The sequence below is a fragment of the Aplidium turbinatum genome, chromosome 2 (genome assembly GCF_918807975.1).
Source record: "Aplidium turbinatum chromosome 2, kaAplTurb1.1, whole genome shotgun sequence".
NCBI lineage: Eukaryota > Metazoa > Chordata > Ascidiacea > Aplousobranchia > Polyclinidae > Aplidium > Aplidium turbinatum.
Genome location: NC_137473.1, coordinates 34,507,551 through 34,579,639, shown reverse-complemented (window position 1 = coordinate 34,579,639; position 72,089 = coordinate 34,507,551). Strand labels below are relative to the sequence as shown.

At 37.0% G+C, this 72,089-nt stretch overlaps 2 protein-coding genes and 1 non-coding gene across 3 annotated transcripts; 1 reads left to right on the top strand and 2 right to left on the bottom strand.

Annotated features, from left to right (window-relative positions):
- Window positions 1-16,344: 16,344 nt before the first annotated feature.
- On the top strand, window positions 16,345-19,663 carry LOC145765657 (uncharacterized). The gene is made up of 6 exons (XM_082577481.1): window positions 16,345-16,426; window positions 16,927-17,010; window positions 17,217-17,321; window positions 17,517-17,607; window positions 17,978-18,036; window positions 18,665-19,663. Exons 1-6 carry the CDS (start codon window positions 16,369-16,371, stop codon window positions 18,787-18,789), a joined length of 522 nt encoding a protein of 173 aa, XP_082433607.1. The 5' UTR covers window positions 16,345-16,368; the 3' UTR covers window positions 18,790-19,663.
- A 23,431-nt stretch (window positions 19,664-43,094) lies between these two features.
- Window positions 43,095-43,199, bottom strand: LOC145765766 (U6 spliceosomal RNA). The gene has a single exon (XR_014288640.1). It is a non-coding gene; the product is annotated as a U6 spliceosomal RNA (small nuclear RNA).
- Window positions 43,200-52,496: 9,297 nt separating this feature from the next.
- On the bottom strand, window positions 52,497-55,562 carry LOC145764771 (non-homologous end-joining factor 1-like). Its single transcript, XM_082576440.1, has one exon. It carries the CDS (start codon window positions 55,543-55,545, stop codon window positions 54,580-54,582), a length of 966 nt encoding a protein of 321 aa, XP_082432566.1. The 5' UTR covers window positions 55,546-55,562; the 3' UTR covers window positions 52,497-54,579.
- Window positions 55,563-72,089: the final 16,527 nt, after the last annotated feature.

The following is a 72,089-nucleotide window of genomic DNA, read 5'->3' as shown; positions in this document are numbered from 1 at the left end:
CTTGGTTTAACGAAGTAAAAGGTTCATACGAAAATAAACCTTTTCAAGACTAAAATTAATGTAATTTTTTTAAATTCTTGAATAATTCACATTAAAATCATTCACATTTTGAATATGACTTCATAAGAAAAAGTACCTGCGTGTGATTTATTTCACTTTTGCTGATATAGAATCACAGAATGCGATGGCTGCTTTAAACAGCACTCCAAACTTGGATAAGAAACGCATTCAAGATAGAAGACCTCCTCCTCAAGGTAAGACATAGCTTACATATAAACAAAGTAGTTCTCGTCATTTCTACACTGACAAAAATGCGTGATTAAATAAATAAGGTATTAGTTCAATATAATTGGTTTAAAATTATCTGAGTTGTCATTTACTCATGAGTTTTGCATTAGACCACATGTTTTACATAACCTTGTATAAATACTTGAAAACTTTATCTACCTTTTACTGAGTAATAATAAGCTGCTCTGTTTAGATACCAAACCTAACCGTTACAATATACCTTTACCATACCTTACCATACACTGCTGTGCTACCATTTTGCTAGTACAAGCTTCAACACAATACGTCACACCTGTGCGGAGTCGCAGTGTCTACTGCCATCAAATTGACACTGCTACGAAATCGCCTTGTGTACTGTGGTTGGTTACTTACGACCTTCGCCATCGTACAACCCCTTGTCTTTACAGGCCTTTACCAGTCTGGGTTTCTTTCCGAAAAAAATTTCACCTTTATGAAATTTTCGTCGCGTCATGAATTCCCATTATTTGTTCCACTCCAGGCTTTGTGAGTCCGCAAGACTTTTATGAGAAAAGGTGGAGACCACCAATAGACCATGGAATGAAAGAAAAGCTCCACAAGAGTTTAAAACTTTACATTCAACAGTAGTTTTCATCTACTCAGAATGCATCTGTCAAAAAGAAACTTTTGTTCCACTTAATCATAAACAAATGAAGGATGAGACGATTAGCGATCCGTGAGAAACAAACGGAGCAAAACGCACACCACACCATCAACTGCGTCATCTATCGCGCACCAAACTGAAAGCATGGTCTGCATGAACTAGATGATCAATCAATAGAAAGGCTGCTCCACAGTTGCTCTAACAATTAAACCGAATCACCGTCACTGCTCAAGGGTCGTAAAAAGCAAAGTCTTTCGTCGCTTGGTCCACTGAAGTAAAAAATTCAAAACATACAGAAGACGAAGTCCTTTGTGGAAGGAAACTTTTTTTGAATTCTTGAATTGTTTGCGCTCAACAAATTCATTTTTAAAAAAAGATTAAATAAAAAAAATTATTTGTCATTGCTTTTGTCACTTTTGCACATATAGATTCTCAGAATGCGATAGCTGCTTTGTACAGCACTCCAAACTTGGATAAGAAACGCCATAAAAAGGGAAGACCTTCTTCACAAGGTTCGAGATACTAATAAGTAAAGTACTTTTCGTCATATTTACTTTGACAAAAATACATAATTAAATAAAAATTAATAAGACAGCAGTTCAATATAACTGATTCAAAATTCTGCGTTGGTGTTTATTCATGAATTGTTTGCATCAGGCTACATGTTCTCTGATTTCGTGTAACTTTTACAGAGCTTCTTATACATCACCTGTAGTATCATTTTCACCAAGCAAAGATAACAATATGTAAAAATCCACAGTCCAAAACATCAACTGCGCCATCTATCGTGCGCCAAACCGTTTGCGTGGTCTTGCGTGAACTGCATGACCAATCAGTGCAAAGGCTACTCCACACCTGCTCCATCATATAACCCGAGTCACCGCAATTGCTCAAGGGTGGTAAAATGCTGAGCATTTGGGCTTTTGATTTAGTGAAGTAAATTGTTTTAAAAAAAAGAATGAATCCTCTGCATAGACTAAAATTTTGTTTAGTAAATTCTTGGATTGTTTGTATTAAGAAATTTCATTTTTTAAATATTCTTTAACAAGAAAAACTGCTGGTGTTTGCTTCATTTCACTTTTGCATGTAGAATCTCAGGATGCGATAGCTGCTTTATACAGCACTCCAAACTTGGATAAGAAACGCAATAAACAGAAAAGGCCTCCTCCACAAGGTAAGAAATACTTAAAAGCAAAGTACTTTTATCATATCTACGTTGAAGAAACATGCACGATGAAACAAAAATTAACAAGATATAGTTCAGTAGAGCAGATTTTAAAAAATCAAAGTTGTTATTTTGCCTACATATTTTGTAGAAATATGCACAAAACATTTTCAAATGTTTACTGACAACAATAAACTGCTCTTTTAAAATACCAATAATGACAAAGTCAAAGACTCTTACAGTGAGTTTTACACATCACCAAACCTATCATTAAATCACCAGCCATCATATTCTCCAAATTTTGCAGATTAACGCAATATGATTACGCATCATGAAGCAGTCAACTACACTCCAAGAAATTTTACGCCATGCTATCTCTAAATAAAAACAAAAACATTTTGGCCAAAAACTTATATGAACTAATAATAGTCAGAATTTCATATTTTTCCTACATTGAACGTTCATTAATCCATCTATTTTTACAACGTTTAGGTCTTTCTTTAGAATGCATTGGAGATGGTTCAACCGAGCCAGCACAAAAGTTGTCAGAAACGGAAACTTTTTTGGAAAGAGAAGTCTCTCAAACGGAGTGAAAGAATGAAATCCAACACAAAAAATTTGTCTCGCAGATGGCAGGTGGAGCACCTCATCCAAAGACTTATGCTCTTGGCTAGACTCTCAATCCTCATCATACTTTCAAGTTATAAATTTCTGTCTGTTTTTTTTTAAATCTTTAGATCGAAGTGCATTGTGTTATTTACGTAGGCTAAACAATAAATTTATTCTATAAAAGTAGAAATAAAGTTACACGCGTGTATGCTGAAACATGCATTCTATCACATTATACACATAGTGAACTTGTTAGGTACAGAAATATAGTAACTAATCATTGATTGATTCAAAACAAAGTATTTTGTAAGCCTAGTTTGCATTTTTTTAGTATTGTTTGTTTGTTTGTTTTATCTTTATCCTGCATTGCGGGAAAGCGAATTGAGCGCATCGGTCTACGCCTTCCGACGTACACCTGACACACGCTGCAGCCGACGGCAATGTCTGTTTCCGGTTGTCTACTCTACTTATGACTTAAATTTGGTACTACCCATTACTCGAAATCGATCACTGAGTAGAGGCAATTATCGTAAAGTTTCTTGCCCAGAGAAACAACAGCAAGTGCGGGTGGCTGGAGTCGAACATGCAGGCTCTCGACTGCGAGCCCAACGCGCTAACCACTCGGCCTATTAAAAACATAAATCCAAGCAAAGTTGCATAACCTAAGTTACAAACTAGCAGCTGGATTATATAACTTACACCAAAAATAGGAACATCTTTGATTAGTTAACATGTGACAGACAGGTCAATCTATCACTTTGTGTCTGTGGAAATTTTTTTTCATCTGGCGTTTTTTTTAATAAATATTTGAACAAATTCAGAATCTCAACTCTGAAAGTGTTTGTAAAATATTTTATTGGCGCACACAGAAATAATTCATATCATTACATTCATTACATTGTGTTGGTTTTGTTGCATTTCAAATCATATCGTTTGTGAAAAATTTGTTGCTTACAACGAAACAAATTGACAAACTTTCATACCAAAGTGCAGTCAACTTTATTTTAGTTGTAGCTGCATTACTGACAAATACTTAACTATTCTAATACAACTATATTTGTTCCCCAACCTCAATGTAAACAAAATAGCCAGGTTTCAATGGCAAAACAAAAATAAAAATAAATAATAACTCATGTAAGAAGGGGTTTGCTCTTTTCTTGTGTACGCTTACACAGTTAGGCTAACTTTTATATGGCCCTATGTACGTCGCGATCATTTTGTTAACTCATCTTTTTTTTTACCAAAGTCTCAGGTTAAATATTATTTCCGCTTTCCTACTAACTCCCTATCACGTTGCTATCCTTTCTTTATCTTAACAATAGTTTATCAAGTAATTTAGTTTTATTTATTAAGGAAAATAATCACTCGAATAGGCCTACGCTAAAAAACTAACGAAACGCAAATGTAATATCGACATTGTTCCTCTAGACAAAACATTTAAAATTAATAGATATTTTACGCTGAAATCTCCAGTTACCCAGTCTCTACGTTCCAGCATTGTCTATAAATTCACTTGTTCGTGTAACATGAATATGACGTGCATACTGCATAGGCACTAGAAGACACTTGGCTACAAGAGCAAAGGAACATCTTAATGTAACAGATATCAACAAGCACAGTGCAATTAAAGGCCGTGTCTATGATGCAATATTTATTGTCACATAAATTTTACATTGGATTCATTTAAAATAATTTTAAATCGTCAATCAGAATTTGAAACCAAAATTCACGAGATACTTTAAATAATACAACGCAATCCCAAGCTCAACAAGCAATGATTCGATGAGGGGCATCTATCCTGCTGACTTTGTTTAAATTACGTTAGTTTCATGCTTTAAAGTTGTTTCTTCGGATTTTCTTAATGTTGTTACCTCTCGCTATCCCGCAACCTTTTCTTGTGATTACACTCTAATATACTCAACGCTCTTGTATACTGCAATAGTGTAATAAAAACAGAATATTAGCACTTGTGTTATCTGTTCTTCAGTTGTGTCTGTACTTAACTCAGTGCATAAGGATAAGGTAAGTACTTTTTAGTCATTTATTATTATCATTATTTACTGTTATTTGTTTTTTGTTCTGATGTATTAGGTTATTTTATGATGAGGACCAAGAGTCTTTCCAAAAAAGTTTGAATCTAATGTGTTGTTATTTTGTTTGTTTATTGTATTGTTTTTGAATAGGCTATTGCTATTCAATCCAATTAAGGTGTTGTTAACGGATAGGAAGTATTGCTCAACCGACACGTCACCAATAAAGATTCTATGTCTGACCACTCCATTCATGATATCAGATAGAAAAGGTGCGAGTTCAGCTCTAATGTGTTCAGCTCCCATAAGCAATGTAAGGTTCAGTTGTAGGTTGTGAAGCTGTGTGGCCTCATGACGTCAGGTATAGCCTATCAGTTTCCAGACGTAGTTATTCTAATAAACAATAACGTAGCCTATATGTGTTGAGTCACTAAAATATATTTAAACTGTAACGCTGGTAAGTCAGACCACAGGTGAAAAAAACAAGATATACTATTTATTGCCAAACTGCAATAGATGCAGCCTAAGTCTTTTGGATACAATGTAAGCGGAAGCAAAGGAGAAAGTGGAAATAATATTTAACGAAACTTTAACTGAAAGAACAACAGACAAGTTAATAAAATGACCGAGACCTAGAAATGCTCATGCTACCGTGTAGGTGTGCACAAGAAACGAAGCAAACCTATTTTCACATGTTATTTGTATTTTTGTTTATCATCGTAACCTACCAACATTCTTTGTTCAAATTTAGGTTAGAGAGAGAAGTACCGTATTTTGGTGGTGACACAGCAAAAGCATTATTAGTCAAAAAAAAACTCTCTTTGGTATGAAAATTCTTATTTTTTTCGCTTTGTTTTATCTGAAGTCCTTATAAAACAGTGAATAAATGACAAAGAAATTTTTATCGATGTTTTCTGAGTGTCAATGTATCATATAAACGTTTTCATATTTGAAAAATCTGCATATCGTGCGAACATTTTTTACGCAAGATAAAAAAAATGTTTTATAAAATTGTGTTTCAAAGTTTGGGTTTATTTGGTGCAAATTTAAAAAGTTAACTTTTGTGGACTTGACAGGTCACACCAAGCGATAACCACATCTCTGTCTTTTCTTCGTCAGGTACAAAAGAGCATTGGTTTAGCATTCATGACAACTGACTGGTGTTCATCTCATTCTTAATAAGAAGTATGAAGAAATGCGTCACTACGTTTGCTTGTTTGTTTTATTTATTATTTGCAACTGAAAGTTTATCACAAAGAAGTGATTCCTGGACAGCTTGGGCGTCATGTGATCCTGCCCATCTTTGCTATAGAAGAAGAGTTGTGGAATGTACAACAGATGGTGTGACTACAACAATTGGATTGCGATGTACTAATGTTAACCATATTTTTGAACAAATAGCACAGATTGGATGCGCTGACGCGTGTATTGCAAACAATCGTTGGACCAATACAAGGGTGGGTGTCGTTCATGGAATTATCGACCAATTAACATCTTGTTGCAATTAAATTACAAAACAATGGAGCCAATGATTTCATTTCTTTTATTTTCAAAAAGCATTGCGTAGACATTTCTTTTGATAATTGGCAAAATTAACGTATGAAAGTATTTTTTTGTAAAAAAATAATTTTGTACGCTATGTGCAACAACTTTGCCATTGAAATATAAAAGTTACTAAACTAAACACAATGAAAATGTATTCTTAATCAAATGTACTTTACTTTATTACAAATAACATATCTTTAACAATTTTAATAACGTGTAAATGATTCATTTTGATTCATACAACGATATTCCAGAGAGCGACGATTTGTCGGGGAGATTGTTACGATGCATCGTTTGTTGAAGAATCCGCATGCGCGACAAACAGTAACTGCCGTCTGAGAAGCACTTTTCGATGTTACAATGAGGATTCCTGCGCTGGAACATGGACAATGACAGAGCCAAGTAATTGTTCAGCTCCTTGTGGTGGTGGAACTCGAGTTCTGTATTCGTTTTGTAGGAACGCTACAGGTGAATATCTAAAAGTTTCCTACGCACAGAAAGAGGATATACAGCAATAACAACGCAGTAGCTTATCGTAATGTAATTAACATACTATAATTTACTGTTATGAAATATTCAAACTTAATACAGTAGGCTATGTGCCAATAATAAGACTAATAGTAAAAACCTTTTGTAGCTTACAGCATAGACCCCACGCAGTAATTTTTACGATTGAATTTAACGAACATCAAAAGAATAATTAATTAGTAGTTCATGATAGCACATTTAATGCTTCCACTAAACATTGTCGGACAATTATGTTGCGTTGCCTCGATGTTTGGACCTGTCAAAATCATTGGCTAGTTAAAATACACATTTTTTTGTTGAAGTGGCCTAGTTTCAGCTTGAAATCGAAAAAATGTAATTGGCTTCAAGATATTGTGGAGAAGAGAGCGTTCTTCCTGGCTATCAGCACAAAGCTGAGCATTCACTAGTACAGTGAACAATTGCGATTCGCTAACCATAAATGTGTAGCTTCCACGCTAGCCATTTAGACTATCCAATCAACTACATATCTTCGGCAGCCGATTGTAGCTTTGTAGCTAGAATTGACAGCGATAGACACCGTGACATCGTGTTTCGCCCATGAGGCTGGGCTCCTTTTTTTCTCTCTTTTTTGAGGGCTCGATTTTATTTTTTTATTTTTTATTTTTTTTCTTCGCGCAGCGCTCATAGTTCAAGGTGGATATCACTACATCTTACAGGTTTACAATTTTTCATATGAAATGGATTTGTTACCTGACTCGATTAATGTGTCGCTCCGGGAGCCGTCCACATACCCAAACACTCAGCAGGTACACCATACTTACATGGAAAATACCTACCAGGAAGGTGAGGGACTTACTCTGACCAAAGGACTTACTCTGACCCACCGGCCACCACCTTAGATGTTATTCTGTTGGTATATAAAGAAGGTTATTGGCTGCCTCAAGCTGGTCTACCTGTCTCAATTTTCCTCTTGCTGATGTTGGAGCAGACTAAAAGTGGCAGGTCAAGCTTGAGAACTAGCACGTTTTGATAAAATTTTCATTTATGATGATTTGTGTGTGTGTGAGTTTCTTATTGGTGCTCGTTTGAAGAAGGGCACAGGCATGTGGAAAAAGGGCCACTGCAGTCTGACATCTCAATTGGCGGAGATGCCAGAGAAGGGGGGCCAGAGGGAGAGTAGCTTTCGCTGGTTCCAGTCTTCATTGATTGGGCCGCTGTAATCCTGTCATCCCAAGGCGAGAGGGACGAAGAAGGAGAAGGACGGTTAAAGATTTCCACGCTGCAATCACTCTTCCGGCATCAACCCGTCTCAGCTGCTAAAGATGGGTTGTTACATCCTTGGCTGTTTAAACTTTTTCAAAGATGTTCTACGACTGTATTAAGTTAGTGAGGCCCACCGCTGCAATCAATCATCCCTACCATCAAGGATGACTGAGAGGGGCGGTTGAAGAGAGAGAGTCTCGACTGGTTCTTCTTTCTTCTGACCGTAGGAAAAGGTTTAGGAGGAAGGGAAATGTCAGATGATAATGGAATGTTATGTTTTTGTTTTATGTCTTTTGTTTTTGTCATGATCACCTATACTGCTTGAATAGTGGACCGGTTTGTGTTCCATATGTATGTGTTGCTATTATCCAGAGATATCTTTTTTTTTTTTTGAACGATTGTATGTTTAGCGACATTCATCATGCTGCTGCAAAGTTACCATCACCTGAAACATGCAACTCAGACGAGGCATACCAGGACTTCTGCAATGCCATAATAACTGCGGCAAAGGCCACAATACCACGTGGCCATCGAACCAGCTATACACCATGCTGGGACTCTGAGTGTGAAGATCACTATCGCTCCTACCTAAGCGCCACAAGTGGTGCTGCTTCTAACACCGCCGCCATCAGACTACCTGAGCGGCTGGACACAAAGAAGCTTGAGCGATGGAACGAAGCTGTCCAAACCATCGACTTCTCACACTCAAGCCGCAAAGCATGGAGCATCATCAACAACCTCACAGGGCGCTCAGCAAACTCCCCTCGTCTGTGCCCCGTTTCTGCTAATGCCATCGCTTCCCAGCTAGTGCAGAACGGGGTCTACAAGACAAAGGACCGCAAGGCATCCGCCTTGTTGCCAAGGAAGTATCTGCCCTTTGGCGAGTGGAAACACCACAAGAGGAAGCAATCTCTGTAGACTTCACCCCAGAGGAATTCTCCACCGCCCTCCGCCTAGTGAAACCACACAAGTTTCCAGGGCCGGATAAGATCTGCCCTGAGCTTGTGCTCCATGCTGGCCATGCCCTAAAGTCCTGGTTACGTAGATTCCTCTCTTCCTGCCTGCACCACCTCACAATCCCAAAAATCTGGAGAAGAGCTTTAGTAGTTGCGATCCCTAAGCCTCACAAGCCACCAGAGGACCCAAGAAGTTATCGTCCGATATCCCTCCTCTGTGTTCCTTTCAAGATCCTCGAAAGACTGATCTACGCACGCGTCAACCCAATCATCGACCCGCTCCTTCCAAAAGATCAAGCTGGGTTTCGGCGCGGAAAATCCACCGTAGATCAGGTCACACTCTTAACCCAAGACATCGAGGACTGCTTTGAGGCAAAAAAGAAGGCCGGCGCTGTCTTTCTAGATCTTACAGCTCTTAGCTGCCTATGACACCGTATGGCAACGCGGCCTTACTTGCAAGCTGCTTCGCCTGCTTCCTGGTCGACATATGGTTCATATGATTATGGAACTTGTCAGGAATCGAAGCTTCACCCTCACCACCAGTAGCTCACTGCGAAGCAGACTGAGACGCCTGAAAAACGGCGTCTCACAGGAATCGGTCCTGGCTCCACTTCTTTTCAACATCTACACCCACGACCTGCCAACTACGTCTCCGCAAAATATGCTTATGCGGACGACCTGGCAATTCTCCACTCCACAAAGTCGTGGGAAAATCTAGAAGACACCTTGAGCCAGGACATGAAAACTCTCTCAGCCTACCTCCAGAACTGGCGACTGAAACTCAGCGAAACCAAAACTGTGGCAGCAGCTTTCCACCTCGATAATCGGGAAGCTGATAGTGAGCTACATGTCCAGAACAAAGAAAATCTCTGTCCTTCTGCCCCGAACCAAGATATCTTGGGGTGACACTGGACAGATCGCTCACATACCACCACCATTTTGTGTCACTGCGCAAGAAACTCACATCCAGCGCTGCACTACTCAAGCGCCTGGCAAGCTCTAGCTGGGGGGGCGAGGGCTGACACTTTGCGTATAGCAGCCGTAGCCCTTGTCTACTCTTCAGCAGAGTACTGTACACCTGTTTGGTGCCTCAGTGCTCACTGCCATAACATCGACACTGCCATAAACAGCGCCCTGCGCACAGTGACCGGATGCCTGCGTCCCACACCATTGGACAATCTCCCCATTTTCGCTGGCATTCAACCCGCTGAGCTTCGTCGCGAAGAAGCCACTCTGTCCCTCGGTCGAAGGGCATTGGAGCCTAGCCACTTTCTCCACCACAAGATCTCTGCTCTCCCAAACGAGCACCCCCGTCGACTGAAATCAAGACACCCATTGCAAACATTGAGCCAGCTGCACTACGGCGCCAACGTGCTGTTCTTTCCCTGAGCCGTAAAGTCCTAAACCCTGGCCATCCGCTACACACAACCACGCTGAGATATCCATCAAAGCAGCGGCTAAAATCAAGAAAGCCATTTGTACGCGCTGCACAAGACCTTCTGGCAGCCTCTGGTGGAAGCCCTAGCAAACAGTGGTGCCACGCGGCGTGGTGTGAACAATGGTCAAGCAGCACGTCCCCACTTCGCCAAGTATTCAGATCCCCGTCCGAAAACCAGCTGGGACATGGCCTCTCTAGACTTGCCTCATCAAGGCGTAACCGTTTGCTCACTGGTGTTGGACGCTATGGTGCAGACATGTTGCGTTGGGGCTTGGCAGAGAGTGCTGCTTGTGAGTGTGGCGAAATGCAGACGGCAGCCCACATTATCAAGGATTGCCGGCTATATAGATCACCCCATGGTATGGAAGGCCTAATTTCCATCGATGATGACACCAGGCAGTGGCTAACCAACGGATGCCCTGACATATAGCGACAATACGAGAGAAGAAGACCCCCGTCGACTGAAATCAAGACACCCATTCGTGCCAGCCGCTCAATTTCTTATCAACGAAGCTAATGTACAAGACATCTCTGCGGCTGCTTGGGCGGACCATAAATGGAGTTCTGAATGGAAGTCAACCACCACCAGACTCTATTTGTTCATCCCCGACGCCGACACACGCTCCATCGGTCTAACACTACCAAGACAGGCATGGGTGCGCCTCAACCGTCTCCGTACGGGCGTCGGGCTTTTCCGCTCAACCATGCACCAATGGGGAATGGCCTCTTCCCCCTCCTGTGAATGTGGTGCCGAGGAACAGACCGCAGACCACATCATCAATGACTGCTCCATCTTCAAGCCACCTAACGGAGTGGAAGGTCTGCGTGTCATGGATGATGAAACCAAAGACTGGCTGCTCTCTAGTAGCCTTCCAGTGTAATCCGGGAACATCGTGAATCTGGGGTGGTAAAAGGATAGACCCTCGGCCCCAGACGCTCACACGACGACGACGACGACGACGACGACGACATTCATCATAATCAAAGATATTGGATTCCTTTTTTGTCCGCCGGGAAACTAACTGTAGAATATCATATCCTTTCTTATTTCGAAAATAACATTGCTTAAGTCAGAATAATGCTGTTTCAGGCGCTCCCATATTCCTAGTGCAACAAGCACTGTGAGGACGTGGCTCACATTGTCATCAGATTTTGGAACAATTTGCAGCTTGTGATTCTACTGGATTGTAGGCCTATTGATCTTTCAAAGTCACCCCATTTGTTTTCTCCGTGTGCTATTCAAAATTAAGAAGCGGTTAGATGAGGTGGAAGGCAGTGTTTAAATTGTTTTCTTTGAGAAAGATGTCGTTCCAAGAGATGGTTTTTCCTTGTTGATCATATTTCGAAATCTTCTTTTCATTTTGGATTTTCAGATTGATAGGCTATATGTGTTTTTATAGGAGGTGTTTTTCCAGTCGTGTTTTAAGGTCAGTATCGCACCACTAATTCATACCACAAGGGTATTTTACCACGGCCTTTACCGGTCAGTTTAACTCTTATCCTTGCAGAAAGGAAAAAGTCAAGCCAACAAAGCTAGTAAGCGCCATAGGAAAACCTTGTGAAGAAGGTAGCTTTCTTTCTGGCTATCAGAACAAGGCTGAGCATTCACTGGTAGCTACAGCGAGCAATTGCGATTCGCTAAGATATTTAGAAAATTACACTTTTCAGAAAATAAAACTGAAAACGAAAAAAATATAACAAACAAATCTGCAATATTCAATCTATTACTTTTCTGTATTGTTAAAGCGGAGATTGATAAAAAGCTTTGCAACAGACTTGAAATAGCAAAAATAACACAAATATACAACTTTATTTTTGTTTAGGAGCTATGTCGTACAACTGCAAGGGAACAGGAGGAGACATCAGCGCAACGTCTCAACCAGGAAGTGCACAAGGTAATGATAAACTGAACGAAGATCACGTGTCATAGACTGTAAAACGTTCATGTCAACTTCAAGACTTGCAAAATATATCTGGAAAAGTCACTATTGTCAAAAGTCAACAAACTATTTGATCTTTTCATGTTTACATCTTCTGTTACAGTTGACAGGAGAATAAGATCAGTGATTGAACCATGCAACGTTGAGTCATGTTCGAACTCAACAACTTCCCCTTGCAGCATTGAACCTTGTATGACGTCATCACGCAACAATCAATCATACGTTATTCCAACAGAGACCACTAACAGTCAAAGAGGTATGGCTGCTGATACCATTGATTTAATACAGCTACTTTAACAACTTTTACCAAATTCTAATATGACAACGATACTAGCGACTATAGTTGCATTGCTGCAAAACTTCACAATGTACTATAACAGCAATCAGACTCACTTAAGGTTCGTGCGTGTGGAAACTCAGGTGAAAGACTCTATCTGGACACATTTTTACTACTGTACAAATGCGTACTTTTGCAATTATGAAACACGTTTAGTACAATAATGATTAACTAAAGTTAGTTTCATGTGTGTTGCTTCGTTCAGAATTAGATTATTATAGTTAAGCTACAACACCGCAGCACCGTTTTTACAACTGTAATTCAAGAAAAATTAAACTTTTGATTTGCAAATTTACAAGTTCCTAATGCAGCGATGGAAAAATAAAATTTAAAAGTCTCATAATTTCAAAACATAAATTTAACATAAAAGAAAAGGCTTTAACTAAAGTGTGTGTTGATTTCAGCATTCCAAAATGTGATTGCTAATTTTTTTCATAGTGTTAAATTAAAAGATTTTTTTCAGCTGCAAGCTGTATTTTACATTGCAGGGCAAAGGATTGCCCCTATCGTGGCTCCTGTGGTAGGAATAGTTGTGCTAATCATCATCATACTTGGAATTATTTACGTGCTTAAAAAGAAACAACAGAGAAAAGAAGACTCCAATGAGACAAACAACGTTTCCGTTTCAACGTACATAGATATGGATCAAATAAATGACAAACAACCAGAAATTCAACTTTCACACCAAACAACTGATTTGTCTCCATCTACACCAAAAAGTAAGTCTCCTGTTGCTTATACTGTAAGTAAGAAATAAAAACTAGACAAATATACTAAAGTTGTTAAGTTGTTTATGTATTTTTGTATTTTGAAATGCAACATATTTTTTGGCTTTATCCAATTAGCTTATTTTGATAATAATTGTACTACCGTAAGCTACTATAGGCTAGATATGGTTCATTGCAAATAAATTTGCGTAGTGTCAAGATGGGCATTGATAAATTCTGCTTGTAGTTAAAGTGTTTCTTGTAAGTACACCATTTAATTCATCAGATGCCGCTAAACTGTTCTTGGCATGCACTGCTCAAATACACACGCCTTATACACGGTTGATAGACAAGTATGGACCAGCATTTATTGTACTTTATTTTACTTTTGCAGATACAGAATCTCAAAATGCGGTAGCTACTACATACAGCACTCCACGCTTGGAAAATAAACGCATCAAAAAGGAAATTTTTCCGCCTCAAAGTAAGGGATTCCTGTAAAATATGTAGCCTCATTGTTGTCATTTCTACTTTGACAAAAAGTGTGAGTAAAGCAAGGAAGAACAAACCGCAGACTATGCCATCAACTGCGCTACCTATCGTGCGCCAGACGAGTGCATGCATGTTGTCTGCATGAACTGAATGACCAGTTAATACAATGCTTCCACACTTGCACTTACATCTAACCCAAGACACCGCCACTGCTCAAAGGTGGTAAAAGCGAAGTATTTCGCCCCTTGTCTGGAAAACTTAAAGGTTCAAATGAAGAAGAAAAACCTTTTGCAGACCAAAACTTTTTTATTTCTTAAATTGTTGCAATAAAAACTAGAGATTAGCCACCGCTTATTAAGCCCACAGTTAAAACACCCACCCACTTATCAAGCTCTTTTTGGTCCGATCCAAAATTACTGAATGTATAAAATTGGCAAAGAATCGTCCCGGGCTTAATATAGACCCGCCCGCTTAGGGAAAGACGAGGCAAAGCGGGACACGGGGCAAAGCGGGACATCGCGATTTCTCACGTTTTGTATTCTTTGGCTCCCTCTAACCGGAAGCACTAGTTAGGCAACTATAAACTGTATTTGCTGTGAAAAAATGGCGACTGGCAGAGCACAACGCGTGTCGTGAGGAAGCAAAATGTGTTTTGGCATGGTTTGTTATAAGAAAAAGATGGAAAAGTAGCTACCACATTCGTTAGCATAAGCGAATTTGTTGGTAGCTTTGTTTTTATCTTAGACATTGAGACAGTATTTGTTGGTAACAAAAGCAACTTTTACCTAAAACTTTACAGTTTTCAGCAGAGATGTAATTTTCTAAAGGCTATACTTTGGGGTAAAGCGGGACAGCTTTATTAGGGCAAAGTGGGACAGTGCATTAGGGTAATATGAGACTCTAGAAGTCTAGATTGTATCTGTGGTTCTTCTGTTGATTGAATTTTTGTTTATAACTTTTTTAGCCTTCAGGATAGTAAAATATTTATCAGCATTCATTTATATTGTACCGGTAGGCCTACGCAATTTAATTCTGACAATGGTTCGTCGCTATAATAGAAAAACTGAAATAGGTAAATGGACGGATAGGCTATCAATATTAAGAATGCAATAGAAGATGTGAAAAGCAAGAAGTTGTCTTTGAGAGAAGCGGTTAAACAGTACCAAATCATGCAAAAATGAAGTGTCCCGCTTTGCCCCACGGCTGGGGCAAAGCGGGACATTTAAAAAAAAAATTCTTTTTTTGATTTGTACTATAACAGTAGAAAGATTCCGCTTGATCTTCGAACCAAATATGTTGACCAACTAAGGCTTTCGATTAAAAAAGAAATTAACTAAATCCAACCATCACTGTTGCTGAAATTACGTTTTTACGAAAAGTGTCCCGCTTTGCCCCGTCTTCCCCTAATAAGCACAAAATCGTTCTGTCCCGAGATGGGCTTAATAAGCGAAAACTACCCTATAAGATTTAATAAAAAAAAAATTACTGGCATTAAATTTGTTTCACTTTTGCACGTATAGAATCACAAGATGCAACAGCTGCTTTATACAGCATTCCAAACTTGAATCAAAAACGCATTAAAAAGGAAAGATCTCCTCCTCAAAGTAAGAGATACTCATAAGCAAAGTACTTTTTGTCAATTTTATTTTAAGGAAACATGCATGATTAAATAAAAGTTGATAACATACATTATTACAGTAGTTTAATACTTCTGCTTGGAAAATATCTGAGATGTTGTTCATTTATACGTTTTTGTATCAGGCTACATGTTTTGTAGCATTTCGTTGAAACAATATTCTAAATTTATCAAATTTTGACTGAGTACCAATAGGCTGCTCTGTTTAGAAACCAACAGTGACAAATCCACCAACTCCTACAGCGATGCTTATGCATCACCAAAGAATACTCACCAGTCATTATTTCCAACAAGGAAAACCGACAATATGCAAGGCAAGCTTAGAAAAAAATAAAGTGAAACTATAAGTAGCTTACTCAAACCTTCTGTAGACTAAGATTATGTTTTGTTACGGTTAACAACTTACTAAAACACTTCTTTAAAACAAGATTTCCTTTCAAAAGTGCATTTCACCATGTAGCAGTTTTTGAGATTTTGATGACAGATTTAATTTTTCGCTTCACTTACACCATGACTTACATCATTCATGCTAAATCAGAAAAAAAATGTTTGAAGATTTTACTGCTAAATAGGTCACAAGCTTGTTATAGACAACTAGCAATTCAATGTATGACGGGTTTCATTTTTTTTACTAAATATTTATCTACGTTTGCTATTTTCAGTAAAATGCTGCTTTGTTTGTATGAGCAAATTAAGCTTAACATATTAGTTGATTATTGTCTTCTTGCTTTTGCGTGAAGTAGAAAATATAGTTAGATTTACCACTCTGATTTTATCAACATATTTTATTTAATGTGAACTTATTTCCTTCAGGCGAACTTACAAAGCAAAATGATTACACATCTAACCCAATGCCAAGAAACTCAATCCAAAGCTTTCACGAATACGACACGTTGCATGCTAACAAAGGTGGGATAAACCAACTAATGTAGGCTACTTTAAAATCCTAATGCCAACAGTAGCCTACGCCTGGCTCAGACTGAAACTTGCTGGTAATAATGAAAAGAGGTTGGCAATATAAGGCTTTCACCTGATTTGTTTGTAGGCTTCATTTTTAAAATACTAAGTACCGTTACAATTGAACTTGAAGTGAATTAATGAAGAGGACACTCTAAAAAACTTAATTTAACTTTTATTGTTTAATTCGTCTTTTTTTCATTCTCAGAAGCAGAAATTTATCCAGTAGGCTAACTGTTTTAAAAAATTGTAACTTACAGCCATTGCTCCCCATATTTAAAATTAAAAATTAATTAAAAATTAGTGCAGTTAAGTATTGCATATGCAACACTTAACTGCAGTCCCAAAAGTTTAGCAATGGGCCATCTCATAGCACGTAGAAATAAATATATTTTGGCTGAAAATTCACTTAAAATAAAAAAACACTAAAAAGAAGAATTCTTTTATTGCAGGGTCAAAAGAACCACAAGATCAAAATAACTTTAAAAATAATTCAGAAATGGTTGGCGACTACGATCAGCTTCGTGCTACAAACAGTAAGTTTTATTTAAAGTTAAACAATATTAATTGTTAAATTAACTGGTGAATTTTAGCAAGCACAACAAATCTTAAAACGCATTTACATGTGATAAGATTAATGCTAACTCGTAACATATTTAGTGCTTTATAACTTTTTGTATGACTTTACCGCTAGAACTTTAAAGCGCAAAAATGTTTAATGAGTTGAAAACTTTTTTCAAAGAAAAAGCTGTACTTGGACAAGGAGAAGTTCAAAGCGTTTATAATGTTGCGGAAAAACCTCCACCTGTGTTCAATGAATATAGTCACCTTCAAATCCCTAAGAAAGGTAAGTCGATATTTTTAAAACATGCATCAGGTCTACGTCATAACTCGCATTGCTACTGCACCAGGACGCATATTGTTAAGTGTCTTGATTTTTTGTTTTTGTTTCCCGTACTATCGTTTCATATTTTTGTAATCCCGGTCTCAATCATTCGTCAGAAGCCTGATGCAACTAAAAACTATGGTAATAATTATTTAGATGGAGAAGCAAATCTCCGATCGGAATTGAGTCTGCCAAATGGAGATGACGTGGGATATACGCACATGAGAAGCTTAGCTGGGTCAATGACGTACGTTTCCGCAAAGTTATGAATCGTTAAAGCTGTAACAAACTTCTATAAAGTCATGTTTTTGGAAACTGCACAACTTAAACAAACCTTTTCCTTTGTTCTTAGACGTTAAACCATTTAAGAGATTCTGAACTTTGAAATCTATTTTTAAACTTGTGCCTATAGGGCATAAGCATATACTCACTATACTAATCAACAAAATGAAGTATCTTCTGTTTTATCTTCTATATCTTCTATTTGAATAAGCTTAACTTAAGATGATTTAGCTTCTTGCTGATCGAAATCGATTTTTAGCTATAGTATATATGATTGAGCTGACTCGTATGAAAATAAACTTCTTTGCACTCACTATACTACCATCATTTTGCAGAGGTCAACCTATGGGCGGACTTATACAATCAGCAAGCGAAACAGACTCATGCTGGACAAGTACGTTTCAAGTTAGGTCTACAACATTGGAAAAATGTTGCCTATAGTTCTTTCAAATGCACAACAGCGATCGATTAATCATACAGTAAAGAATAAGACCAGTAGACAGCCTTTTCGACCGTTTGGGCTTGATATCACATCACATTTACTATTGCAGCTTTATAAGCAAATAACTAACGTGAAAGCTTCACTTTGAATAACAAAGATTAACAGTAATTTCTTAACATTGCTATGCAACAACAAACTAAAACATATCAAAATATTGTGTTTATACAATAACAGTTGTCTACTGCTCTACTCTACCGGGTTTTCCTTTTTTTTTCTGAAACGTGCCAGTGCAAGGCATCGTTCGTTTGTAACTTTCCAGCAAAACGAATTCACATGAAACAAAGGCTGTTTGGTTTAGACTTTTGAATACACGCTTCAAAGTTTTCACACTTTTGCATTGTATTGACATTGTATTGGTTTGTAGATAATTAGGAAATCCATTTTCTCACTACTTAGGCCTAATCCATATTAATCGATCGATATGAACTACTGCTTATACCAGCTAGAAAGTCTAAACTTCTAACAATGCAAGGCTTGTAGCCTACTACGTTTTGTTGAAAAAACATATTTTGCTTCACAGGTGATTCCTGGTCTGACAAAAATACCTTGGGATCTTCCAATCGAAAAGAAACAGTCCGTGCAAAGCGATCTGTGAAAAAAAGTAGAAAAGTGAGAGATCAGACATCTAAGAACTCCAAGAAGTGACATTCAATAAATGAATACCAAAACGTATTCAGCAACGCTATCAATTGTATGGCATGTTAAGATGAAAGCACCTTTGTGCTGGATACTCACAGCTTTGCAAAAATACTATTAGAGATATTAATTTACCGTAGCAATGTACTCATCATAGATGAATTGTCTTCAGAGCACAAACTGTTTTGAGTATCATTGTGAAAAAATGTCACGAACGACATCACTTCTAACACTCAGCAATGAAACTGTGAAACCATGACAACTAAACAATTTTGAAACAAACATTGATGTAGAATGAATATTAAATATGATGAATATAATCACATAGAGCACCCACATAACAAACGATTAGCTGTTACTTTGTGTTGTCGATAACAAGGATAAGACAACGTAAATTGTCAAATTTGTCATTTCTGTAAGTAAGGGCTTTTTTCCAATCATAAGTTTTACGCGTGCATCAATTTTACATTGAAAGCTCTCTGCAAGTCGCTCGGTTTTTTAATCATTGACCCAAAGACCAACCTCTGGCTTAATTGTTATGCATTGTGCAAAGGTTTTAAAGTACCATCCAACTCAAATACAAACTCCGATGCATGAGAATATTGAATCATAAGATTGTCGCATTAAACTACAATGGCTTACTAGTGTTAAATCATTATGATTTATGATGATGTCATGATGAGTGTAATTATTGTAGCGTCTTACGTTGCTTTTTACGTATTTAAATTAGAACAGTAAGTTTTATTGTGTGTGCTTTTTATTACTCATCGGAAACATTAGTAAGTACATTCGTTATAACAAACGTTCCATTGTGAGTCGTGTGATAGATTTACAACTTCCGCAATATAGATGATTCAGTTGTTTGGTAATTTAAAAAAATGTATGCTTCACCCATGAAAATAGCGCAGTCTACACAGCAAGTGGAATCACCATTTTCCAGCGACCCCTATGATTCCATTGCTCATGATATCAGAATGAAAACCCACGACCTGTGTCGTTAATCCGCCTCCGAATACAGGAGTATTTGTGACAGCTCCAAACAAGAGATTCGCTTCAGACATTGCAGTTTTGTCCGTCAGAGCCTCACCATCGGTTCCCTTTGAAAAGTAGCCAACACCAAGGATGACCTAGGCCTACTTGAAACCCGAGAATCTTTACAAAGTGGCAAGATCTAATCTACCCCAAACTGTTGCAAAGTTGTCTTTATAATGGATGATCATTTATTTTTGTTTGGATGCAAAACAAAACGCACATAAAACAAAAACGTACAGTGTGCATACAATGAGAGAGTGCGAAAGGCCTTAGCCCTAAAAAGGCGTTGAAGGTCGTCGAGTCTGCACTCTCTCATTCAAACAGTTATACGAAAGCAAGTATTGCGTTTTTAAACAGCAAATTGACACAATGAAGAAGAAGATGGAAGAACAGAAAAAAGCAAAACAAAAAAATAAATAAGGCCTGCAAAGAAATGCAAAAAAAAATAATGGCATTGGACGTAAAGTCAGGTAGTGGACGTCGCTTCTATAGCTCATTCTTAATAAAGTGTTTTTTGCAAGTTTTACTGAACAATTTGTAGCCTTTTTTCATGTATTTTTTCATAGTTTGAGGTAAATTGTCCCATACCTTGATTCCCATGCATTTTAAACTTTTTTGGAAAAATTGGTTATTTGCCTGTTGAGTATAAAGCGAATTGGAGCTTGAGCGTCGGGTGTTATACGAATGTATAGATGATACATGTGTGAAGAAAGTTTTGAAGGTTTCCGGTAGTTTGTTATTATAAAATTTGAACATAAATTTGCTTATTTCTAGTTGATGAGTGGAATTTACGTTTAGTTGGCTATACCATTATCTTGATAGCGTGGCAGTAATTTTGTTTTCATTTCAAATGCTCCTGTAACGATTTTAATTATATTATTTTGTATGACTTGGATTCTAAGATCTAGGATTGCATGATAAGTATTTTGTAGGTGCGCATCCCCAGTTGATAGTTTTATATTGTATAAGTGAGAGTATACAATGCTATAATAAATATTTATGAGAACTTTTCTAGAAGCAAATTGTCTAAGTTTACTCAGTATGCCTGAAGAAGAGGATAGTTTTTTCGAGAGGTTATCAATATGCATATTCCAGTTGAGTTTGTTATCTATTGTGACTCTTAAATAGCTCGCGTAGTCAACCTAGTTAATTATTGTACCATCTAATTTAATTTGCTTACCGGAGAGTTTAGTCTTTTTATTGTTAAAGACTAAAGAGTATGTAGTTAGTTTTACTCAAGTTGAGTGTCAACTGATTGTTATCAAGTCAAATGTATAGTTTGCATAATTCTTTGTTGATCATCGGTTGGAGGTTGCTAGTATAGTTTTTCAAGTCAAATAAAGAACTGTATCATCGGCTTAAAGTACACTTTTAAATTAATTGCATCGGGAACATCGTTTATGTAAATTGAGGACAAAAAGGGGCCAATTACACTGCCCTGAGGAACTCCAACAGTAATATTTGAGCGAGAAGAGTTGATTTCCCCGCCATACACATATTGCTGCCTATTTGTTAAGTATGAATGAAGAAGATTTTTAACGTTTCCCCTTACTTACGCCATAATGCTTCAACTTTTCAATTGAGATTTTGTGATTAACTGTATCGAATGCTTTTTTGAGATCTATAAACACAGAGCACACAGTGTGATTGTTGTTTAGCTTGTTTATGACATCCTCATGAAAGTGAGTAGGCTAATTGCTAAATTAGTTGAGTAGTTTGTTTTTTTTCGAAAATGCAAAGGGGAGAAGAGTTTACAGTATATTTTTCCCAGAAATTAGCCAAGCGTTTGTGAATGATTGTCTCAAAATGAATACTGTCTAAAACAGAAGCTTTAAATTTTCCACTTTGCGTTTACTTTTTGACATCTTTTGTAGAATCAGACGTAGCCTACTCGCGATATCTTCTGATGAGGTTCTCAAATAGAATCGTGGATGGATGATCGCTGTTATTTTTAGATGCCCGCTCAGTGATGCACTTTCTACTTCCGAGTTGAGCCCTTCACGAACTGGTTTGATGGCACTTGGAGTCTCTTCTTTGGTGAAAACTCGAAAGCTCACTCATTTTGCATGCGAAAGTTGGCTTTGTCATTCTTTATTTACACGCCCTCTGGCCACGTGTTCAAACTTGCATGGAATATGTCCTCAAATCGAACCTGAAACATTTTTGAATGTACTGTACAGTATGTGATAAGACTTGAAGTCTATCGAAACTGCATCTGCAACAAAAACTCATAAACATGATGCAACATGCAACGTTCGGAAAAAAACCTTTACAAGCTTAAATATTAACATGAACCACGTAGACTTAGCCCACATCAACTCATCTTTTTAGTCATATGTAATAAGTGAACGAACATAAAACCATGATGAGACAACCAAAGGTGCTAGAAATAAATCTTTAAGGTGACGGTTTCAGGCTTCAACTGAAAACACACTTTTTTTTGGAGAAAATTGCTTAAAGTGACCGATAACATTTCACGGAGAATAAAGTGTTAGTGGTATACGTTATAATCAACAAGTTAACTTTTTTCATTCTGGGGGGAAACCCTGATTTAACGAGGAGAGTAATTTATCTTACATTATTATTTTCTACAGTAATACTATAGATATGTACTAGTGGGGTATTTTTATAAGTTAATATTAAATCAGGTCTCAAGTGTTGGCCTACTTATTTTTAAGAAGTCTTTATGCAAATTTACATCGGCAGTATAAAATCTCGAAGCTAAAATCGTGAATTAGCTGTTTAAACATTCATCGAAAGACATAATTTATTATCAGCTTGTTAACAGGATCACCTGAATACTTTAGCAAATTGCCAAACATGCTGTTGATAGTGATAGGTTTCTCCTAGTTTACATATTTTACAACTATCCATGTTGCTTGTAACACTTGTAACTCTTGCTTGTAGCACAGGAGTTGCGTCGGCAAAAGAGTTACTATAAGTGCGGACTCGTTGAGAGACAGAACAGGACGATTACGAAAGAACTATTAAAAGTCTTGGTTGCTCATCTCGTGTTGCTGAAAACAGTTTGAGAAAAAAGGTGGAGATAAAACATGGGAGTGGCCTACTTAATCTTATGGCAACAGTCGTTATTTTTGTCATAAATATACTCCCAATCTCCAGTAGCCTATCTTTGCAATATTGTACAAAATTAAGGGAGAGCATTTTTTTAATATGAACTAAAGGTTTGGAGATTAGATACTTAACATAGAATAAGAACTGGAGGTAGCCTACATGTTTAAGTCTAAATCATGATGTCGAAACTTCATTGTGTTTTTGTTTTTATCTTCAGTAAAAATTTCTAGAATAATAAACATTTATCTCTTTTTAAATTTTTTATCTACGATATTAGAATCAAAACTTAACGTTAGACCTGCTGCTGTATATCATGCTGCTTTTTAAAGAGAGTCACCCTATAGGCTGCTCTTAAAAAAATGTATGTTTTGTTGGACTTGCGAGGACTGAAAGCTGGTCTGGCAACTGATGACTTCAATGTCCGTGGGAAAGTAAAAACTCGCACAGGAAAAAAAGCCATAAAAAGCCCAAGTACCATCGTGTCGTTCATAGGCTGTACTGTATTTATGTATTAAAGGCCACGACTGTATTTCACGTCTATAGTGAAAACGGCAAGCGTCAAATTATCTATTAGCCTTAGTCATAGACGATAGCCTACTTAGATGTCATCGGTCATCACTTGAGACGGAAAGCTTGTTGCAGGAGCACAATGCAAGGTCTTGGATGGCATTTATTGCTGCAGATAAATTGTTCCAACATCAGCACCAATCATAAGCTCTATTTCAGTTACAGCCTACAAAAAGAGATTTGAGTATAGGCCACATACGTAGAAACTGTGATCTACAGGTCGCTGGCTGACTGCAACTTGCGATAGATCTCTGCAGTACTGCAAATGCTTATTGTTACTGTATAAAATACCCTCTCTGTAAAAATTCCATTTGCGTGTGAGTATTCTCTAATGCGGGTGATGACACCATTCCTGCGTGAACGGTTCAATCACACAGGAATGTAAAAGCCATTTACCGCATAGAGCATGACTTTATCAACAGAGCTTACGTTTATTTCGTTACTAAACTATTATTCTTACAAATCACTTAATAACTTTTTCCTGAACAAACTTTGTTGTAACGCCGATCATCATCAGCAGGCTGCAGCAGTGCTGCTAACTTGGTGCTACAGTACTAAAAGTAAAACTCCTTCCTGAACAACCATTCAATAAATCTGAAAAATCAAAAAAAAATGCCTTTCAATCAAGGACTAAACGTGTAAAGTAAAGTATAACCTACTTGAGTCACAGTAGCCAGTAATAAGTTATTGGCACTTCAATAAAGAAAAGGTCATTTATAAACCAATCATCTGCAGACCCAGCTACACGCTTCGAAATTCAGCTTATTCTTTAGGTCCAAAAGTTATCAGTTCACATTTGAAATTCAAATCAATAGGCCTGCTGCGCATGAAAGTGATGAAGGAATATTACTCCAGCAAATGTTGCATAGCAACCGAATAAAATGAAGTTAAATGGGTTAAAATGGCTTCTTTTAGTTTTTGAAGTTGAAAATCGTTAAATGCTTCTAAAAATACTTCATCATCATTTAGTTTTGTTTGCTGTCCTTGAGACAGGCATGCAGCTGACCACCCAATTGGTATGCACACTGCACATATGAAAACATAGCCTGTGGTATCCAGTACGTCGCGTTAGTATATCTGGTACGTTTTCGTCCCGAACAGGTGAACGACGAATTGAAAATCAGCTGAAAATGGAGCCTAACATTTTTTTCTCATTATTTACTTAATTAGACAAACCTATTACTTTGACATGCCTGCGAACTTAATCTGCGTTTAATCGTTTACTTCTACGCAGCTACACCGGTGCTAAAATTTTCAATGTACAACTTTGGAGCGTTCATGACTTGCCGTTTCAAAGAACTCTTGTCAAGCTTTTAAGTATTTTATTACAATTAAGGCTAAATAAAAACCATCCACATAAAAGTTATAGAACAACCAACAAATTGATAATAACTTTCTGATACCGGTACTACAACTAAACTCGTGATTGATTACAGAAGTTCCAAGTTGCCTACAAATTAAGCTTTTCTGATTTTACTCAATAAATAAAAATTACACATCGCTCTAAGCTTGCATTTAAGCTGCCGACAATAAACAGCCGTAGATCATGCGTGCCACACCACACAGCCGTCAAGTATTTGAGAAATGTTGCTTGTATTCAGCAACAAACTTATTTTTATTTGTATTCTGAGAAAGAAAAGTAATTTTACCTCAATTATAAAATAATACCTTGTGTTTTTGAACAAAAACACGAGCACGCAGATAATATTTTTTTAATTAATGCCTGGTGAATAGTCTTATTCTGTAAAAACGCCAACATTAAAAATTACTGAAACTAGAAGGTGAAATTACCTGAGGCCATTAGTACTTTTTCTTAATTTGTAAACATTCGAAAGCATTTTGTGTGTATTTTATCTGTCTTGTAAGAACAAGATTCCAGAACTGAGTTTAGAAGACAATATCCTTCGACTTTGTGACCAAAACAAAAACTTATCTATTCGGTCTGCTTTAATCTTACCAGCAATATAGCTTTGTGTTACTTCAACGCAGTAGAATTTGCCTTATTGCCGACGAAAATTGGAACGGCAAGAGCAATTTATATAAACTTTCTCCATTAGTAAGGCAAAGCTTAACCTCCACGATAGTGGAATTTTTATATCAATTATTCATGCGACCAACGCGTGCCATAGACGAAGCAAAACAAATCACATCAACCGCTAAAGCTTGCTAACAATTTTATACAGAAAGAAAACGGTAAGGTATAACATTGTTTTGTTAACTTAAAAAAACTGCGGTTTACGAATGTTATTAGCAAATCTAATATATCACCCTTCACTGCTTTTGCTTGCTTGAACTCCTTTCTTCACTATTCTACATAAAACAAAATTCTGTCTCTTAACATTCATTTAGTAGTAAGTTTAGAATGAGCTAACAACAAATAGAAATCATACCGGAAATCGTAAAATTAGTGTTTAACGTAAAACGCAATAGACAAGCGGCAACAGTCCAGTTTGTCAACGGTTTAAGCTTTGGAATTAAAGCTACAGTGGGCGGAGAAGTATTAGAACTACATTTTTAACTTGGCTCTAGTCACAACAGAAGAACTTTTTAATTTTTTTTATATTTTTAAATCGCTCAGTAGCAAATTCAAAGAAGCATTTGGCCAGGTGCTCCAAAAAAACTTGAGAAAAACATGTATTCTAACTTGTCTCCGTTTTTGAAACATTTTTTCCTTTGCTTGCTCGTTTGATCTTATTTGATTACCTTAACTGGAAGCAATGGGTATGCATCTTTTAAGCAGTGGATTTAAGGAATAAACTACGGTACACATTTTTGTACCTTTCAAAACCTGAAACAAAAATAGTGTAATATTCTGTGGTAAAAATATTGCTTGTTCAAACAGCTGACTATTAAATGTATCTGTCCCAGTGTTACTAAAACATTACTGGTCCTCAAAATACGCAAAAAGCGGCATCAGCGTTTACATTGTTCATTTTGTCTAATAGATTTTGTTTTAATGAAACTCTGATGTCTCCCTTTTTTTTCTAGATCAGCTGCTGAAATGTTTACGTTTGGCTAATACACTGCTCTACAGTAGAATTCTTAAAAAATTAAGTTTTTGATAGAAATTCTATAAGTAAGAATAAAATCAACAAAGAAGGATTCTCACTTTCACTTTAGCAAAAATAACGTGAGCAGACATTTTTAGGCTATAACCTTGTACCAGTCAAATGAAACACAATCTCTGTTGTTGATATTTCATCCGAAAAGCGTATGCTTTTATTATATAAATGCCATTGGACGTCGAGTATACGTTAAAAAATGAAAAAAACATTGCACAAAATTTGTTTTCGGGAGCACATCTGTGTCGAATCGATGTTGAGAAGCATAATTTTTTGTTTGGAGTTAAATAAATTAGTATTTACTTTTCTCGACGCTTGTTTGTTGAAGCATATGCCCAATTGCCCAATGACTAAATTCTTTTCGTAAGAACACTTTTTTGTGAGTTTATTAGTTTAGGGTGTTGTCTTAGTTTCGTCAAAGAACACACACAATAAGTTGCACCGTTTGAATACGCTCCACTGAACATCCTGGTTTTTAATCAGTTTTTTCTACTGTTTTACATAAACGTTGCAAAACAAGAATATAAACAAACACAAAAGATAAACAAAGTCTATTTACAGTATCATGCGTTTTGGCTAAAAAGAAATAAATAAATCATCACCAGGTGGTGCTAACTGCATGCTACGAATACTGATGTTAGCACGAGGAAAAGATTTAATATTCTTATCTCAATTGCAACTGCCCAGCACAGTTCATATAAAATTATTTCAAAACAAAAATTTAAAATTCGGTTTGAGTATAAACGTGTTAACGATACAGCTTTTTACTTATGTTTGCTTTTTTCTTGAAATCTTTAAATAAAACAATCTGTGATAACAGTCGCCTTATAAAAAGTCTATGTTTTTTAAATATTTTTTTATAAATTGTATCAGGAATTATGGGATTTAGAATATCAAAAAAGTTTAAATACCGTAATAAAAATATATAAAAAGGCGGAAATGATTCCGGTAATTATTTGTATTCAAAAATCGCTTGAAAAATGCAAATATCTTATTTGATGTCTCTTTGCAACGCACAGTGTAAGTATGTACAGTAACTATGGTTGAAAACTTCATAGCAATGGTAATATAGACTATGTCCGGGTCAAAAGTTTTGTTTTCAAAAATAAAAAGTCGATATCGATTCTAATTCGATATATCTCACGTCTTTAGATTACAAAATAAGAACCCTGTATATTTTTATGCTGCTTGAGCTCTATTTATAGTTAGCTTACAAAACTTATTTTACACTGCAAGATTGATCTTTTTTACAATTATACTCCATGTGTGCATGACGTGTGAAGATGATAAATCAATGCATAAAGGGTCAAATGTTTTTGCTACTGTGAAAAACTAATAAACGCTTAATAGATTTTTATTTTCAAGAACAATATTAAAGTATTTGCATAATGCTGTCAACTTACATTGAAAAGTTCTTCAAAGTTTTCTACTTTACCACAAGTCGAACAACATTTATCCTTGGTCAGTCAGGGCTTTATTGCAACTTTAACTTTCTTCTGATCACGTTTGAAAATTGTTGGATACTTTCCCTGTCTCACTCCACATGAAGTATTAGTGACAAAACTTTCCATTTGTATGACTGCCAACGAATCTCTGCTGCCAAGCAACAAATCTGCTCGAAAGTTTCTTTGATGTCCTTTAAAAGTTGCCATTAATGATTTTGACGAAAAAGTTTGGTTTATCAATATGGAATAAGGAATTCTATCAGTGTTTTGCTAAGCCAACGACTATTGCTGTCTTACAGTACAGTCAAGGGATTAAAGGAGAAAAACTGAAATAACAAAAGCGCTTATGAATGTAGGGTTTGTTGACTTTAGGGGCAAAGAAACACAAAGCTTGAAAATAACTGAAAACTGAGCACGAGAGAAACACAATTGACGTTAAAGTTGTTAAGCAAACACAAAACGAAGATTAATTGTTACAACAATGCGTTTTTGAAGGCTACATTCAAATCTAAACGATTTCTACTGGACGTTTTTTAACAATAACACAAGAAAAAAACATTTGTGCGTTTCCAAAAAACTGAAACTGTCAAACGCATTGACCAAGTAGAAGTAAATAATATTCCAACACCTGGAGTTGGGTTAAATGAATACAGAAATAACCTAAACATAGTCTCAAGTGCAGCATATGCTGTCATAAACACGAATATTTAAAACCAACCTTAGCAAAACAAGAAAAATTGTTAAAACCAGAGCTTGATATCAAGAAACGCTAGGTGGAAATCGATTTGAAAGTTCTAATTATTATGTAACCACAATTGAACTTTGGAAGTTAGAGAAGCCCAGATTCCTTATTGCTTTATTGTATTGTGTATTTTTTGCTATGTTCTTTATTTCTTGAACAAATTACATTCCAACTGAAAAATGTTACCTTGTGGTGTTGTGTAATCCCATCATATCCAACTAAAAAATCAAAATTGACATCTTGTAAATTAGTTTGGAAAGGAATAACGCAAACAACAATGAACTTGCAAATTTGCAATATTCTACTATAAAGCATCAGACAATTATTTTCTTTTTTTTTAATTAAAAGTTTTCTTCTTGATCCCCCGAAAATTAGGTGTCGTTTATAAGCAATGTGGGCGTTATGCGATTTGGAAGCTTGGCAACCCGCAACGGTGGAGGAGTGGCCCACGTAATCAAGGTTTTCAATGATTCTTTAAAAGATCATAAATTGTTAAGTACACCAAGCACAGCATTGTTTAGTAGCCTACTAGTAGGCTACCCCAAGAGATAATATTTAGGCTACAATAATAATGTCTCAACAATTAATAACTGATAATTTTGTATTTTGTGGAAGGGAATGCAACCTAAGCTTCTTATTTTTATGAGGTAATTTATTTTTCATTCATTTTTGCTGAACGCAAACTGAATGAAAAAAAGAAACGGTATTCAACTTGTAACAAAAACTCAAACTTGAAATAGAATTCCAAAGAACAAGGAATGCTTTCTTAGTTCCAAAGCCTCTCAGATGACTCCGGTTCTGGTCTAAAATATCTCCTGGACCCTCCCTACTGGCTACACGACTTAGATCTCAATTTTAAATTTCATATCAACCAAGGTACTGCCGTTGTCATTTGAATTGATAACAAGTAGAGATTAAACCAACACTGGAGGTCATGAGAAGGATGAAAATTTTCAACAACAAAAGCTTATGAAAACAATTTTGTCATTTCAAAATGATACAAGAAAATCCAAAGATGAATTCAGGCTCATTGGAATGGCTCTATCATAACATTTTTATTAACTAACGGTTTTAAGCAACCGTTCTGCTAACTGTCGAGAGTGTGAATACTATTTTAGATAGTAGCCTAGTTTGGAAAACAACACAACTATAATAAGCCAGTAAATAACATTTTTTTTTTGAATTTGCATTTTTTATGACATATATACCTACTGTATAATATGTCTACTGCAACTTTAAAACATGTTATAGTGTTTGTTTAAACTGCAACCACGTGCCCTCAAATAATATTGAACCGACAACCTTTTGTAGCTTGCGTAGCAGAAAATATTGACAATCTGTTGTCAAACTCACTGTCCAAAGTACAGTAATGTACTAAACGAAGCATCCTAAAGTTGGGCGAAAAACAGAGAGAATATACTGTAATAATGATCGAGTTTAATTTATCTTTTTCTAGTTAGTGATGCTAAGTTATTATTTTTCGGTAACCTACTTCAACTGTAATTACTTCAATGGTGATCACAAATAAAAAAGAAAGTAAAATTCCAATTTGTCAAAATACAAGGTATAAAATAGCTATAAAGGAAGTAAAACGTTTTCGATATCTTGGGACAATAATAAACTGGGACGTAAAATATGATAAGGAGTTTAATGTACGTGTTGCTCAAGCAAAAGCTGCTTTTCAGCAAATGAAATCAATATTGTGCAACAAGTACATATCTTTCCCAACTACTGTAGATAGGTACAGAGTATTAAAGTGTTGCATTTATTTAATTTTTAAATAAAATTCAGAAACCTGGACAATCAACAAAGGTATGAAGAGAATTTCCTGGACTGCCAGAAAAATCATCCAAAGTGTTTTAAATCAAGTTAATCAAACAAAGACTCTACTGCAAAATATCAAAGAAAAACAATTTCTACTTCTAGGACACGTGCTGCGAAAAAGAAAATTAAAACATCTCTTTCTCAGGCAATATTGAAAGGAAACGTGCCCAAGGTAGACAAAGATTAACCTATTTAAACCGACAAACCGACAAAACCAGCACCGACATACATCTAATACACATAACAACTGACCAAAAATCTTGGAAACTTTTCATACAAGAGGCAGTGAATGCTTGGAATTAAGTAGCAGAATAAAACAAAAAGACTTCAATTATTACAATATTAATTGACTTTATTGCTTTATTTAGCTCATTAAGCTCAAAAAACTTTACAAGCGATTTGCAGACGGGCAACTTAATCTATTAACCAAACAACACTGTTCATAGCGACTTAATACTTTTCAAAGTTTGCCGCTTTTTTCATTTATGAACGAAGCTTACTGGTTTGGTAAGGTAGGCTATACCTTTCATTTCGTTCTGGGCAGATTAGCAATAAAAATTAAATAATATGTTGGCTACAAACCAACATAAACAGCTAAGTAACCTGTTCTGGTCTTTTTTTTAAATACAAATAAGTAATAAAAAAGAAGAAGTTGTAAATAGGAAGATAAGCTCAAACATTCTTATTAGTTTGTTGCGTTCTGAAACAAACGAGGTTTGCAAGGATAGAAATCCACGTCGAAGAATATGGCTTTTCAGATTACATCAAATATAGTTATTACTCTGTATCTAAAACCTTTACAGCCTGTTTCACCCTAAAAGGGGGATCATCAGAAGTTCCTTCTTCAAATAGACTCTTCTAATTTTTAAATTAATTAATTAAATTTTTAATTTGAACTTCGGCTTTTTCAGATTAATGCAAACTGGTATACTTATCGTGTTAATCACAATGCAAAAACACACAACAAAGTAGTTAAAGAATAGGCCATGCAACCACACAATAACAAGAATTTGTCACGTGACCAACCCAAGTGCCGACTTGGCTCTGTACCATACAGTGCCAGTTTTCAATATCTCTCAGACGAAAAACTACAAGTAATCGATTGTGAGAAATTTAAATCTTTGTGGTTGCTTTTTACATTAAATACCTGCGATAGAAATTAGTGCCAGCCACGGTACGACGTAGACAGGTTTGTTGTTATGTTTATGATAATGTCACGTTCACAAAATTTTACGTTTATAAAATGAGTGGCAAAAGTATGATTGCACCATTGGCGTAGCGTGACCAGTTTTTTGAACGTTTACTCTTTTCTGCAAACTTTAGTCTGCTTGTATTCAAAAACGCCCTGGATTCAGTACGGTCAATCGAGTAAGCTTCACTGTTCGTTTTTTGTGTTTTTTTGTTCGTTTTTTTACGGTAGCCTATATGTTAAAAGTTTACTGAAAACGTGAATACCCAAAACTAAAGGTCTTGCGACGCCACTGGATTGCACCAGTGTTTACCTGGCTGACCCATGACCAGTCGCAATAATTTATTGATGAAAACTTGAAGCTCATGCAATCCTTCTGTTCTAAACCTAACTTAACTACATTCTAATGCTGCTGCATATAACTTTGAACGTCTGTTACACAAATGCTCTCTGTTGCCGTTGCCAGCGATAAGTTAACAGACACTGAGGTAATTTTCCCATGAGCAGTAACGGAGTTTTTTTTTTTAAATAAAAAAGTTAAACTTTTAAAACTGCTTCGAGCAAGGACTTTATATCCTGAAATTAGTAAGTTTTGTTTACGATTCATAAAGTTTGTCACCCATTGTGCGCGGTGACGTCATATCAACACAAACGATTGTTATCGCAGTATCGAACGACGCTAAAAAAAAATTTCGAAATTATTTGAACAGCAAAAAAAGTTTTTCCCGTAACTCGAAGCGTTTTCTGTTACAAGAATAAATTTAAAAACAACTTGCTTGAAAAATTGTATCCCATAGCGACGCACTCAACGGAAAGCTTGTTTTATTACCGTTAGGTTTTGAACAAATCTATTTCATTTGTTCGCCAATCGACCATTCCATCACAAACCCCTAAAGCAAACAACAGCCTCCTGTATCGTAATATAACGTTTTGTTAATGGAGTCCACAACCACAACCCTTCTGGTATATTCACATAAGTTACACAAAAACTTTCACTCGCCAAGTTTTCTTTATCGCATAAATCAAGGAAGAGCTTTCTTTCACTTGCATTGCCCAAATTAAAACTCGTTTGTAACACAAAAGAATGTTTTTCGTACGTAGTCGAAGAGTTCGTCTATAATCTATATGCACAACGAATTTTTAATCTATTCAAAATTTTCTATTATTACTGCACGTGCATGAAAATTTCTTTATACTATCTTTGTCAGGGGTGGGGAAACTATTGTATTTACTATCGCGGGCCACATGATCACATTGTCGTCAAGCCACAAAGACGGGCCACATTGTCGGCGAGCCACAAAATTTAATTTTTAGTGCCATCGGTCAAAATCATACCAAAACGCCTATTCAAGTTAAGCTTAAACAAAACTGTTTTATTAATAGACGGATTCAACATGTAAAAGTTCGCAATTAGTGAAATAACAGAAGGTCGCTTTAATTTAAGTTTGTGGAGCTTTTTAAATTGTTGCATACATTTATTCAGCAAGCATTGGTCTAGCCTGCTTTTGAGTTGATAGATCTCCTGCTAGAAATGTAATAAACATTTGGTAGCCTAATTCTTATTTAACTAACCTCTTCCTAGCAATTACCATCACATCTTATATTTCTAATCTTTGGTTTTCAGTTTTTTTTTTTTTGCAAGCATTAATCTTATTTATTAACCTTTAACGGCTCTACAACGGTTTCAGTTTGACAGTTTTCGCCACGGCAAAAGGCAAAATGGCAAATCAGATCTATTTTATCTTTGCTGTTTTACACATAGCCTATAAGTCTACTTTTCCATTTAATTTTTCTACCAATAAACGTGCTTTCATCAGCAATCTTTTTTGTCCTTTCCAGAAAACATTTAAACATTTTGCAACTAACTACGCTTCAATCACTCTACAAAGCACCAAAAGGAATGCATGGCATAGCAGAACTGGACGGAGCTACACTGGCTTGGCTTTCCATTACCTGCTCAGAAACCCAAACGATCTTTCTCCTACGAAAAAAGAAGAATCACATTTCAAATCACTTTTACTGTTAACACATTATTCTTGAATGAGGAAAGATTTTGAGAAAATTGGAAGACTGATCACTTCTTGTGAAAGAGCGGTTTACAGTTCAAATAAAAACTTCTAGATATAAAGTTGAAAAATGTAAAAATAGTGTAGGCCTGAAACCAAAAACATCAAAAGCGTCGATAAACTTCAAATTAAGAGCATTTACATAGCCTACTTATTTTTAATTACCAAATTTAAGTCATAAGTGGAGTAGACAACCGGAAACTGACATTGCCGTCGGCTGCAGCGTGGGTCAGGTGTATGTCGGAAGGCGTACACCGATGTATAGCGCTCAAGTCCGCTTTCCCGCAATGCAGGATAAAGATAAACAAACAAACAAAACAAACAATTTGGACTCTTAGGGTTTTTAACAGGTGAGGATCTCAATAACTATCCACCACTTTTTAAAAGTTTAGCAACCGTGGCTTTTCCGACAAAAAGTAACACGTAGCCTAACAGTAACCGACACCGGACTTCCAATTGTAAGCATTACATTGGTTCAAAGCTGTACTGCAGTAAACTCCATTTCATATACTACAATAATAACTTACCGTTGAAAAGTTTTAAGACTAGGACAAAAAATGTATGAAATGTCAAACTTAAACCAAAAAATAGTGCTTGAGGAATTTTGAATAAAAAACAAACGTATCAAATTTTAACAAAAAAGCTCAGTTGCTTTTATAACACTATTTGGACTGCCGTCTGGCTACATAAGTAACGCTAACTAGAAATCACTTCACAATAAGTAGGCACTCTTCGCTAGTCCTCACCTCGAACCGCAACCAAACTCATTGCTAATATCGTCGACCTTTCACCAAGAAACGCCGATAGAGACCAAGTTTGCTGCATAGTATTGTGTATCAAAGACGTCTTCTTTGATAGCCACCCTATCGAATAATTCTGCTGTGGTTGAATGGATGTTTGTTGCGCTTTTACATTTTATAGCCTGCGGTTTTAATTGAAAACTAATTACTTTATAACAAAGTGCTGAAAATCTTTTCGCTTGATTTTGTGATAAAAATGACCCAAGATACTATCAACAACAAACAACCTGCCGAAAAATGTTCCACTACTTGAAATTGAGTTTCAATCGGTTTCTAAATAATTACGCAATGTTTTATAATTATATTACAGTACTTTGGGACGTAAATTTTTTTTGTACGAGTAATGCATTATTGCATTTGAGCCTGAGGCAACGAAAAGTTGCATAGTCAAGACTGGAAATTTTTCAATACCTATTTAAATAGGCCTAGTTAGCACAACCTGAAAACAGTTTCTGCTAAAGGCATAGCTTTAACTAAATTTCTGCACCTTCCAAACGAGCAACTGGCAATAAAATATAGCTAAATTTGAGACCTTTTTTACTATTTAGATTCTTTTTTTTTTCTTCTGAAATGCGGAAATTTATCACAGATAGGCAAAGCTACAGTTGTGTGTAACCTAATTAAAGCCTTTTTTATTTTCTCGTATATCACTAAATATTAAGGCATCCGTCGGATAGCCAGTAGCTACTACCTGGTGTTATCGTCAAAGAAAACTGGGCCCTTCACACCAGGCGGTGGTCTGTAGCCTACAGCGGGTAGTTCTTGATTGTATGCCTGCCGTCTGTCCCTCACCGCATTTACAGGAAACACTCACTGCCAAGCGCCAACCCAACATATTTGCACCCGCTCGCACAACACTAGTGAGCAGGCGTTTACACTTTGATGTGGCAAGTCTGGAGATGCCATGACCCATCACCCAACTGGCTCTCAAATGAAAATCCGATCACTCGATGCAGTAGAGATGTGTTACCTGACCATGTTTAACAATTCACACCACGCCGTATAGCACTAGCGTTAGCGAGAGCACCCACCAGAGATTGCCAGAAGGTTGATTTTCGAAGGTCGACACTTGCAGCGCGTACAAATTCGCACTTCACACCGTCCTGGCCTCATAAAGCTTTCTTGATGTTAAATGTTCCTTTGGTAGTTTTCTTGCTGTGGTTGCATGTAACAGATCGCCGGAGTTTTGATTTTTACTTCTTAGCGAGAGGACTGCACGCTTGTGCTGCAAAGTAGCTGACTCAATGCTAGTAAGGGCGTCGGGTAGAGATGGTCGTCGAAGACATTCAGTCACAGTTCGCAGCAATTGTTAACTGGCACAACGATAAGGTCAGAGTTGGCGATTCTGCTCCAATTAACAGCTCAGCATAGTTGATGCCCAAACGTCGCAACCATAGCTAGAAGGTTTAGGAATCATAAAATGTAACCAGTAGCCTAGTTCCGTGTAACCTACAATACAGTAGGCTATGTGCCTTGGAAAACGAGTAGGCCTACAACATATCAGAATCAGATGAAAAGTTATGGGCCACCATAGCACCATGGGAGCTATAGCCTACTGATAAAATTAAACTGTCAATACAATAGTAAAGATCCAAAAAACTGTAAAAGCATAAGTTGGGCGTTATAGCACTTATTTTCATTAAAAGGATATCCACTTAACTCTCTTTGAATATATAATCCCTCTGGCTTAACCTTACTGTATCTTGTATTTCATCAGCGGTTATTTACTCATCTGCATGGCATAAGTGGAGCAAATATCCAAAGTTAGATAGATAGGCCTAGTGGGTTCCTCACTCACCTTAGTCACCTAGTCTGCGTCTTGGCTAAATAAACAGTTAATATGCTTTGAGATGGACGATTGACTGCATGGTACTTTTTGTTACGACATCACCATCACCATCCAAAGCCAAATTCGATTTGAAGACAAACCAATGCTTGGACACGAGCTGGAGTCGACGACTTTTTGTTACCTCAAGACATTTTACCACAGACGTAAAACCTTGCACTAGACAAAGTGGCATGCTGTTTGCATTTTTATGTTATCTGGGCAGACAAAGATAAAAGTATTTTTCTGGTTTATTTACAATAACTTGAAGCTCATTCCCAATAACCTCAGCTTAACCTACTTTAGCCTTAATAATTATAACAATAATTTAAAAACGTATTTGTTTGATAAAGCTACCATTTAGCTTACTTATCTTTTTCTAGCATCATTATAAAAAAAAAACGCAACAATAAAAGTGTCCAGAATAGCCATATTATATAATTTGTATAACATAATGTTTTACTAACATTAAGCAAAAACGCAGGTGACTTTTGAGATTCTGTTTTGAAACCTTATTTTAAAAAATGTTGTGAGTCTAAAAATGAAAGCGCTTAGGTAAAGAACGTGACAGAAAACGCCCAAAATGTTAAACAATAATGTCAGTGTTTCTTGAAAATCAATATTTAAGCAAAGATAAGAAAAAGTGTGAAAGTTGGGCTACTGCATTAAGAAGCACAATTAATCAATGCTCCTCAAGGCAAACATATATTGAAATCAAATTCTATTTGAATAAGGAAGAAAATTCAAACCGCGTTTGATATATTTGATAAAAAAAAGCTTCGATCGTATAATATGTATGCATACATGCGAATATGAATTTATTGCTTTTACTGAAATCTTTGCTTGTGCCCGGTTGCAATAGGATGTTCACTGTTCAGTTGATACACTTTTCACATTTGTTCACTTTGTGCAAAAGGTAAACATAATAAAAGCTTGAAATTTTTTGGTTTTGTGGAATATTATCTCATCTATTCACAATCTTTCAGAATCGCATCTTGTACAGTTCACGCATATAGCGCGCAATTTAAAAGATGTAGGCTACTCAAATGTATCAACTCACCTACCACCGCAGGTTAGTTGATACACCATAGAGAGTCAGTCGATATACTACCTAAACTGCATAGCCTACTGCGCTAACAAGTAAATTTTAAAGTAGGCTACAATGTTACAAGAATCTTTATAACATGTTTTGCACACATGCAAAAACAAAACATCATGAGGGTGTGAAAGAACAATTATACACCGGCTTATAGAACTGCTGCACGGGAATTACTAGGTCATGTAAATTCTATCAACAATGAATAAAAGTGTGTGCAAGACTGCATGACTACAGCATAAAAGTAAGAAAAACTCAACGTAAAATGATAGAACTTATTGACTAAGCATCATAAAAAATATACCACTTAAAATTTTTATGTACATAGCTCAGGTCAGCTCATACACGTGCATCAACTGATCCCTACCTATAAATAATAATAAAATGTCCATTTTTGAGGTTTACCAATGCAGGTAACAAAATAAAAAATATTTTACCTCAAAACCTCCCTTCTGATTAAGTTAAAACAGTAAACACCATCCCATTTGTCTGAAAAGTTCTCTGGTTTTTGCAAGACGACGATAAAAAATGTTTAAAAAATTTACTCACAGACTAAACATTTTGTTTTTTCAAATTACACAATTGTCTTTTGGGAAAATTCATTTAATTAAGTTTTGACTGTAATTTTTTAACCTGAATTATCGTTAGTTGGCAATACATTTTTTCGAAAAGTTTTATTTTTCTCTAGAAGGGGGGTGTATCAACTGATCTTCCGTATCAACTCACTCACCCTTCCCTTATTGTGGTATGACATACTCGGTGTCATGCTTTTCAGCTTTTTCAGAGCTTGGTGATATAAATTTGTGCATGCGATTCTGCGCTTGCTAAGCATGGTAATAAGATCAATGAACACTAGAACACAAGTTGTTTACTCGTTTTGCAATCTCAAAAATTTAGAAGTCACGATAAACACGTATTTACTAACAGTCTCAGCTAATTTGTAACCATCGCACTTCTCTTAGTCGTGAACACTCCCATGGAGATGATACCCACTGGAGAACCATTGATCTAAAGTTAAACCTTATCTCTACACCCATTCTAAAGCTACAAACTCTAGGAGGGGTAATGTATTGCATGTAACTATACCATGCTGATAAAAACTGCTCCTTAAAGCTGACAATACAATGCATAGCAGCTTAAGGCCAACTAAAAATGTCCAACATGCCCACAGTTGAGCACCTTCTTACAGTTTAGTGATCACTACATTATATAATAGTAGTAAAGAAAAGCTTCCAAGAAAGGCAAATCAAAAGCCATAAACAGAGGTGGGCAGTACCGAGTACAATTGTACCGAGGTACTGTACCGGGGTACTTTTTGTGTACCGGTACCGCGGTACTTTTTGAAATTTGTACCGGTTGCCTAAATACCCAGTACTTTTTTGGTCAAAATACCCTATACTTTTATCGGTACTTTTTTTTCAACAATGTTAACTCATATCGTTAACAATATCGTTGGTGACAATATCAACGATGTTAACAATATCGTTGGTGTTTGCTTGCCGTTAGTGACAGTTTGATGGAAGCCATCCAAACGAGATTTCATCACGTACTCCACATCATCACGATCATCAACTCACCATGGCGTTGCATCCACATTTCCGGCTCTCGTTGATCCCACAATCGAACATGAATGAACGATTGTCATTTCTTTTGGAAAGCATCAAGACTCAGTTGATCAGCAAGCTTGAATCTTGGCTTGAGCAAGAAAGTCGAAGAATGAAGCTGAAAGCAGCAGCGACGACTGAGAAGAAGTTGCTCAGCAAGACGAGTTTTTCGTTTTTTTGGTTGAGCAACTGAGAAGCCGACAACAAAGTGCATCTAAACTGGTCGATGAATTTCTCAAAATGAGTCCTCAGAGATGCATCACAGATGCATGCTTTAAGCGTCCGACGATCGAAAGATTGTTTATTAAAACAAACACTGCAATCCCTTCAAGTGCTGCTATTGATAGAGTTTTTTTTTACCGCTAAAGACATTTTGAGGCCGAAACGAGCTGGATTAAGTGACACTCATTTGGAGATGCTACTGTTTTTGAAAGCGAATGCCTAGAACAGGCTTGCCCCAAACTTTTATTAAATACCCAATTAGTTATAAAGTAATAGGCCTTTAACTTTAGGGTCTTATCAATTTTTTTATGAAGTGTTGGGGACTGTAGGCTACTGCAATTCCTAAAATTTTTCCTAAAAAAAGTTTAAAAAAATTCCAATAAAAATTCGTTGTTTTGCGGTTTGCTCCGTATGTAGCATAATTACTGCTTTTCAAATGATATGGGCCCCTGTTTAATCTTTAGAGATTAATGTTGAACAGAGGTGTAAAAAGCAGTCCAATTGAATAGTCAAGTAAAAGTACAGTTACTGAAGGTCAATTCTAATTCGTTACAATTACAAGTAGAAAGTACCAGAGCACATTATCACTCAACTATGAAGTAAAAAAGTACTGACCTTTATAATTACTCAAGTAGAATTAGTAAATTTTGCAGTCAAAAAACAAACATTTTTGACAAATTTCATCATGTTTTGAAAAATATTTTAAAATCCCAATATTTTTAGTCATAAAATATCTCACTTAATAATTTAATTTTTAATGAATCATTTAGGTCTTAGAAAGATAAACTTTTTGTTTTAACAATTCTTTTTAACAAACCTTTTCATTTTTAACAATTTCTCTTTAAAATATATTTTTATCTTAGAAATGAAACCTTTTTAACAGATTTTTATCAAAGTTACAACTTTCTACTTGACAAAATATAAATTACCAGAGTAACGTTTCTTTGGCATAAAACTAAACAAGTGAAAGTAGAAAGTAATGAAAAATAAACTACTCAAAAAGTACTAGTTACTGAACATTGCTACAAAAGTAAAAAGGAATTATAGTGCCACTGTCTTTTATTTTTTGCAAGTTGCTTTTATGTTTATGCTAATTTTTATGCTAATTGCAAGCCAGTCCATTTTAGATGGATAGCCTACCAGTTTTTTTGTTTTATTGCTACTTAAGTAACACTCCTTTCATTACTTTACACCTCTGATGTTGAATGGCCTTTACTTCCAATAGCCCTCTATACGGCATGTTGGGTTGGCCCTTAACTATAAGTCTATAAACTAACAAGTATTAATATGCCTACCTTAAATTTACGCATTTATACTGAGCAAAATCAAGAGACTTGTGACTTTATTTTCCGATCTGTTCCATTCAGCTTTGCGTGCCTACCAAAGGGCTGGTTGAGCAGTCTTTGTGTAGAATATGAACATCGTCATGGCGCGTTGCTGTTACTTGTTAATATAACACATACTCCACGAATGCCCCATCTTACGGCCCCCAAGTGGAATCATTGGTATTCGAAAACTGGACCCAACTACCGTATCATAGCTGCACGATGAGGCATTGCCAATCTAAGCTAGGGTAATGCGGGGCAAGACTAGTCACATTTTGGTATCATTGTGTATATCTTCAGATAAAGTTAAAAATGTTTCAATTTTTAGTGTTAAACAGTTATACTAAGGCTTCCTTAAACAAGATAGCAAAAAAAAAGTGAAATTTATTTTTAAGTTATGTTAATACAACATCATTTTTACGACCGAGTCAAATGACTGGTTTTGCCCCTAAGTAAGGGTAAAACAGGTCAGTGTTTTTTTGATGAGAGAAAGAGTATATTTACACATACAAAGTGCAGTTTCACATACAAAGTACACCACTGCAGCACATTCGTTCAGAACAGACATCAGCAAACATGCTGGATTCCATTTTATGACATTATTGTTCAATTGCTGTGCCGAATATCCATGGTTCTTCTGGACGACAAAACAAACTGAGCAAGGAAGATTATGACAAAATTTGCCATTTTGTTAACAATGAGGTCCACATGGTACATTACAGTTGCCAAATGTTAGAACAATTGCTTTTGTGAACAATTGATAGAAACACAATCGAAAATACACTTCAAACGTTTTCTAGTAGGCTATAGTTCAATATTGTTACATTTTTTTTAAATCTTTTATTTGTGATTTTTTGCGTTTTTGTCCAAACTTTGACGCACACTTTCTATAAGAAAACATTGAGAACCATAAATGAATTTTGCGTGGTAGACTTATCATATCTTAGTGAATAAGTGGACAAAATTTCAATGCAAATTTTCACTGGGGTCACGAGTAACCAAGATATTAAAAAGACCCCACCTTTTAGCTTTTTTTTCATTTCGACCGATGTTTCACATTAAATAACTCCCAAATCCTTTAATATTTTGTATTGATATTTTCTCAGTGCATAGAGAATCTTATAAACAACATTTCTACCAAATTTCAGCCAAAACTAATCACAAATGGGGTCTTGGCAAGGTTTTAAAATTTTGGAAAATCTTAGCTGAGAGCTGGAAACGGCTATCTTTGGATGTCTATGACCTTTGACCTTTTAGAGTGACAATGTGAACGATGTTGTTTTTTCAATATTTGGCAGAAGTACTATCACCTGTAAAAAATTTAGGTTGTTACTTAATTTGGTTTAGCAGTGATAGGGCCTCAAACATGGCCAAAAATCAAAAAAAATCGTGCCCCCTTGGTAGACCCCCTCCCAAACTAAATGCTTCGATCACACTAGGATAAGCTGATTTTTGATGTAATAGGCAAATAATACCCTATGAACCAGGTAGCCTAAGCCTACATGACAGTTTGGTTAAAGAATTTAGCATTTTCATCAAAAGTTTGGCACAACATTTCATGACTGACTTGTGTTGCCCCAACCAAAATAGCCATGACTGAACAAAAATAAATACCCAATAAAACTAATTTCCAAGGAAGAACTACAAGATGAGTAGTTTTGAGACAAATTACAATAATTGTAATTTCGTTTAAACTAGAAAGTCTTGGTTTAATTAACAATTTTCATAGTGTAATGCTCTGTTTCGTCTAAACCACAAAAAAAAAGTTAGTCCAAAATATGAAGGTAAAATTTTACACCAACTTACGTTTCGCAGCCTAGACAAAGATAGCAAGCAAAACCTGCATAGCAGTTGCTGTTGTCGCATCACAAAAGAACCACTAAGTGCGCTAAAGCAGGGGTCACCAAATGGCGGCCCGCGGGCCACATGCGGCCCGCCACGCTGTATCGCTGCGGCCCGCGGAAGGTATCAGCGTACAAGTATAACCAAAAATACTTTTCTTGAGGAGTTAAAGAGCACGAAGGCAAAAAATACTTTCCGGGAAGCATATTTTCGCTTTGCATACGATTCCACCGACCTACCAATCAGATTATAGTTCTAGATGGGGGTTGCTTAAAGTTATTCCAATGCGATGTCCAGCCACACTGTTCCAGTGGTTGATTAAAACGTCTGTTTTCGAATTTCGAAATTGTCTGTGAGCAAAAGGTTGCTTATTTTAAGCTTGCAAATGTCATGTAAACACTAGTGTGCGTTTCACCGTTATTGTGTTTCACGAGCAGTGTTCTCTTTATGCAAGTTTTTGTTGGAAAATTAGGTCTGTGTGCCAACTCAATTTATAATAAATTGGCAAAATATTATATTATGAATTTAAAGACTTTTTTCTGATTGTATTATGAAAATATTTAGCTTAGTAGCCTACTGCAAAATGTTTTTTTTTTAAAGAAATATGAAACGCTTCATGATTTTGCGTGTCATCCTTGCGCAGGGGCCATGCTAATCTTCTCTGTATCGTTCCAATTTTAGTATATGTTCTGCCGAAGCAAGTCCTGCAAAATGTTGTTAATCAACAATTCTTGCCACGCTTATAAGCACCGCAAGTGACAGTTGTCAATAATCAAAGAAAGACGGTTTTATAGACTCTCACAAAAAGGATAAAAACCAGCTCATTGCTTTTTTAGAGGGAAGACTGTTCAAGAATTACGATAGAATTACAATTTTTCGGTGATTTCCACAAGCGTTTGTATCATGGTTGCCTGGTTTCTTTTTCCCTGTTATTGGAGCCTATTTTTCGCTGATATGTTTGCAGGTCACTATGGTTGCCTATATTGCGATGTGTCAAACATTTCCTTGTTTACTGAAATTGCTAATTGCAAAATATCTTTTGTGAAGCGAAGTGACAACTCCACTCTTGCTTGGCGATGAATATTCTGATTTTTTTTGTTTGTCGTATCCAGGTTTACACCTGGTAGTTGAAGATTTAGATTAAGTGGACGGGAAGGTAAGGAAGCCAATCTGGGTACGAAATGCGTTCTTTTCTAGCATAAGATTCAACCTACCTAACATTTTATTAGTGCGGCCCGCCACAGCTCTCCTTAGTGCCAAAGTGGCCCGCATGCAAAAAAGGTTGGTGACCCCTGCGCTAAAGCATTTTTTTGAGTGTGTTATTTCCAAAAAAAAGTTATGCTTGATTAAAATCAAACTGACCGGTTTTACCAGACGACTTGTTTTGCCCCGAACTACCCTACTACAAGTCAAACGAGAGAAAGAGAGAGAATATAATTGTGATGGAGATGAATCACATTTGTGGTTTTAAATGTAAGATTATTTCGATTACAATCACAAAAAAATTCATCATTCTAAGTCTTGCAACTTGTATTTGAAAAAGTACCGTACCGAGTACCGTACCGGTACCGCGGTACTATTTTTGACCAGTATCGAGTAACGGTACCGCGGTACTTTTAAATTGTACCGTGCCCATCTCTGGCCATAAATAAAAGATAAAATTATTATAAACACAAACCATGGATTCATAGATTAGCCTATGAATTCATAGATTCATGTTCATAAATTGATAGAAACTTTGAATCCCTAACGCAAACGTGCAATGTTTTTTTGTCGAACATCCAAATGTGTTCAACTGGTTACAACTAGCCTACCTCTCATTTGAAATAGAAATGCAATCCACTAAAGTACTAAACATTAAAAAAATATTACCAACAATTTTAAAACACTTTACAACTAATAATAACATAGCAGAAATCTAACTCTCTGGACTTGCTAATTATTCTATTCTTAGCCGACAAGGTAGCCGCATTCATTCTTTTTTTAGATTCTTAAAATGAACAACTGATTGCTAATGGCGTTTTCTCGTTTTGTTTAAGCTACTTGCGTACAGCAGGGCGTAAATAAACAGAGTTGTAAATTACTTGACAAACAGTACACTTCAAAGCGCTTACCACCCTCTACTTCAGTTTTTCTGCTGATTCTTCATATTGAATGTTGAACTTCTGTCTCATGAGTGTAGCCTAAGCACTAACTTACACTATAGATTACCATTGGTTGGTTTGGTTTGTTGGTTTGAAATCCTTATCCTCGGACTGACAAACCTTTGATAGGTTATTCCTGGTAGTTTCGCATACTTGTAGAGGCTTTTGACGGAGAGCCGGTTACCGAGATTGGCAGAGTGAAGTTTTCGATTGTTGAAGTCTTGTTGCCGGAGAATTATTTTATCCATAAGGTGCCGCTGAATGGAGAACAGTGCTGAAATGCGTTGCTCAAGCGCACATCCCGAGAATTGAACCAAAGCCGCTGGGTTTTAAAGCTTCTTCGTTCACGAAGCCACACGCAAACCAACTGAGTTATGGGGGCAGACACTGAACTATCGAGTCGGACAAGCTGTAACTACAGTAACATTTTATAAAGTGTTAAATTACTGCAAGTTATTAGCTGTCCCATAAGTCAGCATCATGACAGTACATACCTTCCGAATTTAACCCAGCGATTTGTTTTTGGCTAACATCTCAAGATTACTTTATACATTGATTTGCTTGCTTACGTGATTGCGTGAATCGCTTCACTGGCAGAGAAAACGTCTGTGGAAGCTTAATCTTTGCAATCTCGCATACTTGTTGAGGCCAAGATCAAGTAGCGCTGGTTTAGCTTTCAGGGTGTGCGCTTAAGCATAAAGCAACGTATTTCAAGATAGCTCTCCTTTTAGCGACATTTAGTGGACAGAATAATTTACCGACAGCAACACTTCAATAACAAGAAGAAACTTCATTCCTGCTTAATTAAGTGATTAAGTAAAAAGATGTAGCCTTTCGTGTAATTTTAATTTTTTCTTCCATATAATTTCAAAAAACTGTAAGACAACCACACAGTTGATAAATATCACGGTGTAGGCCATTCCTGTTAACGTTTGGTTTGTATTGCAAATAATTGACCTTACGAAGTCGACTAATTAGTTTAGACTTTTTCGGGCTCACCCCCTTTTTAAAAAAATCTGGTGATCAAGCGGTTCACTTAGCCTAATTAGTTGTCGGCAATTTAAAGCTACCTACTGTAACATGATAGCAAATGTTTTTTTCCTAAATTTAACTCTTTGCATTCTTTTCTTGTGACATGATATGCTGGTGTGCCACGGCACACCGTTTGGGAAGCTTTAGTACTCTGACTTTGTAACCTGCGACCAGCGCCGGATTAAGTATAGTAGCAGATGTAGCAGCTGCTACGGGCCCCGCGCTTCACAAGGCCCCGCGCTTGGCAAGCAAAACTTTTTTTTGCAAAAAAATGTCGAACATGGCAATTAATTTTTGGCTTGCAAACTGGAATGGCAAAGGACAACATTATAATTGTAGGATTAAATTACTAGTCCCAACGTCTTGTCCCTTCCGAATTATTCTAAATTTAAAAAAAAACAGTAATTTCCACTGGAGGCAACTGCCTGTTCGAATGCCACTAGCCCACGATGCCAGTCCTATAGTTGTTTGAGGGAACATTTAAGAGAATGGCAACTTCGCGCATTGTGTTGTCACAGGGAAGAATTTAATTTCTTTAATTTCAATTTCGTTTCTTGTGTGCGATTTTAAGGTTAGTTAGAGTTGAGTGCTAAAGAGGCTCTCTGCAACACGATGGTCCGCAAGAGCTGATGCCATTAAGGTATTAAAGAACGGTTTCCTTTCATAAAGGAGGCACTGGAGAAACTTGCGAATGACCAAGAGCAAAAGGTAGAATGTCGACAGCAGGCAAATGGACTCCTCGAGAAAATGGAGTTGCTCGAAACTGGAATCTTAGTGGTTTTTTGGAATAGCTTACTCGATTGCTTCCAGGCAACTCAAGCCTCTCTTCAAGCAAAGCAGCAAAATCTCAACATTGCTTCAGCTTTGTGTGCCTCTTTGGCAGGATCTCTACAGACTTTCAGAGAACAATTCGCTAAGTTTGAGTCAGAAGCGCAGAAGCTGACTCAAGTGCCGGATTACCGACCAACAAGCACAAGAAGAATTGTCCGAAATCGAAGGCACGATAAGGATGTAAGCAGCGGCCATTTAGTTCCAGATGCAATGGATAATAATCAATCATCTAAAGACAGACTCCGGGTGGAAGTTTTCCTTGCAGTATTGGACAGCCTACAATCTGCGCTGGAGCAACGTCGCAAGGCATACACCCAATTGAACACACGGTTTAGTTTTTTGCGAAATCTACATGACCCAACACCTGCGCAAATCCCAGAAAGTGCTGACAGACCTTTAGAAGCATATTCCCGGGATTTGGAAGACGGATTGAAAGATGAACTACCTCAGTTTTCAGAATTCGTAAAGCACATTGCTATTGATTGCTCCTCTCCACAACTCAACTATTTCACTTTGAAGAAAACAGTATTGACACCACATTTCCTAACATTGACAATTTGTTGCGCATTTATCAATGTATGATGGTAACTAATTGTACTGGAGAAAGATCATTTTTAAAATTGAAGTTGATTAAAAACTATCTGCGAAACACGATGGGGCAAGAGCGGCTACACTATGTAACTCTTTTGAATATTGAAAATGCCATTCTAAAGTCACTGAACTCATCTGAAATAATTGCCAAATTTGCAGAAATCAAAATGCGTCGAAAAGACCTTTGAGTGATATTGTTGAAGTTTTATATTTCTCCTTGCAAATAAAACATTACATTAGACTTTTGTTATTTTTATTTTTGTAGAATGTAGATCAAATCTATGAAATATTCAATTACTTCACGGGTATTATCTGTACATCAAATCAATCTGCTACAGGCCCCGCACTTGGTTAATCCGGCACTGCCTACGACAAGGACTGAGTCAATAGCGAATTTTGAGGTGGGAGAAAATAAATTTAACCATGTGCTCCGCAGAAGCTGAGAAATAGACTATTGCGGTTTTCGTTAGCAACCAATTTCCACATAGGCTTACAGTAAAGTTAGCAGAAGGAAAAGAAGTTATCCTAATTTGTCATCCTTTGAAATTGGAATCGTCTCCAATTTTCCTCAATCAATGGAAAGTCAAAGGTCAAACAATTTTTCATTTCAATTGTTACTGAAGAAATAGTTTCCAAAATTTAACTTCTACAAAACTTTGTTTGATTTGTAGATAATTCCATAGTTTATTTAGAATCTTCTAATGTTACTGATGGCAGCCAGAACTTGCAAGAAAATTTTTCGTGAAGGGTTTTATTTGGAGGAAAAGACAGTTGGGATATGGGATGACATGGAAAACTTTTTTTTTCCATCCTGAAGTTTTCTCCATTCCATCCCATTCCCTGAACACTGCTACACCATCCTCCGCTGACAAAGAACAGCTTTTGACTGCATTTAATTTGTTTAAGAACTATTAGCCTACTTTTATTGACTTAAGTTTGTTCTCATGGCTAAAATCAAGCTGCAACTTAAGCCTGGTAGTACTATTTAGGCGGTAGCTTACGCCTACGAAGCCTCAGCGATCTTACTTTTCTGCAAATTTATAGCCTACATGATATAGAAGATACGAACAGTTCGATATGTTTGCGTACCGGTACCAAATTGTCACTGACTTGCGGTAGGCTTCTCTCAAGACAAATCCTCGATAGACGCCTGCTTCAAAGCATTGCTACAAGGGCTGTTGCTTTTTTTCACCACTCTAACAGCACTTCAGTGGTGACGTCACCACTTTAAACTTTCAAAAATGTGATGGATATTAATGTTGACTACTGTAGTTTATTTCAGACTAGGACAATCCAGATAACCAGTGCTGTATTCGTAAAAAAGCACCGGGTATGCTGTCAGATTTGCCAAGGTTATAAACAACACACAATTAACTTGCAAAATACTAATCGTTATTCTACCATAACATGAATTATAACAACATCAGTATTGGACGAGAGCTACCAAATTGTTTATTTTTCTATGAATACATTCCAAACACTCAAACAGCCTGTGGAAAGGAATCTACATCTTTATCCTCTTTATAAATTTGGGATCTAGTGTCCTTAGCTGATCAGTGGTTCAGCAGCCAGGATCTTACATATTTTTTAGCGGTAAACTCAGCCACAGGTGGTCAATTGCAATTAATAAACATCAAACAGCCCACATTATCAATGAGCAAAGATGCTCTTAAACCTATGATAATATTGTTCATCAAACCGAAACCACGTTCACATTTTGCTGTCGAACAAGGTAAAGTTGAAATAGCTGTCAAGAGAGGCTTCGAATTATTGGTCACAATTTCAACTTTTTCACTAAAATCTCTTAATCCTTGGATTGACTGTATTTTATCAATGTCAAACCTTCTATAAATTCTCACCTCTGCTTCTCCATGACGCAAATTTCCTTCTATCATTTTTTCAGGTTGCAAGTTAGCAATATCATCCAGTAGCTGACCATTGTCAGTGTCGGCATAAGTGCAAAGTCTAATTTGCATTCTGCTAACAATGCTCTAAAGTCTAAATGAATTGATTCGCCTTAATTGGCACCATTTTAGAATTCTGTATCAGAGGTATATTTCTGAACATTAAATTATCCTTCGCTGCTAAATCCAAATGTGTTTTTTCTCCCGGATTTTCCTTGAAACTCTTAATAATTCGTAACTTATTGTTCTTTTTATTAAAAATTTGGCTCTCAGTAAAGTTGTACTTCGAGACTGAAGTTCAATGGATAACATGGATAATTCTTGCAGAACATTACACATTAGGAATCATAAGGATAGCATAGGCACTCTCTTTGAAAAACCAGAGGGTAAAGCTACTATTAGTTGCTCGAAAAAGCAGAGAGTATAACTTACTGCGTATACCGCCATATAGCCTACCCTTGAATACAGCACTGCAGATAACTCAGTAAAAATTACAAATAAACAAAAACACGATAGGCTTGCCCATGGCTTGCCGTAAACACTTCTAAATATTTATCTGTAGAGTAGGCTAATGGAGACGTATCACCAATAATACTTAGGATACAGTAGCCTGGATTATTGTGTTAGGTGACATAAGGAATATGCTAGATCCCAGCTTGCAAATCAATCTTTTTACATGGATTCAACGTTTGTTGTTGAATCAATGAAAAAAGGTTATTTTTGCTGGGCTGAAGACTACCATGTTGACGTCAAACAATCACATGTCCAACAAAACTATTGGTCTATTTAGTGGTTTTCAAAGTAGAGTCCGAGATCTTTCGGAAGTTCCCGAAGCAATAATCTGGGACCGCGTAACACCTTCGTGAAACACTGCGTGTTCTTCTTCAAACGAATTTTGCAATATTCAAGCCAGCAAGCTCTATATTTTATTTTTCTTGCGCCGGACAGTGGCCCTTTTTCGTTTTCTTCATTACAGCAGATTGAGCGGTGGACAGATTTTTTTGCTGTTGTGAAATTACGGCTGGAATCTGCTCTTCCATTCTTGGAAACAAGCGGTGCCACATTTTTATTCTTAAAGATGAAATTTACAGTTACTTTCCCAATACAGGATCTTCAAAAGTACTGTTGATTCATCAACAACCCGTTTGGAACTAGGTTATAATGTCAGCGATTTGCTTTCAAAAGAAACTTAATTCAAAAGCAGTTAATGAATTGGAGTGCAAAACGTATTTCCTGTGAGATGTGTTGCAGTGACTTTTGGGTTGAAATGGTGCAGTCTTAAATGGTTGAATACGATGCATGATATAGGCCTATGGTGGTCACGTTGTGCAAAATAAAAGATAACATGGAAGAACTGGTATCAGCCAAGCAGGTGTACCATGGCTTACTATATTAATACAGTAAGCCATGAGGTGTACCCATCTGCTTGAAGTTGATTTACTATTTCTGTGCGAATTTGCTTCAATTTTATACTGAACCATGAATCATTGAAAAAATCTCAAGGAGATGATTACACAAACACAATTTGTTTTGAAAAATTTGAGAACCACTGGTCTCTGTATAATAAATATTCTATAACTACAAGCCATTCCTGGTTGGTTTTGAATCTTTATCCTCGGACTGACAAAGCCTTGTTAGGTTATTCCTTGCAGTTTCGCATACTTGTAGAGGCTCTTGACGCAGGGCCGGTTACCGAGATTCATTTGGCAGAGTGAAGTTTTCCGATTGTTGGTGGAGTTATGCCATTCACTAGGTGCCGCTGATTAGAGAGCAGTCCTGAAATGCGTTGCTCAAGCGCACATCCCGAGAGTCGAACCAGCGCCGCGTGATCTTGAGCCGGGCGCGTAACCACTGAGCTAATGGAGCGGACATTCCGTGTTCATTTCTGCTAACAACATATTGATTTTAATTTTTGTTTTACCAGTTTAGCATAGGCTGACATGTGAGATCATGTTTCACGTAGGCCTACTGACTGTGCTATTTAAAATATTTTTCAAGACAAATAGGGTTGCCGGTATTAATTAATGTACAAACAATCCTGGTCTCATGATTTGTCTTTTTCAATTGGTTAGAACCGTTAGGGTTAAAACAAGCGAAATCGTTCAACACACAGCTTTAAAAAATAAAATACCATAAGGCTTTATTTTTCTCTTCTGGGCATATGCAGCGATTAAAATGACCTACACTTCTCCACAAAATTAAAAATGATGTCTTGAGAGTGGACTGATGTTGAATACTTGCCTGGTCATCGTCTGAGATGGGTTGGACATCTTGAAAGAATTGAATGAGAACCATTTGACAAAGCGAGTCTGGAATGAGGTAGTGATAGGAAAAATCAGAAAAGGAAAGCCAAAGAAAACGTTGGATGACACTGTAAAAGATGACATGAACAAAATAAACTTGAAAATTGAAGCTGCCAACAATAGAGAGAGATGGAGGAGTCGTTGCAGATAACTGGTCGACCCTGATGTTTCGGGATGAATACGAAGCTTTTTTGAAGTAAAATGAATGAATGATCTTCTCTCGTGTTGTCGCTATATGTCAGGGCATCCGTTGGTTAGCCACTGCCTGGTGTCGTCGTCGATAGAAACTAGGCTTTCCATACCATGAGGTGGTCTGTATAGCCGGCAATCCTTGATAATGTGGGCTGCCGTCTGCATTTCACCACACTCACTGCCAAGCCCCAGTGCAACATGTCTGCACCATAGCGTCCAACACCAGTGAGCAAACGGTTACGCCTTGATGAGGCAAGTCTAGAGAGGCCATGCCCATGGCCCAGCAGGTTCTCGGGCGGGGATCTGAATACTTGGCGAAGTGGGGATGCGCTGCTTGACCATTGTTCACACAACGCCGCGTGGCATCACTGTTTGCTAGGGCTTCCACCAGAGGCTGCCAGAAGGTCTTGTGCAGCGCGTACAAATAGCTTTCTTGGTTTTAGCCGCTGCTTTGATGGATATATCAGCGTGATTGCGTGTAGCAGATGGCCGGGGTTTAGGGCTTTACGCTCAGGGAAAGAACAGCACGTTGGTGCCGTGATGCAGCTGGCTCAATTTTTGCAAGGACAGCCAAGCAAGCAGTCAGTTGGAGTTGGACGGAGGCAACGTGTGACAGTTCGCAGGCAGTTGTTAATTGGCACATCGACAAGGTCAGTATGGGCGCTTCTGCACCAAGTAGCAGCACAGTATTCAGGAGGGGCGTAGACAATGAATGATTCTTCTTCTTGCGTTTGAGGCCGCCACAGATCACGTTGTTACATCCAGGCGCAGCAGCCAAACAATGAATGATGAATGGCCTACTTCCGAACGTGGCATATATAGTGGTTTACGATTACCAAAATTCCAGACAGCGTTTCAAACCTTTTTTCAATGCATAACTGAACTTGTATAAAAAGCAATACAGATGTGTATGAACTATGAAGGTAATTTCACGCCTGCTCCGTCTCAGTAGATCAGCTGAATAAACTTCGAATTATGTAAACGAAGAAGTCAAGTTATTTTGTTTTAATAGCGCCACAATCAAACAGAGTAAATGAAAAGTAACAACACATTGTAAGTTACAGCTGTTGGTTAAATCATGGCGCAATCAGAATGGTAGCGAAAGACATTAAGCGGTCATCTAGTCACAAGTCAGCCACCACCCCATAACAATAAATCTAACTAACACTGCTATTCTCGCAACAGGCGAAATAAAAGGGGTTTGTCAGTCAATTGGATGGTGCGTTATTTTAGTCAGTTCACCACGGATTCTTTTTCTTGGAAGTCACGGTGTCAATTTAGTTATAGTTTTCATGTTCTGAATCAGTTCAATTCGTTCTATTTATGATCAAGGCATTATTTGCTTGCGACGTTTTCAGTCTGGAAGTTCGTTACTTTACATACAATAAACTCGTAATCGCAGAAGAATAAGGTATCATTCCTCAGATCGTCCCCACTACCCACCTGGTACTTGGGATGTTGCTGTAGCATTTACAGCTAAATATGGGCGGATGTTCAGACAATCCTACGTCCGCTACAAAGTCATGACTGTACAAGAGCAAGAAGAATGTATTCAATTCGACAAGATCGCACGCTAAGACTAAGATTTTCCGGTCTACCTTTGGAACGTTTTTGGGTGATGACTTCCACGGAGTTTCCTATTGATAGGCATCTTTGAAGCTCTTGATGCCTATTGGATACCAACTCATATATATATTCAATGAATCAAGTTTATTTTAGTAACATACAATTTAATGTATAGCCTAACACATGGGTCCATTTTATTCATGTTGAAGCCACACCGCGGAGGCACCAAAAATGTGATATTAATAAATGATAAAAAATCATTGGGATTCTGAATTCTCAAACTCGTTTGGTTAACAATTGTAACTAAACATGTTATGATGTGAGCTTCCCATGTTAGAAACTGCCATTTATGCGAAGAAACTATGGAGCTTAAATCAAATTTAGCAATGGCATATTTCACAATTCACATCAATGGCATGCCAGTACTAACCTATACAGCAAATCAATTGTTTTTACATTCATTGAATCAATGAGGAAAGCTACATCAATTGGTTATTGAAGGTATGGTGGAAGGAAAGAAGTGCAGGGGAAGAAGGAGACGAACATGGGGAGATGACGAAATACAGTGGGCTGATTTGTCAAGTATCGGAGAAACAAAAAGAGTAGCTGAAGAACGTGACTTGTGGAAGAAAATGACAGCCAATCTTCGGATCGGAGACAGCACGTGATGATGAATCAATGATACTTTGAATCAAAGTAAAAAAACAACTAATTTGCTGTCTTTTAAAAAAACAATTATGAATCAAATGAGTTGATACGGATGGATAATTTCACAATTTACATCAATGGCATGCCAGTACTAACCTATACAGCAAATCATTTTTTTTTACATTGATTGAATCAATGAAACGTTGAATCACAATTATTACACTAACACAATTATTAATCAAATGAGTTGATAGCTTTGAATGATACGTACACGGAGAGTTGCATTCCAGATAATTGCATTTGCAATGTTTTAAAACAAGAAATCTTACGTAGTGCTTAATTACGATATTTGTTAATTTTTATTGTTATCAGGTTTTGACATGATTTTATCACACTTTAGAAAAGCTCCATCCATAGGGAGCATACAGTATAACAATTTAATAAATACAATACCTACAGACTACAGTCCACAAATGTTATACGATTAATGAAAAACATGCTTTCTCTATCTTGCTATGCATCAGCTTTTGGCTAAGTGCTAAAACATAAAATATACGGTACCAGAAACAGGTTTGATAAAACCATTAAAATTCTACAAAGAACTCAAAATTGCAGCATGAATAGATAGCCTATTATATCATAGCCTAGCAAGTTAACAAAATTAAGTCTGAAACGTAAATTGAAGTCTCTTTTTCCACTACTGACATTATAAATTTTTATGTATGAGTTGCATACAATAAAAAACATAACATACTGTACACATGCAAGACGATGTAATCAGAAAAATATTTATGCATAAAATTTCTTAAAACTATTATCAAATTAAATATTTTTTTAAAATGTAGGTGTCTTAAAGTTAGACAGCAAAAAAGCTAAAACAACTTTCCTTTAGCCTTTCTTTTAGTTTTAATCTTTTTAGGTTGTGTGGTTTTAAATTCTTGTACTGGAGCAACATCACTCTTTGACATTGTACTAATAAGCTCATCGTCACTTGGATCCAATACACAACCTCTAACAGCTGGGCGGGGTCTTCTTCGCTTCATTCTTTTTTTGTTTAGAACATTGTTAGATGCAATCTCTGCCGAGCATAAATTGCTTGAAGTTTTCACAGAGGGTGATTGTGTCAATTTGATCATTTCATCTGATTTACTTTCAACAGAAGACGATATTAGAAGATCATTGAAAGATCGTCCAGCTGCAATCTTGAGTGGGTCTTTTGTAATGACAAAGCCATACTCCTTGGTACTTTTCAAGTCTTTTTCAAAAGAAGTTGAATCAAACATCTCTGTTTGCAAATGTGGACGACTCACTTTATATCCGCTATCTCTGTAATCACTGATTTCATTGTCTTTTTGTTTGATTACATCTTTCAATTTTGTATTTTCATATTGCAGACGTGAAATAGATATAATCATAGGATCATAAAGAAGCTGTTTTGACAGAGAATCATCACTCCCTTGCAATGCCACATCTTGTTTACAATCAAATCTCCAATGGAAAGGAATTCCGCTGTGAAAATAATTTGAAAATGAAAATTCAACAATTTGTTGGGTATTTTTACTGGTATAAAATGAGAAGTCACGATAATGCAGTAAGCTTTGTTGCAAATGTTTCAAAATATTCTCAACTGGAGCTTCTAGTCGTTCATTTATTTGTTTACATCGTGACTCTATTTCTTTTTCTGTCAATACTTCCATATAAACAGTCGAAATGTTTGTTAAAGCAATTAAAAAGGAATTATCTTCCAATAAAAACTTAAACAACCATTCTGCGTTTCCATGATTTGTCTTAAGTTGTTCCCATGGACATAAATGCAATTTTGAAGCATCACAATTCATTTTAGTTACTAAAAGCTCAGCCAGCAACCTGGCAGTCAACTGTGTATCCTGACAAGCAATTGAGATATATAGATTAATGTAGTTAATTTATAGCAACATTTCATTAGCAGGCCAGTTCCATAAAAACATAAACTTATCTTGCACCAGCCTTTCTCTCTAGAGCAGCTTACTGCTAATTCTAGAAAGAAATCAAGCTATAGTCAAAAGGGCATTTGCAATCGACGGCGTGCCTTTAAGTGTCTTGCCAAAGACACAGCCACATGCTCTTGAATGGAGTTGAACCGGCAGCCTTTCAAACTTCAAACCATGGCTCTCCTATCACCACTCGGTTATGCAGCCGGCTGATGGACATTGGACATGTTAGTCAACCCAAAAACAAAATATGTTTTACATGAAAGGAAAGATAACAAACTAAGCTGTTGTAAGTTGTGGGTACGAAGTGTATATACAAGCTGTTATTTATATAGATTAATGGAGACATTGAGCAAGGCAATCAAGTGTTTCAGTGAACGACTGAACGGTCTAGTATGATTTTCGTTATGTGCATGACTGCCCGCAAAACCAAAAAAAATATCATCGCACAGAAGAAACCTTTGGATAAAATTAGATTTGCCTATGACGTTGTGAAATAAAAGCTCACCACATTCAATGAAAAATCATGAAGCCATATGTAATCCAAAAAACCGCAACTCGCGACTGCTGAATTTTTCCAGTAACTGCGAAAGAACTAGTAACTCTTCCTGAGAGACTGAGACAAGTCCAGACAACGTTTGTGATTGTGTGAACTGTAGATTGTGGAAACTGGAAAGCCTGACTGCCCGAGTGCCTGACATCTAGTCTAGATATAGCTAGCCATAGATAATAGCCATGTACCCTGACATCTAGCAGTGGCCGGTGAGGTTTACCGCACTTTGAAAAAAAATTTCAGATGTCCAACCGGAAACAAACAAATCAAAACATCGCAAAAATTTCAATTATTTATGGCATTTTCAAAATATATACACAAAATTTGTGAACTTATTTCAAAAGCTTATTAAAAATAAAAATACAACCACTTTCATGTTTCGATGTTTTCTGACAGTTATCGTTCTAAAAATACATCAGCTCAAGCCAATACCACAGCAAATCAATGTTTTGCTGAGCAAGGCTTGCTCATTGCTCAACCTAAATTCTAAAAGGTGCATAAAAAAACGAGGCAGTTAAAAAGCTTCGCTCAGCGCTTGTCATGGATATTGAAAGCGCCAGTGGGATATGCAAATCTATGAAGCATTTGGTGTTCTGTCTGAAAGTTTTTATTGCATGATTGCATCAAAAATGAAACACATCTTCAGGTGTCATAAGCAGGCCCTCCAAGAGAAATCAGGACTGGTCGGGAAACAATACGTAAAATGGGCCCAAAATTTTTTTTTTCTGCAAAAATAAAAGCAACGAATTTGTATCATGCGTTGCATCATATGTTTTAAGCTAAACTTGGCCTACTTTCCTCAGCGTGAAATTGAATTCCTTTCCTGGTAGTTTTGCACACTAGTAGGCCTAGAGGCTTTTGACTACTGTTGCCACTCTCTTGTACCGGAAAAGTACTAAATTTGACTGAAAAAAACACTAGATTCATAAACAAAACACTAGTATCATAAATACACGATCATTTACATGCACAATATACAAAAATTACAGCCAATGGCGTTAGTAAGTGTTACAAGTCCTTAAAATTTCAAAATAAAACTAAATTTCCTTGAAAGTGAGAGCCCTGAAGTCATAGCCGTAGGAGAGTAAAACATTTGGGGGGGGCAAACAAAAATTTTCACAAATTTCCCCCAAACTTGGCCTTTGTAAATATATTGTCAAAAACGCAATATTACTCACAATTATCTCTTAGGTAGTGTAGTCTAAGAACTCCACACTCATTTAATGTAGGCAGTGGCTATTTGACCGGCGCCGGTCTTTGAATCTGAAACACTATTTGACCGTCATTACGTCACTATACAGTCACTTTTTTTCTTTTTCTCTTTCAAATCAAAGAACGAGAAACGCGTATATAAATTCTAAATCCGATCATGTTCTTCAACTCGTTACGTGGTGCGTGCGATACGTCGGCGGATCTTATTCTAGAGGGCCTGAGTTCGTTACTACCCGGAAGCGTCCCTTTTCTTTTATTTATTTTTTTTTTTAACTAAACTTTGACCCGAAGTGCATTTTTGTTTAAAACGTCTGAAACGTGCCTGAATGAAAAATTATGTAGTAGGCTATAGTTAGCACGGCCACAAATGGAAAATTACCCAGAGAAATTTTCAAATTTCAGCAAATTAAAAAACTCTAACTTCATTACTCACATTTGAAAAGACATAAAAAATTGGGATGTAGAAAACTCAAATTAAAAATTGACTACAAAAATGCACTTCGGGTCAAAATTTGTTTAAAAAAAAAATAAATAAAAAAAGGAGCGCTTCCGCTTAGTATCGAACTCAGTCCCTCTAGGCTAGGAGCCGGCGACGTATCGCACGCGCCACGTAACACGTTGAATAAAAATGGTCGGATTTAGAACTTATATACGCGCTACTCGTCTTTTGCTTTGAAAGAGAAAAAGAAAAAAAGTGACTGTTTAGTGACGTAATGACGGTTAAATAGTGTTTCAAATTCAAAGACCGGCGCCGGTCAAATAGCCACTGCCTTTAATGTAAGCCGACGAAATGTAAGCCTCCGATACCATATGGTATGGTACCGTTAGGCTATGCTACCAAGCCTACTTTAGTTTACTTTGAACACTTTTCACAGTCATTTATGTGTATTTTTTAAAGTATTTATGCTAAATATCTCAAATTTGGTCATCGTTGGGTGTAACTAAACAAAAATCTCATGTCCACTTTGAAAAGCACTACAAACACATTGATGCAGCCAAACAAAAATAGGAGGGGCTACTTTGAACACTGTCCAAACTTATGCACACCAATCTAAAAAAACACAAAAAATATCAAAAAAACACTAGATAGCAAAAAAAAAAACACTAGAACACTAGATGCAACCCAAAAACACTAGATCAGTGGTTTTCAACCGGGGGTCCGCGGACCCCAAGGGGTCTGTGAAGCGATTTCCGGGGGTCCGCGAAAGTTTCCAAGTTTTCAACATGACGGATAAATTAAAAAATTTAAAAATTGTTTGTGCTTTTTTTATGTATTAGCCTACAGTGATTCTTAAAGTCGCAACGCACTGGTGCGTCGTTTGAAATTGCAAAGGACATTGCACAAAGGTTTGGTTTCATAACTAAAATATCATATAAATTACTTAAACTCTTTAATAAGGCTATGTTCAACTTAATTCTTTTGAGACAGCAGATTGTTGATCAATGATTAATTTAGAAATACAAACGTTAGTCAGCAGTCTATCACCACTCACAGGTTTGCAATGACTGTGATCATAACGAATTAATATTGATTTCAAATGAAAAAAGGGAGAAACTCTTTGTAACAGTCGCAAGTATTCTATTAACTTTTGATAAAAGTTATAGAAAAACATCAAATGAGCATATAGCTTACCGATGTTTGATCCTGTGTGCCAACATATAGCTCATAAGTCATAACATAATTTCGTCAATCTCATCAATCGTCAAGTGCGTTGCGAATTCAGCAAATTCTTTTAAGTGTGTTGCTTTGAAACTTATGTAACATATGATTCCATAAGGAAACGCGATATACCAAAATTTCAAATTGAAATTTTTAGGGGTCCGCGACCGCTTCGAAGACACCAAAAGGGGTCCACCAAGACAAAAAGGTTGAGAACCACTGCACTAGATCTAGCGGAAAAACACTAGGAGTGGCACCACTGCTTTTGATTTTGACGCAGGGCCCGTTACCGAGATTGACAGAGTAAAGTTTCCGATTATGGAAGTGTTGCCGGGGAATTATTCCATCCATTAGGTGCCGCTGAATTAAGCGCACACTCAGAGAGTCGGACTAGCGCAGCTTGATCTTGAAGCTTCTTCGTTCACGAAGTCGCACTCGCCAACCAACTGGGAAAAACCTAGAACATCACACAACTCAGGCGAAAGAGAAATTGAAAAAAGAAAAATAATCGGAAAAAAATGATAGTTACTTTTATACTTGTGAAGTTGTGATGAAAGGAAAAGCGAGATGTTTAATTTTGCATCTAGTTTTCTTTTTTCAATTTTTTCTTTCTCCTTAATTGTGTAATGTTCTAGGCGTTACCAACCAACTGAGCTGTCGTCGTATCCAGGCACCTAGTGGTTGAAGATTTAGATTGATTGATTGATTGAATCTTTATCCTCGGACTGGGAAAGCTTCTTGCAGAGCTAAATCCTGGCAGTTTCGCATACTTGTAGAGGCTTCGGATCACTGACGCAGACCCGGTCACCGAGATTGACAGAGTGAAGTTTCCGATTGGTGAAGTCTTGTTGCCGGGGAACTATTCCATCCATTAGATGCCGCTGAATGGAGAGCAGTCCTTAACGTGCGTTGCTCAAGCGCACACCCCGAGAGTCGAACCAGCGCCGCTTGATCTTGAAGTTTCTTCGTTCCAGAAGTGACGCGCTAACCAATTGAGCTATTGGGGCGGACTTAAGTGGGGCGGGGGCGGACTTAAGTGAACGGAAGGCAAGGCAGCCAATCTTCATGTCAACCTTCAAGGCATAACTTTAAGTGTCCTGCCAAAGACACGGCTGCATGCTCATGAGCGGTGTTTAACCGGCGCCCTTTCGATTGCCGTTCCAGCGCTCTCACCACTCAGCTATGCAGCCTACTGAGTTATCTGGGCGGACATCGATCCATTGAATATCTAGCTATCCATTAAACAGTTCTTTATCGCTGTATGAATAGGTTATAATCGAGTGAATATTGTTTAGAACTGCAAAGCACAAAATGCAGAGAAACATAGCCAAGATTTGAAACTGTGGTAAGCTCAAGTAGGCAGCTTGGATGAGACAGCTTTCTTTAGAACTTCCTATCTGGCCGGGTTATAATTAAAAATGACACTTAACCCTTAACATACCAAGCGGGGTCTCGTAGGGACCCCAGAGGTGAATTTTTTTATCTCCCGCTTTACCTATAGCAACAATTTTTCTCCTAATCTTTGTATGTGTCATAAATTTAAGTAAGTTCAGTATAGTGCAACAAAAATTAAAAAATTATTTGAAACATATGCAAAAAACAGCATAACGTTACCTGGGGTCCTGATGGGACCCCCCTTGGTATACTAGGTTACAAATGCTGAATGTTATCCAGTTAACTTCACGCGAAAAACGTCCTTACATTTTGCCAGAGTTTGAAAATTTGATGACAAATCAACACGTGATCAAAGAAAAGAAAATGCTAAACTTGCAGCTTTTTGCGAAATTTGGGATGGATTTGTAGAAAACTGCAAAAAACGCTATAAGCCATTTGAAGAAGTAACGGTAGATGAACAATTAGTCTCTTTCCTAGGGAAATGTCCAATGAGACAGTACATGAAATCAAAACCAGCAAGGTATGGAATTAAAGTGTGGGCAGCTGAAGACGTGAAAACCACTTGCCTGTGTAATCTCCAAGTCTATACTGGAAAACTTCCTGGGAGTGCACCAGAGAAAAATCAAGGACGTCGGGTTGTGTGTGACATGATGAAATCACTGCTTGCAACTGGAAGAAGTGTCACCACAGATAATTTTTTTACATCAGTGCCAAATGCAGAATTTTTGCTCCAGATAAATATCACCAAGACAGAAACACTGAGAAAAAAGTCAGATATTCCTGCAGTTATGGAAGTTGCGACGGGACGATATGTTTTATCGTCAAACTTTATCTTTTCAGATAAACTGTCAGTTGGAGGCTATGTGCCTAAAAAAACAAGATGGTTCGTTTACTATCTTATCAGTATCTTGATGATTCACTGTCTAATGAAGATCACAAGAAACCCAACATGATACTTGAATATAACCGCACTAAAGGCGGAGTGGATGATGCAGACAAGTTGGTGAGTGAATATTCTTGTGCCAGACGAATGTCAAGATGGCCTTTCCGACTTTTTATGAACGTGCTTGACATTGGAGATCTGAATTCCTATATCACTTGGGTGTTCAAAAACAGAGACTGGAACAGTAGAAAATCTAATCGAGGATATCATTTCTTTGTGGATATAGGCAAAGAATTGACGAAACCTAATGTCTTGCGCAGAGCATGTATTCCATCTGGTTTTCAGCTTCACATTGTTAGAGCTATTGAAGGTATGGGAGTTTCTGTAGCTCGAAACACTGAAGCTTTAAATCTATTCTTAGCGTCAAGGCAGCTAGTGAGACGGAAGAGAGGAAGATGTTTTCAATGTCCTTGAAACAACGATAGAAAAGTTAACATTATATGTTCCAAATACACACGTTTCGTTTGCGAACAGCACCGAGTCACCAACACAACTGTGACAAGTGCAAAAGAATGTAAAGATGACAGTGAATGAACTGTGTGTTTATGAATATGATCCTTTGTCTAAGTAATTTGTAGAAACACATATATTATACTTTAAAACAATGAAAACTATATTATACTTTATGTGATGCTAAGACTAAAATTTTAGTTTTTATAGCACTTGGGATAAAAACAGGGGTTTGTTACAGTGTCATAAAAATGGCATCTGCTTTAGCCTACTTACAATTTCAGAAATCTTCCTTTGTTACATTAGCTGTATAAACTGTAATCTAACTAAGGATGAGGAAAGTAGACTACAAGTTGGCTTGTGCTTAGGTGTGCCTGTATACTGATTGTATGTATTGTGAGAGAACGCAAAACTGGCTCAGCCAATTTGCAGTTTTTCATTTCCAAGGAAGAATGGCCTCCTTCATCCCCAAATCTGAACTCCCTAGACCTAGACTTTGGCATCTGGTCTTACCTGGAGAGCAGGGTTTCGACTAAGCACCACCAACGTTTGGAAGCACTGAAGGCTAATCTAAAAAAAGAATGAGCCAAAATACCTCAAAAAGTTATTCGTGACTATTGCAGGTCTTTTTCGAAGCGTCTCCGACTTGTTATCGACGCAAATGGCCGACACATTGAGTAAAACTTGTTTTTCCTAAATATTTATTTATTTGACAATGTTCATTACTCAATTATTATCTACCGTTTGTTAAATACATTTGTTTGAAGTTGTAACGTTAATTATTGATGACCCTGTATATACTGTATACTTTAAGCAATAGAAACGATGGGGTTTTTGGAGGACCCCACCTTGGTAAACGACGTTGGTGAGCTAGGCTTGGTATGTTAAAGGTTAAGCTTAGCCTACAATCAGTTTTGGGCGCGATAACTCATTTTTCAGTTAAGCGATAACGATAATCGATAAACAAAAAATGCCTAAAGCGATAACGATAAACAATAACTCAAAAAAAAGTTAAGCGATAACGATAAACGATAAAATCATCGCCGATAATATCCGATAACGATATTTTTTTTTCTTGATTAGCGCTGCCCCATCCCATGCAGCACGAACTATTTTCATCAACATGGCGAAAATCGAACGTAATATACTGTAAAGGGACAAAACTTTTTGTAAGTTATGCATGAATAGAATCGCAACAGCGGCAGTGTGTATCGAATCTTCAACCTCTTGATCCAGAATCAAACCACTGAGGTAACCGCCGTGCTTATAATTATACCTTCAGATACCAGTTGGATGCTTTTATCAATTGAGTTATACTGCCGCTTACGTGCAGTAGGCAAAATAATTAAACCAAATGAAAATACCATAAAAAATTCCAAACTTTGTATTTTGCTTTCTGCTTAAAGGGCTGTTTACAGCAAAATCAGCAATAATTGAAAAAATTCCAAAAAACGCAAAATTAAACGAAATTTATATCGGAACAACAATATTGGATTTTTCAAAGTTAAAATTAGCCATCTAGGTAGGCTTACCATACGTCCCGTTTTAGGCGGGACAGTCCCGCTTTTTAACGTCTTGTCCCGGTGTCCCGACCGGTCAGCCAAACGTCCCGCTTGGGCGTTCAGCCAGCATAATACACAAACATTACCAATTAACATGTTCTCGTTACTGTTGTTGCTGTGTAGCCTACTTGCTGAAGGTGAATTTTTTCCATCATGAAGAGCATGTGGTCTGAGAGCAGAAGCAGGATGCTGGAGCAGAACGTGAAAGCCGTTTCAAAAATATTGATTGGTCCAATGGTCCTGCTCTGACTTTTACGAGAATGTAAAATTTAACAATGTCTTTTTGAAGAAGGTGTTATCTACAGAAAAGTATGATTGGGCGAATAAGTAAATTCGCAAATGCATGTCCGTGACGCAGTGTTGGGTAAATTCAGTGCAATTGGGAGTTACTTATCGACTTGAAAACCGCAGGCTATTTTATTATTCTTTCTTCCTTTTGCTTTATAGAAAAAACCTAAATTCGAATTATTTTGTATCGTTAACGTCAATTCCTTTCTATTTTTCGAACTGAAACCGATATTTAGACAGAGAATATGCGCATGAACTCTCGATGACAATACGGTCAATGAAGACAGCCGGGATGGCTTTAAATGTAGGCCTATGTAATAGGCTAATATCGGAAAATGTAAAGTTAAAAAACCACAGCTAAGTGGTCTTGGTCTTTGGAGGCGTCCCGTTTTGAAGTCACAAAAATATGGTAAGCCTACATTTAGGCTATAATTCCAAAAACTCTCTAATAAACTTCCTGAGCTTCCGATCCTTGGATTCCACTGAGTGAGTTTGCAGCGCTTCCCCAGTTTTTTTGGCTGGATTTTAAATGATTTTTCATTCAAATTCACTAGGTTATTATTTGTTACGTTTTTGTCTCTGTGGTTTCTCCTTATAGGCTAAACCGATTTCTTATTATGTTGATTAGTTATTTGTTAACTCTGATTTGCAAAATTACCATTCAGCATTCATAATATTGTTGCCCGTTGCCCCACGAAAACTTTTGGTGTTTATTATGTGACTTGCTTTTTATGATTTGTTCATTAGGTTAACATTTTGGTGCTCTCTCACTTTGGGCAGGTGCCCCCCTCCCTACTTTTTTCGCTCTGGTGAGAGCACTGAACTATAGGCCTACTGTATTGTTCTTGCATCTTTTCTCGATGGTCATACATAGCTTATCTACTTCATACTTACTGCATGGCTAATCTTCTTTAACTTTAAACTTTAAACTTTAAACTTCAACTTTTAACTTGCTACGCCCCTAATCTATGCCTAGGCTATGCAATAAAATCCCACTCTCCAGAGTCTTGATCTTGAAAAGTGCGGTAAAATGCACGATGCTGCAATCAGAGTTCTCTTTCTGTTGCAATGCTTCATAGGCCTATTTGAAAGTGGCCTCGTATTCAGGGGGGCCTCGTATTCAGGCGTAGCCAGGGGGGCAATAGGGGCCATGCCCCTTCAAATTTTCAAAGTTTGGATTCCGAAGTTGAGCCCTTTGTTGAAAATGTAATAAAATTTGTAGAAATTTATTACGTTTTCCAAGACATCTGGCTATTAACACTTCCAAGGACTTGTTTTAGACACATAGAAAAACACCAATAAATTTTGCAAATCGTAAATCGCGCAAAATTTACGCGATTTACGTTTCTTTGAGCTAATTTGTGGAAGCAATTTCAGAATAGCTTACTCTGTTGGGTTTTTGTGTAGTTATTGAGTTTTTGTGTAGCTGAGTTTTTGGTGTTCTCTAATTTTAGCCGCAGTTTTGCTCGTTCGTGTGTAAGAGCTACCTTTAATAAGTTAATAGTTGTTTATCTGCTAATAAATTTTGTACAAATATTACCCTAAAAGTGTTTCCAAAAAGCGCTATAATCCATTATTTGAGTGTAATTTTTCAAAAAATTTCCGGGGGAGCATGCAACCTGACCCCCCTAGGATACGCGTGCCTTAGGCACGCTATAACCCCCCACCAGTTTTCTTGTTTGCCTTGCTCAACCCACCAGGATACGCCACTGCACATCAAGTGGCAATTGCTTAAATCAAACACTATGTTGTTCTCTTCAAGTTCTCTTTTGTTGCAATTACAGATTCATCAAATGTTTGCCCCCCAAAATATTTTTTTTTTGGCTACGCCACTGCTCGTATTGCGACACTTTCCCAAACCACTTGCCAATTTCTTTCGCTTTGCTTCATAGGAAGCTGACGCGCCTGTGCGCTTACATTCTAATTGTAAAATTCACTCGCAATTGTCGATTGCAGCAAAACAACAAGAAAATTGTTGCATGCATTTTATTGCATTGCAATTTGCAACTCTAAAAATTATTGTGTTGTCAGGGCCGTCGCTGCAGGGGGGCGTGCCCTCTCCCATGACAACGACCTGTGCACACACACTTCAGGCACTGAAGAAAAACTGGTTTCAATTTTAGTTTCATTAACTAAGTGCCTAGTAAAAACATTACTTTTCATGGTCCTTCCACTTGTGTGTTGATCCGAAATAAAATTTATCGGCGATTATCGGCGATTATCGGCGATAATCAAATATTGCCTTTGGCGATAACGATAAACGATAACTGAAAAAATAATTGAGCGATATCGATAAGCGATAAAAATTTATCGCCGATAAATATCGCCGATAAATTATCGCCGATAATGCCCATCACTGCCTACAATCGATGAACTACTCCAAAAATGATATGACATCTGGACAACAACTACTATCATTCATTCATTTTCATTCATTAATTTTATTTTTCGTCATTGACGCATCCGGGACGAAAAAGGTACTAACTACAAAAATCGATATAGACCTCTCTCTCTGTAGGTATCATGGCTGATACAGCCCTCGATGTACAATGATGTTCCAGTTTGATCGATCTCGTGCGTCTTGCCAAATTTTAGTGGGGTTTTTGATATGTGGTTGAAAGTTGTGCAAAAATGTGAATCTTTGAGCTCCTTTTGACCGTTTTCCTAGTATTTTTCCGCTTAAAGATAAATCTTCAAGTTCGCCTTTCCTTATGATGTGACCCAAGAACTTCAGCTGCCGCATTTCTATAGATCTCATTATCTGCTGCTCCTGGCCCATCTGTTGGAAAACTGCTCTGTTGGTTCGAAAAGCTGTCCAGGGAATTTTAAGAATTCTTCGGTAAAACCACATTTCTGCAGCTTCAAGCTTTTCTCGGGTTTTTGCCGTTAGCGTCCAGGTTTCACATCCGTACATCAAAATTGACCAAACAAAGCATTTTAACAAACGAATTTTTAATGTTTTGGAGAGCTTTCTATCTTTAAAGATTTTTGCCATGGTGTTGAAACTTGACTTTGATAATGCAATGCGTCGTCTAATTTCTTTTTCACATCTGGTGCTTGGATTCAGTATTGAGCTCAAATAATTAAATTTTTGAACCTGTTCAATTTTGTTATCATTGCAGTACACGCAAATTGTTGGTTCAGGAAGACGTTTCGAGACTGTCAGAGTTTTAGTTTTATTAATATTTATTTTTAGTCCATATTTTTCACTAGATGTTTGAACTGCATCTAGTAAAATTTGCAAACCCCATTGTGACGTTGCAAGCAAGACTGTGTCATCTGCATATCGAATGTTATTTATAAGTTTTCCGTTTATATTAATTCCTTCATCAATATATTCCAGTTGTCTAAGAATGAGTTCACAATACAAATTGAAGAGATCTGGGCTCATGGCACAGCCCTGTCGAACACCTCTTGATATTTCTATCCATTCAGTGATTCCATTGGGAAGCATGACAGCGGCTTGCTGCTTGTAGTATAGATTGTGTATCATACGGAAATCTTTATCATCAACCCCAATTCGTTTTAGTGATGAAAGAAGCTGGAAATGGCGTACTTTATCGAAAGCTTTCTGATAATCTATAAAACACAGAAATACATCTTGTTGGTGTTGTATTGAACGTTCACACAGCATGCGAACTACAAAAATTGCATTTCTCGTTGCTCTGTCAGGCATGAATCCGTATTGGCAAGCAGATATTTCCGGTAAAATCTTCCTTCATATTCTTTGGAGGACAATTTTCAAGAGCAGTTTTAATGTATGTGACATTAGACTTATCGTTCTGTGATTTCCACACTCAAGTGTGTTTGGTTTTTTCGGAAGGGCAATAAAATAAGATTTCAGCATATCCTTAGGTAATTCACCACTTTCATAAATGGTATTAATGAGATTCCACAACAAGTTTATTTCATCTTCTTTCAAGGCAATCAACATTTCCACCACAACTTGATCTGGGCCTGCTGCCTTACCGGTTTTTGAATTATCTACAGCCCACTGTACTTCTTCCTTTAATATTGGTGGTCCAGTTTCACAATTAATCATATTATTATCAACATCTTCTCTGTCATCTTGAAAAAGGTTAGTAATGTACTCTTCCCAACGTTTCTTCACATCCTTTGGTTCATAGAGAATTTTGCCATCAGAAGATCGAATGCACTTCGAGGTTAATACAGGACTGGTTTTGGATATTAAGCGTATTTCCTTGAACAGTTCCTTCGGGCTGATGTTTTTGAGCCTTTCAATTTTTTCACACTTTTCTTCTAACTATTGTTCTTTTGCAGATTTGCACTTTTCTTGAATAGATTGATGAATTTTGTTATATTTTTCTCGGTTTGTTTTTGACTGTCTTCTTTCTGACATAAGATTTTTTATTTCTTCTGTCATCCAGTGAGGCTGTTTAGTTCGTCTGGTTTCTTTTGGTATAACTTTATCTGCTGCTGTTAGAATACTTGTTTTGAGATTGTCCCACTGATTATCTACTGTTTCTTTCTTTTGATTAGCTGGGAGATTATCCAGGACAGCATGACAAAAATCTGTTCTTGTTACAGGGTTTTTCAGAGCAGTAAATAAATATTTCGGTTTGCATTTCGGTTGTTTTAAAGTGTTTAAACGAATTTTAATTGTTGCAATTACAGGGTTATGATCACTGTTTGCATCAGCACCTGGATAGGCTCTTGCATTAGAAATGGAAGACCTATATCTTTCATTTATCATAATGTAGTCAATTTGATTTCTTGATCGGTCACCAGGACTTGTCCAAGTATATCGACGCCGAGGGTGTGCCGCAAACCATGTGTTCATAACAGCAAGCTTTTTTCCTTCACACCAGTCAATGAGCATCTCACCGCGATCGTTTTGTGATCCAAGGCCGTGAGGTATAACAGTTTTTCCATGTTTGTTGCAGCCAACTTTAGCATTAAAATCACCCATCACAATATTCACTTCCTGTGATTTACATTCTTTGTATAATTCATCCAACGTGAGTCGTAGAAATCACCAATTTCCGAGTCATCTGCATCCGTTGTTGGTGCATAAGCAACAATCAGATTGATATTAAAAGGACTAGCTTTCAGTTTCACGAGAAGCAAACGATCAGATTTAGGCCAACTACCCAATATTGATTTAGAAAGTTGTTTGTCAATAATCACAGCGACACCTCTTTGATGTTGATTACCTCCAGAATATATGATTGTTTTATCATCTTTCATAAATTGACCAGTTTTTGTCCATCTTACATCGCAAAGACCCAAGCAGTTCGTTCTCATTCTGTCCATTTCTAGCATAACATTGTCCAGTTTTCCTTGTTGGTAAAGTGTTCGTACATTCCATATGGCAATTCTTTGAGTTCGTTGTCGGAGTGTTTTTGCATTAATTATATACAGTTGTTGAATGACGATCGAAGGAGCCCTGCAATTGGTGACTCCGACTACCGGGCGAGGGGCTCTGGTTTCTAGAACTCGGAGACCCATTTACGCCGTTTCTCGTATTTTTGTTAAACTTTTGCATCATTGTAGACATTATCAAAATATTGATATAGACCTACCAGCACGTTAATGAACGGGAAAAGGTGACAAAACCTTGAAAGGTTTAAAACGTGCCTGAATGGAAAATCATGTAGTAGGCTATATATCAGTATAGTTAGGTGAGTCCCATACTTGATCCAAGCATCGGAGAACGAGAAGATAAGGTTCTCATTATACTAAGCCTTCAGCACTAACAGTATAGTTAGCTAACAGTATAGTTAGCACTGCCACAAAACCAAAAAAAATAAATACCGGTAGCAAAAAATAAAAAAAAAACAAAGAGAAGCACACATGTAGGCCTACTAGTAATGAATGACAACCTAATGAAAAATGTTGTGGATTGAATTTGCCAGTTCCAATATTGATGTGGAATGTAGATGAGCAGTCATAATAATAATAATAGGATGGAGAAAGAAAACCAGACATAAAAGAAACCCATCCTCAGGCAAAAGCCCGTTTCGATGTGGCCCAGGAGAGAAGGTGTTGAGCTCTTTTTGTAGTTAGACTGCACATCACACAGTAGCCTAAGACGATTGAGATCCAGTTGTTTCTTGTCCTGGTCCTTTCATGAACTCCAACCAGATTTAAGCAATGACATCCATAAGCAGACTACAGGCAAAACGGGTTTAGCCTACTTCCTTTAAATTAAATCCTGCTTAAATATTTTTAATTTTTCCAGACATGTTGGATCAATATGCCTGGCCAACGTAGTTTTTGAAGTCAAAGTTCAGTTGGTCAAGCAAAAATAGTAGGTTGCACGCTTAGCCAAACGCAGCAGCACCACGTTTCAAGTTAAAACTAGAGGAACCCTTTAAAGATGCAGAAATCATTGGACTTCAACATCAAATTTTACGTCTTGAAGCAGTTTAACATAGCCTACCTTAATACAAAAATGATTTGTTCTTGATGAGAAATATCTGAAGTAGCCTAGCATCTACCATTACCGAAAAATACTTGGAACTGCCTATTTCATTCAAAAATTAGTTTAGTTTTTAAGTTGATACACTATTATTTTATTGACAAAAATAGGCCCGCCTCAAACGTGAAAAAACGAAAAACTACTCGTTTTTCCTTTACAAAGTTATGCTAGGGGGGAAAGTTGCCCGACTTCCCTCCCTCTCGAAGCTCCTGGTCATAAGCTTGGGGAATCTCTTGAGAGGGGTTTGCAAAGGTAAGTGCGTAGCTTATTCCCATATGAGCTTATCAAACTTGTGCTTTTAATGCACCAGAGCGACTTTCTCGTTTATTACCGATATTTTGTAAACGTAAAGTAGGCTATAGGGCTACGCCTACAGTTCGTACGACAATATATGAAACACAAAGACATCTTTATTCAAATAAAAATAACTTTAAAAAGTTAAACAAAACTGCAAAAAAAACGAATTTTTTGCGCTCTCTTGAACCCTTATTTATTGAATATAGTGCGTTTTTGATAGAAGTGTCCTGATTTGGAGCCCGGGATTTCATTGGTAGGCTACTGGCCCAAAAGTAGGCTATCATTTTAACGTCCTTGCCGAAGATGATTTTTTGGTGTGTTGATGCCAGTATCGTAGCGACAAAAGAGCACGAGGGGCACGTGTACGTCTCCCCAATAATTTTAATTGTGTAGTAAACTGGGGATACCTTGAACACTTTTCGTCTTTTTTATATCGTAAAATTTTACACTCTGGACCAACCGTCCCAGGGCCGTGGCCAGACTGCAGAGCAAGGAGGGGCCAACTTTTGTTAAGAGGGGCCGGAAAAATTTAAATGATTTTAGCATTTTAACCTCTTAAATACCGGTATCCACAAAAATTGCAATTTATCAGATTAGTGTTAAGACCAACACTGGTCTCTTATTTTATCCGCTAGTTAAATCACGGCAACCATATTACAATGACCAACATAACACAGCAATTGTTGACTTGTTGTATAAATAGCGGTACTTGTTATGAGCAAAAACTTTAACTGGCTTGAAGAAGTTATAGGCTAGTGCCGAGGATTTTGATAGGCTATATATGATTACATTCCGCCTATACTCCCGTGAGCTAGTCTACTGCAATTGCAGTCGTGGATGTTTGGATGCAAACCGTCTCACAAACAAGTCTAAATCGATAGATTTCGATACAGAATGTTCAAAGGCCATAAGCACCAAGTTTGCCTGTCTTGGTTGTAACATGCTCCATCTAGTGGGAGCGTCAACCCTTGTTAACACTGAGAATCCACACTCACAAACGGCAGTGCTAGATCCAAATGTAGCAATATCTGCTGCAAGGTTGAACACTTCACAGATCAGAAAACTAGAAACAAAATTTATTTACACTGATTGGATTGAAGAGAAAAAATAAACACTGCTTAAAAGATTACGGGTTTATATTTTGTATGCGTTGTCTTCAAAAACCACTTGCTTTACCACTGCACATTTTGCGATTTATCACTGCACAAATCTAGTTTATCACTGCACAAATTGGTTGTCACTGACCCTTAGAATTAGGTATGGTACCGAGAATAGTGACAGCTGATATCAAATAGCCTAATTTGTACCGGTTTGTAGGCCTGCTGGAAAACCATTCACTCTTTGTTGGGTTATCATTCTTTCCCAAAACATTTTTATTTTGCACAGTTTCTGACAATTTTTCTACCAACCTAACACGTGTTGGCCTTGGTTGAAGTAAACATGTTGAGGTTGCCAAAGGAGGGGGTAGGGGCAGTGTTGGGCGCAATAACTCATTTTTCAGTTAAGCGATAACGATAATCGATAAACGAAAAATACCTAAAGCGATAACGATAAACAACAAATCAAAAAAAAGTTAAGCGATGACGACAAACGATAAAATTATCGCCGAT

Bases quoted from the DNA above. Each gene is read 5' to 3' on its own strand.
- LOC145764771 (XM_082576440.1), bottom strand. From the start codon at position 55,545: ATGAATTGTGATGCTTCAAAATTGCATTTATGTCCATGGGAACAACTT.
- LOC145765657 (XM_082577481.1), top strand. From the start codon at position 16,369: ATGCCAAGAAACTCAATCCAAAGCTTTCACGAATACGACACGTTGCAT. The intron at 17,011-17,216 runs GTAAGTTTTATT...CTTTTTTCAAAG, and splicing joins TCAGCTTCGTGCTACAAACA to AAAAAGCTGTACTTGGACAA. The intron at 17,322-17,516 runs GTAAGTCGATAT...ATAATTATTTAG, and splicing joins CCTTCAAATCCCTAAGAAAG to ATGGAGAAGCAAATCTCCGA.